Here is a 57,788-nt window from a genome sequence, read left to right as displayed (position 1 = left end):
AAAAGAAGACACTTTGGTAACCATTGAAACATGTACGTGCCAAAAGTGATTGGGCAAAGATGTATTTCTACTAAAAACTGTGTCAGCAGTTTAACTTTTTTTCTTTACAAAAGTAAAAATGAAAGAACCGATACACCCCACGATTTTTACCCACGGAGGACTTGTCGATTCGTTAGATCGGAGCTTGGCGATATACCTTCACATAAGCACTCCTAAAAATATAGACAACAACAGCTGACTGATCGTTGCCTCTCTTTAACTTAGTCGGATGATAGATAACGTTGCGATTTGAATCACAATCTCGTTGATTTTTACGGTAGCCCGATTTCAGGCGTACAATATAACGATCGTCTTGTTATCGCCAAAGTCTTTTTTTTCGATGTATCACTGTCTTGTTTGTATCGCTACATGAGTTGATGACGAAAATGCGCTGAAGCAAATTAGTATAAAGTTTTTTCTACATTTTTTCCGTGATTTATTTATTTATTTATTTTTTTGTTCCTTATTATGCTGCATAGGTGAATGAGAAAAATCGGTATCACTATCAAAACCCGATGTGATACCCGACTTTTTGGAGAATTTTTAAAGTTTAAAAACAACTTTTTTTGAAATAAATAAAATAGGAAAAAATATCAAAATAAAATATTATACGTTACTTGAATTTATTTGTGATTTCACTTAATATTCGCCAAATCTAGTTACATTTCAAAAATCACCTGTGGACTTTTACTTATTTTTTTTACATAATAAGTTTTATCTACAAGTTTTTATTCCTAATTTCATCAAACAGTTGTTCTGTATTTATTTTTTATTTCTTGCTTTGTAAACGGCATTCTTCTTAAGTTAAAAAATGAAGTCAGTAGTAAAATTTACAATGATTTTGTTAAAATCGACAAATTTTGAGATCAAAAATAAAACTCACAAAAAAGTCATCAAGTGCTTTATTTAACATACTATTAAACTCTCAAATTCACTACCAACTTAAAAAATTGCATTAAAGAAAGTTGATGTTTTAATTTATTTTTTATCGAACCTTAAAATGTGTAGTTGGAAGGAAATCAGTCAAGTTTCAAAGACGCAAAAATAATGTTACTTTCTTTAAGTACCATTGAGAGAGCAATACTACTTATGATTTTTTGCGGAACAGTCCGTGTGTACCTACAGTAAAGTAGACAAGACACATTTTTTAATCGTTGAAGTTGTAGATGCTAACGTACTGCTTTTCCACTTGACGGAAATTCATATTCATTTTTTTGATTAAATGCCATATGAATAAAACATGCGAACTTCATGCGGATTTTATTTTCAGATTCGAGACAGTGTCAAGTGTACATTTTTCCTCACACCACATTATCACTGAAATGTCAAACGAAGAGTTTCGATCCAATACGAAATTAAGAGCCTTGACACGGGACGTGATGTTTTTTTTCTCAAATAAACAAAAAATATTTTTAGACATATCACGACTACAGGTAAAATACATCACCAAAGATTGAAGAGACAATTTTTTAGCTCATGTATCAGAGTTAAAATCCAAAAAAAATTCTCGGAAAATGTACTTAACAGCTAATTATTTTTGACAATAACTACGTTCTCGAGGTCGAAAAAGTATATTTTATATTCATAAGGTATGCTGATGACGTGTCTCGTGTGTTCCTCATGACATGATTACTACTACTCGGCCTTAAGATGATACTTTTGGCTACTCAAAGCATATTAACTGTATACGTTTTATAGTTTTTCTTTAAACATAAGAAAACGTTTAAGTTATATATGTAGGATGAAAGCTGTGCTGATAAGGTAAGTGCACAGGTATAAAATTTATTCGAATGACTATACTTCAGAAACGAAAAAAAATAAAATTAGCGGGCTGTCGAAGGGTGAGGCAAACAGTAAATAGGTACGGGAGTATTTTCGTCCAATGTTGCATGATATTACATTCATACATGGCACAGAGAAGAAAAAAAAGAGGAGAAACGAAAAAAGGTCCACACCACGTTTCGTCCTCATACCATATCTAGACGATTGTGACATAAAATGGCTCGCTTTAATGTGATTATTTTTACAAAAAATGAAATTTTTCTTGTCTCAGTCAATTAAAACAATACTTAAAAAAATTTGGTTTGCAACAACCCTTAAACAATAGAGAGTAATTTTACGCTGAAGTTAAAATAGGAATGAGATCATAAAACAACTGTTGCTTTTGTTTTAAATGAAAAAAATCATCAGGAATTGTATCCTTGTTTCCATCCCGAAGTAGTAAAAGTTAGCGCAAATTTCTACGATAAACTATGTACACAGTGCCATGTAATCACGTGCTGTTCTCGCGAGACTTTCGCAACTCGCATAGTATCTTTCGTTAAACAAATCGATCGCGTGAACGATTTTTGTATCGATACCAGCGCGACACTTATCTCACACTTATTCGCTGATCGAATCTCAACTATTTTTAAATCGTCATGGCTCCTTACTTGATCATTTAATTGGACGAGATGAAAATATATTTTCTTAGCCAGAATGATATTTCCATGAATATTGCGGGTGTAAAATATAGTCAAAATTGACTACAAAGGGCAATTAATATTTCAGATTTTTGAGGAAGACGATTTCATTCAAACTTGGAAAAATTGCATCAACTCGTTTAAGCACGTGATCGAGTGTGTGATGTCTGGGGTCGAAGTATAATTTAATGAATTAAGCTATATTTTATTATTGATAAGAGCCCGAGATATTATCAGGGAATAATATAAATTATCGTTGGAATGGAAAATAATATCAAAGTGCCATACGAAACACAGATTTACGATGCAATCTGGAGAAGCAGACATTTACCATTTAACGATAGAAGATAATTTACTTCGATTTGGGACGAAAGATTTCTGGTGTATGGATTTGGAATGAAAAATAACATGTGTACTAACTTACAGACACGTGTCAGACACTCTTATTTTTTTCCGTATTCTGATGATAAACACATTTGGTAAACATGTTTTTTATCAAAAAATTATAAAATTGATTGCTTTAGGCATTGTAATGCAGCATGCAAAATGTAGAAGAAATTCTTTTTTTTAAATAAAAACTGTATCAATTTAACTCGTATAATTATATTGAGGGTGCGAAAATCATTATGAATAAAAGATTTATTTCAACCAATGTTTCTCAGAATAATTGATCAACTCCATTTCAACACTTGCATTGATATTCTCATTTGTAATTAAAAGTGTCTAAAGAAATGACTGTTGAGAATAACTTCCAACTGTTTATTGCTGTAATAAAATATGAAATAGTTCGAAGTAACATAGTACTCTCAAAAATACGTCCAGTCTTTTGTTATCATCTTTTTTTTTTTTTTTTTTTTTTTTTTGTATACATTTCGAGCAAATTATGTAAACGTTAACGTATGAAAAACCACAAAATTACACGTAGGAAAATTTTGAAATGAAAATTTTTTGTGATTAGTATTATTTTTTTACTCTTCGATGAATTATTGTCAAGTAAGTCTTAGGTTTTTTTAATGAAATGGACACATTTCTGGAAGTAATTTATAGTGAAGCTACAGCTCTGCATTGCATAAAAAAAAAAAAAAAAAAAAACTAATTTAGAAGAAATATTTTCTTTACGTTAAAGTAGTTTTTTCACTCGGAAGCTCGAATATTCAATTAATCTTTGAAAAGTATAAGTTCAACTTTTTTGAAATTTGAGATCTATGCACCCCAAGTTTTCATTTTGTTTATTAATACAGATAACCTGGGAAAATTTGCTTTCTACTTTTCAGTGCAATATATAAGTTGTTCAATAGTGTCTACATTGTTTTGAAAGCATTTTTTATTTTAAGCAATTTCTCAATTTTAGAAGTCTATACTCGAATCTCTACAATTTTCCTTGCGAACCTCCGAAATATTTTATTTTAAATGAGTTAAATTTAATAATTTGCTGTGCTGTCTTTGCGCTTATAATTCGATATTTCATCAATAATTTTTGTGCATATTATGGAAAAACAAGAAATTCCAGCAAATTTCAAAACTAAATTGTGTTAATTTTTAATTGAGAATTTTATTAACGATGTTCGCTGTTTCTGCAATAAAACGCGCAATAAGTAACCAAGTAATCGAATAAATTTTTAATAATTCTTTAAACTGCTATTAAAATATTTTCTCAAAACTTTACAAGACAGTAGATTCAACGTCAATCTTATGATAATTTACGAACGCCTTATGAAATTCACTAGAGTAACAATCATCTTATAAAATACAAACATTTCATCGCTTTACAAACATTTTGAGCTGATCAAAATTTTATACAACAACAATAATAATGATAATAATAATAATTATTATTATTATAACAACAATAAAAAACACTAATAAGCAAAATTATCTTGTTGGAAATAAAGTTCCTTGATTAAAAAAAAAAAAATTCATTTTACCTGTCTTAAACTACAGCCTTAATGGGCTTGAATAATTTACTGAATTAAAAATAGATGGTGTCCTTAATAAAAATTAAGTACGTTTAAACTGTTACTCAAATCATCTGTAAGTACCGATCAAAATGCCAATTTTTAGTTTGACTATAATATAATAATAGACACAGCAAAATGAAAGTATAGTTTTACCTGTAATTTTATTTTTTATCTATAGTAATAATACGCTTCAAAAAATGTTTAAAAAAATTTTTTATTTAAAGAACAAAAATGTTTTTATTGACACCAAATGATCCCATTACGTACAATACATACATGTCAAACGTATGTATATGTGCGTACACATCACCGGCCTGCACGAAAAAATTATTTTGTTCAACTCTTTACGAAGGATTTAAAATTCACTCTCATATCGACCAAAAATACTTAATATCATTCGGAGCTCCCGTGAAAAAGAGTACAATTATAGTTCCACAAACTAGTTAGTTTTCGTCGGATAAGTGCCATATATTATATCGTCTCTGGGGCTATTTTGCGGCCCAAGGGACGTGAGGTAGTCGCGGAGCGATGGCGCTTGTGTCTTATGTGGCGTATCTTATTTTTTTCCCCTACCAAGGGCACACCAGCCACTCAAAAACGCCTGAGGTAGGAAAAGTTGATTTTCTTACCACAAGCGCGTTACTCGCACTTTTCGTTTATGATACGAAAAGTACTATTTTGTCATCTAGAAAAAAATACATATCATGCACTTGAGGTAGCTTGGGCGATTTTTATCGGCTTGATCAAAACCTCTGAAATTGTGGAATTATGTAAATAAAGTATGCCAAATTCATTTGCGATAAAAAAATACTGGGATCAACGACTTAATTTTTTTGCAAATCGCTACTGAAAATTCACCAATTTAAGTCTTATGGGAATTGTCACTAAAACGGCTATAACTCTAGAAGTACTTGATAACCCTCAAAAATGTTAAATACTTCTCGTGTATTTTTTTTACAAAGAATCTACTGAATTCTTAAAAATATAGGGTCAACGACTTAACTTGAGAGAAAATCAGAAGAAAAGTATGAAATATTAATCTGGCTTGCCTCGCATCATCTCCCAATTTTCACAACTATAATTTCACGGTATTTTCTGGAAATTTCTTGATCTTGTACATTGGTTTTATCGAAATAACTACATTTATTGTTAGTGGTCGCGGTAGTGCAACGGTAGAGTTGCAATTCCGTCGATCTCCGAGGTTATTAAGCTGCATATGGCGCGGTTAGTACTTGGATAGGTGACCGTCTGGGTACCATTCAAGTCTCGCCCTTTCGCCTGTGTTCTTGATTCTCGAGGGTCGATTAAGTAACTGTTTCTCTGACGCTTCGTCTACGTGATCATAGGTGTGACTGAGTTGGTTCCAGATGTTTATATATGTATATATAAGCATCTGGTCATAACTCAGGTGCACCGATGGCTAATTAACACTGTGCTTATGTAAAAGAATGTCATGTCTGAGCCTACGGGCGATGATGAATAAAAAAGAAAAAGAAAAAAAAAAACTTACTTATTGAAAAATTTACCGTCGAAAAGCGTTGATTTTTTAGCACCCTACCCGTGGTACGGTACGAACCGCCCAAGCCACCTTAATTAATACTTTGTTGCTAAACGTCAATTTTTACCTGCAGGGGAACAAACTACTGTTTTCGTGTTGTATAGTTCAAAATTGTATGTTAGGTTTTTGCTTTTCCTCTAGAATTCAGTAGTAAAAATTTCGAGAATTTTTTTCCGTTTCATGACATCTGTCCAAATATAAACTATTAGGTTCGATAAAAAATCCGAACTTATTCTTGAAATTGAAGGTAATCGGATGATACATAATCGAGTTAGTACAAAAACTTTTATAATTGACTATTAGTCAAGGACATGTCACTTATCCGTACCTAACTGATTTTTTTTCAGAATGTGTTTACGTTATTTAATAACAAGTTGCATTTTCTTTGATTAAAACGTAACACTTCCATAATGTTGGACATACCTAAAAAATTTTCAAGCTTGAATACGGATTAAAAAATTCATGTGTACTAATAACTGTATAGTAATTATTTTCATGTAGTTTTCGTAAAAAAATGAAATTTCCAGTAAAGTAATGTATATTTATGTTTTCATATAGTTATATGAACCACGTTTTTATGAAGAGTAAAAAATTGTTTTTATACTTAAAAATTAAAAAAAATTATTTTGTCAACTTATCATTTATTTCTATACACGCGATATTTGGGGTAATAGAAAAAGTGCGTACATTACAGTTGCATGAAATAAATAACAATAATAATAATAATAAAAATAATAATAATAATAATAATAATTATCTGGCCAGCAGTATTTACAAAATACAATCACAAACACTAATGTAAATTCTTAGAAAAGATCATGATTATTTCGATTACATTTAGGCAATTATAAAAATATATTTTGGTACGCGGTTTTCGATGGGTATAATATCATGGTAAGGAGCTTTGTACTATACAATCTATTTTCAGAATTCTCATATCCTAAGAATGTCGATGAAAATAATGACCGAACTAACAATAAGAAAATGAGCATTTATGTACAATGACTTACTCGTGAGAGTATTGAGTATGAAGTAAAATAAAATTGTAGTAAAAAGAGTAACAACAGGGATTCACGGCTAAACAGCATAGCTTAGTCATCATTAAGGTATACTTTTGATTTTATCATTTTCACAGCTAACGCTTTGATGCCATCTTTGTCTGTAACGAAAGAAAAAAAAATTACACAAATTTTTATTCCTCTGGGTCAAAAATTTTGTATCGGCTAAACATTTTACCATGAATCTTTTTGTCCAGCACATCCAGATGAATTTTTTTGAAAATGCTTTTGAATTTTGTGGCATCCGGAATATACGGACTGACATAGTACTCCTGTACAATTGGTTTCAAGATGTAAAAAGTTTTTCGGTGAATTTTAACAGACTCTGGCGTTTTGACTGTCGAAGCGTCGTTTTGCGTCCTCAGACGTTTGACATCTTGAGACGGATCACTTTGGTTCTCGAGCTCATCCGAATGCGGACGCTTGTGAGAACTCGAGGAAGTTCTATTCTGCGCTGGACTATCTCCACCTAGTTTACTTATCACAGGCTCGCTTGATCCGTCCCTCCTCATACTATTTCTGATAGCTGACTTCATCAGTCCCTCGTCGCCACTATTTTCTGAGGATGAATCGTTGCCGAACAAATGCGATGCTTCATTTTTTAGTTTACACCTAATAGGAACTTTTGGTTTGAAAGAATTTGTTTTGGGTACGGCGTGAGCGACTTTTTTGTATTCTTTGGGCTTCTCAAAACAATCAAAATCATATTCTTCCTTTAATCTTTTGTCGATCGAACTGAGAAAAGGTATTTCTTTTTCCCTGCAAGGCTCTTTTTTCTGATTAGTACTGTTAATTCGGTCCATCGATTTTGCTTGTTTGGAACCTGTCGCAAAGAAATCAGTTATAGCACGACTGTTAGTTTTCTTTCTTAAATTTTCACGCGTTTTATTTGCATTGAGTTTTGCTACTTCGCCAGCTGTTTTGAATCCGTTGAGAGAAAACGAACTAGAAACACTAGATGTTGAGTTGGTCTTTGCAGCTTCAGTACTGGTTTTATTGCTCGAATTTTCAACTTTACTAAACATTTGAAAATCGTTTATTTTCAAGTCGTTCAGTGGATTTGGAGATTGTAACTGCTCGTTCATTATGTGATAGTAATCTTTTTCTCCCTGGTGTTGATTACCCAACTTTGCAGAATCTTTGCATTGTTCTGGCGTTGTCCCCCGTTCCAATTTGTCTTGGGTCTTGTTTTCATTCATTTTAGAGAATTCCAAAGCTGTTTTGAATCCATTACAAGGAACTGTCGTGGGTATACTGGCAGGTGGGTTTGTAGTAGCTGTTTTATTGATAAAAAGTCCAATGTTTTCTGACGGTACTCTCGAATTTCTTATCCTTTTCATTTCAAGGGCAGTCTGGAATTCATCACAAGAAGATGATAAGGACTCCGGATCTTCCAAGCCTGAGAAATCGATACCTTGTTTTTCTAGGCTTTCCGCTTCTTCGAAGAAATTTTTTTTCTCACTTTTTAAATCCTTACACAATTCGAAGCTTTTGGTGCTATTTTGTATCTGAGAAACCTAAAACTCGAAATTCGAAATGAAACAGAAAATTTTTTTTCATCACCTGCACGTATACTGTTAAAATTGACAACCTTTTGTGCTGCCAAAAACTTGTACCGTGAAATTACTTTGGTACTACAAATTATGTTGTACTCCACGTTTCGAGCAATGTCGTTGATTTTACTTGCGGATAACTGCTCTTCACTCTCGTTTTTACAAGTTTCGTAATTTTTCATCAAAACATCATTAATTCTACAGTAAAAATGTTCCCGCAACTGAAAATAAAAATACAAATGATATTTTTTTTTCACATGTTTCATAACAGCTGTTCAAGTTATTCATTATTTTTTGATGTATGATTGAATACAGATTTTTTTCAACAGCTTTTTAGGCACGTGCATTGAGAGTATAATAAACGTACATCAACAGTCAATCCCTTAACTTTTATGTCAGTGCTTGCGGCTGCAATGACAGATGACATTTTGGCACTCTCTTGATTAATTTTTCTTATCTAAAACAACGTTTGGGCTTACAAAATGGCAAGTAACAAGTTGTGAAATTATAATTTGAAGTAAGAATCACCTCAAGTTCTTTGGATTTTTTGCCTCTTCTCAATTCAAACTGCTCATTGATGAGCTTTCTTTCTTCAAGTTTCGCTTGCTTTTCCAATTGCTTTCTATGCTCACTAGAGTCTCCAGAATCGCTGTCATAGCCGCCTTTCCCATACCCTCCTCTACAAGTAAAAGACTGTTATGACTTTTATCAACTTGTAAGTGAATTATTCAAACCACTTTATAAAGACATACCCGTCTTCATATTTTTCCAGGCCAAAACTTTCAAAATGCTCCGAATGCTTTGGTTTAGGACGGTTGGAAGATTCAAACAGCGAAAGTCGTTCCCTAACACTATCTTTGTTCTTGCAAACATCACATCTGTTTACACATTGTGGTTCTGGATCTCCAAAATATTTAGAAAATACAGAATGTCTGCACCTAAGAAACGCATAATTTTACGATATGTTGCAATAACAGCGTTATCTAACATTAAATCTAGTAGATCTTTAGTATGATTTTACATTTCATATGACTGATGGTATTTTGTATTAAAGTAATTAACAATTAACGAGACAATCACTCACTTTAACGAGGTGAAACTATCTACAATTTGCTTGAATGCTTTGATTTTATTTTCTTGAAAATTTTTTCTGCTCTCATGTTGGGCATCAGTCGTCTCTTCCACAGCATTTTGACAGAGGAAATTTAAGGCATTGTGTTCTTCACGGCTAAAGTACACTCTACAATATGATTGTTTCCCATCTCGGCCAGCTCTACCCGACTCTTGGTAGTAACTTGCTATTGCTTGTGGAATAGTCCAATGTATAACAAACCTCCAAGTGTAAGAATACAAGTTAGAATTGATAGTACAAACGTTGGTTGAACAAGATTTGTTTTTCTTTAAATAAACTTACCTGACAGATGCTTTGTCCACTCCCATACCAAAACTGCAAGTCGCAGCAATGACTGGAACCACCCCAGAAGTCCAAGAATCTTGAACATCTATTCTATCTTTGCTTTTCAAACCTAAGCGAAACAACGTGATATTTGCAACCAAGTTTTTTTTCTACATTAAAAACTTTTCAAAATGGCTTACCAGCGTGATATGCTAACGTTTGAATACCCATGCTACTCAATTTTCTTGCCAATGATTCAGTCGTCTCTTTTTTCCTGCAGTATATTATACCACAATTTTTTTTCTCCTATCAAGCAAAACCAAATAAATAATAGTGAATTTTCCTTTACATAGTGGGAAAAAGTTACCTTGGGAAGAGAGTCATTGTCTGGTCCTAGGGATTCTTTTATGAATCTTTTCAAATGCTCTACTGGATCAGCTTGTATAGCATCAATGAACCAGACGTCGTAAAATAGATTGGAACGAAAAACTGGAGTAGAAAATATCAGTGGACTATTCATTTTTAACGTTTTAAAAATATCTTCTTTTACCTTTAGAATATCATCAGTAAAATAAAACTCATGAAAATTAAGAACTGCTTATTATTTATCAGTATATTTCAAAATTAATGTACCTCCTTAGAGGCGGTAGCAGTTAATGCCACGATTGGCACATCAGGCTTCATCTCCCTCAAAGTGACAAGCTTTCTGTAAGAGGGTCTAAAATCATGACCCCATTGGCTAAGGCAATGTGCCTCATCAATGACAAAGTAAGACAGTGCACTTGGTTTAACTTGGCTTAACATAAACTGGAAACAGCGACAAATGTTTCTTATTAATCTAGATGACCAGATCAAAGCTTTGTTTCCCATTTGTTACCTGAAAATATGATGTGTCACATTGCTCCGGAGTCACATAGAGCAACTTCATCTTTGGCTTACTCGACAACATATCTGTTTTTATGGCTAGTCTCATGTTTTTCGTAGTCTTGCTGTTTAATGTCAGTGCCAAAATATTTTTACTACTCAAATAATCGATTTGATTCTAAAAACATCAATAAAAGTTAGCCAAGTTTTCATAAGTACAATTAAACTCCATAAAAGATTTGTGTTGGCAAAGACCTTGACAAGTGCTATGAGAGGTGAAATAACAATTGCAAACGAGTTTTCTTTTGCAACTGCGGGCAATTGAAAGCACAAAGATTTCCCAGACCCCGTAGGCATACAAACGTACACATCCTTGTCACCTGAAGAAGCATTTGAAAATTTTCTATCATTGTATATTAAAAAATTAAATCGACATAAATGAGTATAGGTTTTAAAGGGGTACAAAAAAAAAATTCAGATACAATGAACGAGATTTGTTGCTCAAAAAAATTAACATATAAATTTTATCAATAAACCATTAAAAAACAGATACTAACTAGAAAAATGCTAAAGAAAGAAGAGAAATAAATCGAATGTACGAGACAACAGGGTATTATATAAAATGAAAAGATCATGCCCAAGTTAACCTAATCCTAGGATGGTTTACCTTTGTAAACGACTTCCACCGCCTTTCTCTGCAAATCACTTTTGTAATCATCGTGGCCAAATTGACTCTTTAATTTGGCTCTCAATCTAGCCTCCGGAAAAATTGTGTTACTCATCAAGAATTTGAAAAAACTATGTAGGAACCTCTATTGTAAGTAAGTACTTCGTAGAGATGCTATCATGCTAGTCAAAGTATGTTGAAGAAAAAAACAAACATTGCAACGAGTGCGGCGTGAAATCGCGAGCATGATACACGCGCACTTTCACACAAGGGCCATTCTACAATGTTCACTCGGATTGTACTGCAATGCCTGCAATGCAATTTGTAAAACGTGTTACGTGTACACTCATACATGCACGATGCACTGTACCCTTTGAACAATATCACAATAATATTATATGGTACCCCAAGGGCTCCAGGAACTCCGCGAATGACTTTCGAATTGGGACATGAATAAAATACCCAAAATTGCGGAATCGTTAGCAACGTTTGCAATCACTTTGCAAAAAATTGTCGGATCTTCCGATTGTCTATAAAAAAATAAAAACTAAATGGTCCAGCAAGAGTCCGAATAAGTACGTTGTCTGGCTCAAATACTCCACATACGGCTATGAAACTTACTTTAATCGTTTGCAATTTAATTGTCGATGATGATTATCTATTGCATTATCGTAAAACTAACAGAAAAACAATGTGAAATAATTATTTCAGTCATTGCGAATGAAGTCTTCTCTGCAGCTCTATATATATATACATATATATATACAAATAGCTATAGCGCTCTCGAGAGCAGACAGACTACCTAACTGGCGGAAAATTCAAATATGTCGCACAGTAGAACAACTTCTATTAATATCAAGATTTATAATTTAAAATAGATATTGAAGAAAAGCTAACACATGAGTAATTACAGAAGAACCTTAAACTTATTATTTATAATAACTTAATATATGTATAGAGCAAATATATCAAGCTGTATACCTATAAATACAGATATAGCTGTACCTGTAAATATATATTTGCTCTGACTCACGTTACCAACTTACAAACGCCAAAATGATAGTTTTATACTTATTGTATCAAAATAATTTGTTCTATTAATAATGCACACTTGTTGCAAATTCATACTGCAACAGAGTTTTTTTAGTATTTAATTCAACTTGATAAGACCGAATCGACTTCAATCACGTAAAGCAGATGATTGCGTTACGTAAAAACACATTTTCGAAGTTCACTTAAAAAATAATAAGTTTGAGGTTCTTTTGTAATAACTCATGTGTTAGCTTTTCTTCAATATCTATTTTAAATTATAAATCTTGATATTAAGGGGGCTCCTACGACTACTGCTGAGGTCAAAGACAAACAAAAAATAAAGTTTTGTTTTTCAATAAACAAATGTGTCTGAAAACCATTATGATATTTTTGATAACGTATGAAGTGGGAGAAATGATATTTATGTGTGTAGTTTAACTTTGTACGAAAAATTAATTATTGTTTTGACCAGTCTAGTGCATACGAGGGTACACCACCTGTGTTGGTGTAGTAAAGCGATGTAATATATAGGTATATGGTATATATATGTCGTGAACAAGTACGTCTATAGAGATCGAAGAGGTCGTCTATAAGAGAGAAAAAGGTGTTTCGTCCCGAGAGCACGCCAGGACTCATCAGTAAGGCTGATGACGTGCTCCCTGCCTTAGACACAGAAGAAGTGTGTGCTTACACACTATCTCGATCGCGCTTAAATAGTAATCGTGAGGGAATTTCGCCGCTTGACGGGAGCGAACTATTAGGGGCTTGGCCACCTGGCGAGTAGAGCCTGAAGCGCGAGAGATGTGAGACGCCACATCACTCCCCACCAAGTCACGACGATGGTGTAACCGGGAGGGAGTGACGATATGAAAGTCGAGGGTGTGAAGGCATGAGAGGGAGAAAGATGTTGAGAAGAAGTCTCGTTGGAATCTCCGGGTCTTCCACGCTCCGTTGCGAGCGATGCGGGGCGTGTTGCCGGTGCGTGAACGAGTTGTGCGATGAGCGCAATCGTGTGGTGCGGGGCGCGTGGCCGCCATGCGTGAACGAGTTCCGTGCGATGAGCGAATCGTGTGGGTATAGCTGCGTTGCGTGTACCCGGCGTGGAGGATGCGGAGATGCGTGAATGGGTTCGTGCGATGAGCGAATCGTGTGGGGATTAGCTGCGTTAGCGTGTACCCGGCGTGGAAGATGCGGAGATGCGTGAGAGTGTAGGTTCGAAGGGTAGGATCGCCAATATAGAGATCGAAGAGGTCGTCTATAAGAGAGAAAAAGGTGTTTCGTCCCGAGAGCACGCCAGGACTCATCAGTAAGGCTGATGACGTGCTCCCTGCCTTAGACACAGAAGAAGTGTGTGCTTACACACTATCTCGATCGCGCTTAAATAGTAATCGTGAGGGAATTTCGCCGCTTGACGGGAGCGAACTATTAGGGGCTTGGCCACCTGGCGAGTAGAGCCTGAAGCGCGAGAGATGTGAGACGCCACACGTCTGCTACCCACGTGACCTCCTGACCTCCCGGACACTATTTATTTATTTCCATCACAAATATCTCGGTACAATGGTCCTTTATCCACAATTTTTAATACAGCATATTACAGAGGAAGACTTCATCTACAAAACGTATATATTCAGTCTGCTGGGACATTTAATTTAGGTTTATTATAAACGAAAACAAATTGTTTTTCACGCTGCCCCATAGGGACACGTGCTAATCGTTACAACTTTGAGCTCGGATTTCTCAAAATTTTGACCCATTCGAAATATAATTTAGACTACCATTAAATTCAGTAGACTTTTATTTACAAGAAATAATACATCTCTGTTTGGGGACTTTCGTGAAGGAGCCCCCTTAATAGCAGTTGTTCTACTGTGCGACATATTTGAATTTTCCGCCAGTTAGGTAGTCTGTCTGCTCTCGAGAGCGCTATAGCTATTTGTATATATATATGTATATATGTATAGAGCTGCAGAAAAGACTTCATTCGCAATGACTGAAATAATTATTTCACATTGTTTTTCTGTTAGTTTTACGATAATGCAATAGATAATCATCATCGACAATTAAATTGCAAACGATTAAAGTAAGTTTCATAGCCGTATGTGGAGTATTTGAGCCAGACAACGTACTTATTCGGACTCTTGCTGGACCATTTAGTTTTTATTTTTTTATAGACAATCGGAAGATCCGACAATTTTTTTCAAAGTGATTGCAAACGTTGCTAACGATTCCGCAATTTTGGGTATTTTATTCATGTCCCAATTCAAAAGTCATTCGCGGAGTTCCTGGAGCCTACCCCAAGTACTATGCGTATGCATGGTGTAATAAATGTATATGTGGCGTAAAGTATACTTGGTGTGGAACCATTGCAAAATGGCTCTGTGCTCAGTACAGTGGTGGGTAAATAATAGATTCGTTCACCTTACAATCCAGGGACGGTCGGGGACGGTGTGAGCGAGTCGGAGACGAAAGTGAACAAGTGCTCTTCTCCGATCGTCCGCGATCGTCCCTGACCGTACGCGATGCGCAGTTGTACACGTTAGGTTAGATTAATGCAAAAAGTAAACAAACTTGTTTGTATTTGCACTTCTTTATTTACAAACTATTGTTTACATACAGCATTAATCTAACCTAACGTGTACAACTGCGCATCGCGTACGGTCAGGGACGATCGCGGACGATCGGAGAAGAGCACTTGTTCACTTTCGTCTCCGACTCGCTCACACCGTCCCCGACCGTCCCTGGATTGTAAGGTGAACGAATCTACAGTAAATAGCTTTGTTCGGGAGCTCAAATCCGGTGATATAATGATGACTTCCAGTGTCTTATTATTGACAATGGCTAAAAACAAGACACCGGAAGTCACCATTATGTCACCAGATTTGAGCTCCCGAACAAAGCTAATGTGTATTTATTACGTGACATGTCATAAATGTAATTAATGTAATAATTAGTAATAAATGCATTTCAATTTGTAAGGGTGCCTGTACACTCGCCGTACTTTGATTCGCAAACCGCGAAGTTTAAATTCTTAAATTTTTTAATGACAAATAAACATAAACAAGACCTGCTGTTTGGCAACTGCCAGTCAAAGCTCTCTGGTCTAATGAGAGTGAGAGAGAGGTTAAATATGGTCACGTGATGAACCTCTCTCTCTCACTCTTATGAGACCAGAGAGCTTTGACTGGCAGTTGCCAAACAGCAGGTCTTCCATGTACAAAAAAATAGCTCTGAGAATTAATTACACGCCGTGTCATAAATACACATTATTTTACATACATTAATTACACGGTGTAAGATACATACCCACCACTGATTGTAACCAATAGGCGCCTAAGAAATTTTCCCTTGACATTTGGTTCCTATGAAATTGTTGGTATTTTTCACCTTTGGTCATTTATGTATACTTGGTCAGTACACTTTGATACAAAGAAGTAAAATTTTATGTATACTTGAGCCTAATTTTCAAATCGAATCTATGCAATCGAAACATGTAGAGGAGGATTCGTTACTGATATAATGGGACTTATATACATAATGTAATCACGCGACCACTCGGTGCTATTATTATTGTTATTATTTATTTTAGTATTCAGGGTGTAAACCGTTATAAGCTCTGTCTCTTTCACTCATGTGGCTTAGAATCGTGTCGATTGTACCTATGTAAGGCTCCAAATTTCGCCTTTTTAGGGGACTCTCATTGAATTTTGGAACTACCCAAACGGAAATTTTTTTTATGATTAAGGTAGGACCTCCGCCCTCCGCCTAAATCTGGGGCCCAAGACTTATGTAATTAAATAAATGAAGATCCGCTGAATCCAATGGTACCTTCAGTTATGCCCAATGACGGACAAAATCTCGAGATATTAAAGCTCAAAGTTCGAATGTTTTAAACAGGTGCATACAAAAAAACGAGAAAAAGGTGACGTAATCACATATTACGAATAAAAACCAAAAATCTGAGTAAAGTGAGTATATGGAACTTGTAGAGAAAATCCTCTTCTTTCGGATCGTGTTGAGTACAATATGGGTTGACGGCCAATTTCTCGAAATATTTAACAAAAACGAACGTAAATACTGGTTTTGTAATTACGAGAGGAAGTAGGGGAAGCCACCATATTGGTATATGTTAGCACGCGGTTTTTTAAAAGCGAGTAGTAATGAAAATGCTTGTGGTGTCAATTTTTTTTTGTTTTTTAATGTTCATTCATTATTTCAAAAATACTTTACTGACATAAATAACAAACAGTGAAATTACTACTAAAAAATAACAACTCTGTCACATTAGCAGACGTACGTGTTTACGCACTGATGCAGGTACACACGTCGTCTGCATTATCGACACTGCTGCCGAAGTCAAACTCGAACTCGCGCAGTAATCTAGTACGGTACTCGGAGGTCCTACCTTAAGTAACGAAAAAAAAAATCAACTAAAAGTGATATTTTATAAAACCCAGATTTAAGACTATGATGAAGTTTAAGAAGTATTATTATTAGTTATTATTTTTTATCATTTTTTATTTATTTATTTTTTTTCGTCATGAATGTCAGTATAGAAACATTGAAAAAAGTAGAAACTAGAAACAACTTTAGTGATTAATGATCACTTTTTCATACTTGACTTTAGATTTAAAAAAATTAACAGCTAGTAATAATTGTTAATAATACATTATATTTTTTGTTTTATATTTTACATCAGATAAAAAAAAACAATAAAAAACAATAAAAAATAATAATTTTTATGGGCATAGTTGTACCGTTCAATCTCGGAAACAGAAAAAATTAATAACCAATATTAAGTATTTAAAAAATTTAATAACAACTTGTGACAGACAATTCTAGATAATAACTCTTATTACTTGTCTCAAATCTAGACATTAAGAACTGTTATTATTTTTTTTTATTTTCAACTAATTTTTAAAAATAATAATTACCAACTTATCGAACAAAATTATTTCCGCTTGATTGTAAGCAAATACAACACAATTACTTTTTTACGAAATCCATTTACGAAAAAATGTACGTACTTTATAAACTTTTTAAGTATGAGATAAACTAAGTTTTTTTTGTGAAATCTTTCCGATGCACGTAGGCCCTCCTAACATTTTCCGTTTTTGGCTCTAGAACATCCACTTTTTTTTGTAACCCCTGCCTGTCTCTTACGTATCAACTGATTTGGCTAAAAAATGCACCTATTAACGCCATGGTCAATATTTAAAGAAGAGCTAATTCGAATCCAACCCCTTTCGCTTCGCAAATCCCTCGGGCCACAAAATAGCCCCGAAGACAATGGCACTACTTATTATTTAAAAACTACTTTTTTTTTGCATTCCGTGCAAAGTAATTTACTGGAAGCAAAGTGTGCCCATGTGTGCCAAATTGCTTTTTTTGCCCTCAATAGGGAATAGTATATTACTCACCTAAGGAGGAAAAATAAAGATGTCACAAGTTGCAGGCAATTGATGATAAGCATGCGAACTAAGGGATTCTTTGTTTCCTCCCGTGGGTTGTATATGATTTTTCATCAATCCTGAACCGAGAGATGGGATTTTCGTTCCGCGAAGAGGGACATAAGTTCCTACTTTCGGCGCTATATGAAGAAAAATGCCATACTTGACTCAGGCAAAAGCCTCCAGGCGCTCATGTTTGTATGAGACAGCATCGATGTAGATCATTTTCGAGGTCTTTCTTTCCAATGGTGCAATCCATATTTTTCTAACGTCTTATTTTTCAACAATTTTTTGCAAATACAGTAAAATTTACTGTTTCTCAAGTTAATTTTCTCGATAACTTAATTATTCCATTGTTAAGTCGGCGCAATGTACTATTCGAGCCTATAAGCTTTCGCTTAATAACTCAAGACTCACACTAAGAACGTAGGTGGGACGCGGGGTTTAAGGGGTAGTTTAACTTAACGACGCGGTACTCGAAAAAGGGCTACGACTGCTTTCACGCGACTAAGACCGAATGCTGTGCAATATTCCGATGCACTTGCTCGCGGCTCGCTTTTAACAGGAGCGGCGTATATCTCGTTCGCGATCTAAAAACTGTCAGCACCGTCACGAATAAGGGTATCGTACGTGAAAGAGGCGTGTTAACTCGCGATCCAACTTTTACACACTAATATCGTGGTGAGTATTTGCTTTAATTCGATCGGACCTTGTTATTCTGATGGTATTACTACTGCAGAGAGCAATGGTATACGCGTGGCTAATTTAATATTCCCGGTGACCGACGGGTGCTAATACTATGGCGAGTAATGGCGTTCGCGAAAAACACTTTATATTCCCTAGGGATCCACGGGTACCAATACTAGACGAGTAATGGCGTTCGCGCAAAAACACTTGTATTTTCCCGGTGACCCACGGGTACTAATACTGTAGCAAGTAATGGCGTTCGCGCAAAAAAAAACAACTTGATATTTTCGGGTGATCCACGGGTACCAATACTATGGCGAGTAATGGCATTCGCGCAAAAAAAACGCTTGATGGGAAGAAAGAATCTTTAAAAATGTTATAACTTGCTGCTCACTTTTATTTAACAGGGAAAACTTGGTACATGCATTAAACCAGCGTAGACAGAAACCGCGCTCGAAGACAGAGATCATCTCTGTCGAAGAAGATCAAGTGACAGTAGTACTGTTTTTAAGAAAATTATCTTCTTCTTAAAAAAATACTTAATATTAATGACTTATCAAGGTTATAAATAAGATTTTAAGGTTTTTGAAAAAGTTATACGAGTCTCTTCTGTTTGATGTATTTAATTTATTGATGTCTAAGTACAAGTTGTAAATGAAATTATTAATTTAATAATTTCGTAGTCTTAATCTATAAAAATACAACTTGCTCAACACATTGTTAAATTTTAAATGGTGCATTTTTTTTATAATTAAACAGCTCGCACGTGATAGTACATATTATATACATTTTTACATACTTGAGTTTGAAGAAAAAGAATAACGCAAAAGTAAGGAAAATCATCTCATTTACAAATTAAAAAGGTCACTGTTTGAAGCGATAGAGTAGCTTAGATATTACTGGAAAGACTTAGGTCATGCGTAGTTTAATTATTAAATGTTATAAAATAGTACGTGTCAGCTAGATTTTCGAATGGATACCAAAGTTCACGCTCACATTTCATTATTAACGGCACACACGTTTAACAAGGATATTAAAGGGATTAAAATTACTTGTCGATCTATATTCCAAGTTGAAAAAAAATTATACTATGTAACAAATATCAGATTCTTTGAACGTTGCAAAGGATCGTGTCACACTATAGTTAAAACTACCGCTGAAGTTTTGCAGCAAATGCGTTTGTACTGTTGCAATTACTGTGGCCGCTGTACTTGTAGATGCTCAGATTGAATGTGTAGGTGCTGATGCTGCTGGGGCTGTTGCATCAACTGTACCGGTGAATACACTTGTTGCCGAAGCTGTTGCAGATGCATCTGTTGCTCTCGTTCAAGCTCATTTAATCGGAATCTACAATTAATTAAAAAGTTTACCAAAATTTGTCCAATGCCGTTGTTTAAAAAATATAATTTAAAAAAAAATTAACGACTAACTGTTACATTTTTGGCAATTGGAAAAATAAATCATCAAAATGGTAAGAACCTCATCTGCGAGTTTCTTTAGTTGAATTAAAAAATTATTGCCGACTCTTATCGTGTAATCGTCTAATTGGCCTAAGGCGGTGGATTAAAGACTTTTTCCGATGACTGACTTTTTTCTTTTAATGTGTAAGAATCCGAGCTTTTGTTTCACGTTTACATGATAGCGCTTTTTTAACGATAGGTCAAGTATCAACTGAGCAATATTTACGACAAAATTGAAAGTTAATTTTATGTCGGATATCTTGGTAAAATCAATACACGATGTATGTATGTACAGTAATAAACTAAAGACGGAAGAATTTTTCTAGCCAACTAGCGTATACTTTTATTTTTCTTTCCATGTTTTATTTATCTACATTATCCTGTAGATATGGGTGATTTAACATTTTTTTCATTTCCAACACAGTTTGTAAGTTTTTTCATTCCGCAATTCATCAGTATATACTTATTTCTAACAGCAGCAATAATTATACATTAAGAGAACGTTTGCGTATTATGTTTTGAGCGAAAATAACTGTACGAGATGGAAGTTTCATATTTTAATGCTATTTACTTTGAAAAAATTTGGAGGATCAAAATGAAATCTCGTATTACCTGGCGTAATCATAAACAGCCAAACTGTTGTACAAAACACTGGCTCGAGTCGAAGGTGCCAGGGCTCCAGAGCTCGTGGGATGCGGCATCCGTTCCGGAACTCCAAGCTGTTGAGTTGCCGGAAGGTATGGATGCGGCAATGGATTTCGCTGCACTCGAGAAAAATACATTGGCCGTCGGGGTATCGGTTTGTGTATCACCTGCTGATGGGGAACAAGCGTTTGCTGTCGATGAAACGGAGGCAACGGCTTTTGCGGACTGTGTGATGGCAGCTCGCCTTGGAGCGATTCGGGGACACCGACGGCGCCCAACTGGCCTGGCGTCGCCATGGATGGCAGCGATGTACTGTTTTTACCTTCAGGGCCACTTTCGTTGTCTTTCTTGAACTTCATCCTACGATTCTGGAACCATATTTGCACCTGAAGTTCCGTGAGCTCCAACTGTTGTGCCACGAGGAATCGATGGGACCGGCTCAAATACTTCGTTGTCTCGAATATCCGTTCGAGCGATATAATCTGCGGCGTTGTGAATATCGTCCTGTTCCTTTTCTTTGCACATTCGTCTAGAAATATCAGAACATGCATATTGTAAGTGTCCAAATATTTATTTGAAGCAAAATAATCATATGAGTATTATGTTTACCTTTCGGTTTCTGATCTTGTGTTTTGTGCTCCTTAGCAACGTCATTTAGTTGTTCTGAATACCGCATCTCCATTATGTCCTGGACCAAATCTTTATACTTTAAAGTCAGTAGGTATATTATTCCAATTCTACAGAGGTACGGATCTTCAGAAGAGGCTCTGGCGATTTAATGAACTTTATTGGCTACTACGTGTACGATCACGACTGTAGATTCTTACTGACACTTCGAAGGTACAAGCTAGAATTGAAAGCCAACACTGAACTAACTTGTAAGGCAAGGACACACGGGTTTAAATACCCCAGTCGTCGTTACTTTCTTCTGTGAAAGGAATCGTAAGTCCATTTGCTGTTATCCCTTAGAAAGCGCTAAAAGTTCAGTACATTCTGTGAAATAATATCATTACCAATTAGCGCCGGCACTTACCTATTTAAGACTGACGATTACCGTATGACGAATACTGTGCGAGTATTAACTTTAGCATATGACTGTATCGACGTATATCGTTTCCGAGATTGTCCTTTTTTCCAATGGTTCCATTTAAATTTTTCTAACCACCCTTTTTTACAAATTAAAGTAAAAAAACTTATGACTTTGTGTCCAACAAGATGACAAAGTATAGTTTGGTTACTAAAGTTATATTTTTTGTATCCTCATGGCAAAGAATTAGAATAAAACAAAAATGTTATACAAGAAAAAAAAAGCAACAAAAATGGTGCGTTACGTCAATAGTGTAAAACGTATAAAATAAGCGACCGAGAGGTTGTTGGTGCCCGAGTTAAATATAATTTTTTTTCTCATCGAGGGTGGAAAATGTCATTGCCTTTATTGGTGCGATGCAAACACCCGGAAGCTGGTGCCGTACTCTCTTCCCGAGGTCCGTAATACAATTTTTTTCACTTTTGCCGCTCGCCAAAGACATGACGTTTTTCCATAATGACGGGAAGAAAAATGCAATGTAACTTCTTGGCTAGAAATCGCAGTTTCTGCTCATTAAGAAAAGTTTTTTGGTACCCTCTGCGAGGATATTGCCTCCCAAGCCGTAGTCGAGAGGGGCATCAATGCATAAGATATCAAAATATTTTTCTACGAGCAGTTAGTAGTGTAAGTACAAGCAATTGTTTACCTCAGAAAAATTTGGCCGTTTACTTCCCGAGTACAGGGAACAAAGTCGTACTTTAGGCAGGGGTATGAGGCAGTTGCACTTTGCGCCCTCGGTAAGAAAAACAACATACTCGACTCGGGCACTCATGTTTGTATGAGATTGCATGGATGTAGACCATTTTCGAGGTCGCTCTTTCCAATGGTGCAATCCATATTTTTCTAACATTTCATTTTTCAACAATTTTTTGCAAATAAAGTAAAATTTACTGTTTCTCAATTTAATTTTCTCGATAACTTTATTATTCCATGTTTATCAAGATATTTCATTTTAAGTATATTTATTTTTAAGTTTTGCTAGTATGCCTCGTGCGTTTTCATAACTCGTAAGTAGATTTGGTACAATCGAGAAACTGACTTCCTAACTATATTGTTAGGGAGTGGGTATGGAAAGTCATTGAAAATTCGAGCCAAGGGATGAGTCGTTTGAGGGAAACTCCTTGCTGTCCGTATAAATTTCACCAGCGCCGCCTCATCGGGTCCCCATTGGCCAGTAAATTTCAGAAACGCACTGTAGGCGATGGAAAAAGATAACAAGGGGACATTATTAGGGACACGCATGTATATCTGTGAGCCCAATCGCCCATTTGCATCATAAAAGTACCAATACTCGTTTAACTTTGCAGAACATGTGTCGCATCGTGCACTACTTTTATCACGACTTCGAAAAAATTCTTGATAAGTTTATCGGTTTATATGTACATTTATCGTTTCTTCAGGTCTTTGCATTTGCAAAAATAAAACAGTTGTCCCATCCGCCTTACATACAGGCGTAACCAAATTAACTTTGTTGCCTTCCAAGCTAAGTGCGATTCGAAAAAAAAGGACTCTTTAGAAAAATGTACGAGGTGCCGCTGCTTACGGCCCTGCAGTTGCACTCGATTTCCTCGATCGACTCGATCTCGTCTGATGTACAGGCAATAAGCAGTTTAAATTACGATTATTATTGTTTTATTTCATTTGAAACCTGATATTCGCCTGGACGATTTTTGTTGGTTTTATCGCTATGTCAAACTTAATATTCTACGACGCGTACAACTCGAGGGGCTTTTTACCAACTCGCATGCACGACAAGTACGCATCAGTACCTATGCATGAGTTTGTGAAGAGTGCGATGAGTTCAAATGAGTGCTGGGCTTTAGAGAGTTCGGTTGAGAACTTTGCAGTGCGGAAGAGTACGCATGAGTTCGTGAGGAGTACGGGAAGTTCTTATCAAGTATTTACAAATCAAAAGATGTTCCATAATTTTAAATTCTACTAAACCGTTCTAATTCATTTTCAAGAAAATCATTGTTATAATGAAACAAAGATAATCACCAATCGCAAGTATTAATTTGTGTTAACATATGAACATACCTAATTTAGATTTTTAAAATAAAATATTTTAAAACATCCAACGTTGGATATTTAGTTTATTTTGAAATATAAAAATCAATTATAACAGTAGAGATTACATGTGTTATTTGTTGCTTAAAAAGTTACAGCATAGAACGAAAGTGTTACTGCCACAATTAAAAGTAGATGTGAAAGAAAGAAGGCGACATTCTATTTATTGAATTGCGTTTCAACGTATAATAAAAATAACATACCTACTCAGTGTTTTTTTAGCACTAGTAATGAAAAAATTTTAATACAAAAAAATGTGTTTAATAAATGCCATGACGATAAAAATATTTTGAAACAATTTTTATTATAAAAAATAATACAAAATTTCTTAAAATACTTACTTGTAATTTCAATCATTTGTAATTGCAAATACTAATCTCTCAACGAATACGTTTTGATTATACAAATTTGCGAACGTTTTCATAAACATCATTACTTACGTATAATAAGTTGTTTTTTTTCAATGGTGCTGGGATAGTAATTTTTTACTTTTCAATTGAATGATAACCATGTACTGATAATTCGATCAGTTTTAGAGATTTATTTCTTTTATTTACAGAGAACCCGATGCACAATACTCTTACTTGTTTTTTTATTATTATCTTCCACAGTCTCATCATTGATGAATACTGTTATTCAATAACTAAATTAATGTACTGTAAATTGTAGCGAAGGTGTACTTCAACTTTTTGGAGGTAAATGCAGGATTGCAATAATCGATTTTGAATTTTTTACCGCACGTTTGTCTCTCGATTTATATTTATATTTATCGTCTAAGCAGCGAACCTATCACGTACTAATAAATCGAGAGACAAACGTGCGGTAAAAAATTCAAAATCGATTATTGCAATCCTGCATTTACCCCCAAAGAGTTGAAGTACACCTTCGCTACAATTTACAGTACATTAATTTAGTTATTGAATAACAGTATTCATCAAGTAGGAATCATCAAACAAATGTCAAGTAGTACCGAGGGGCTTTTGTACTCTTAGGACTCCTCAGTGCTCTTCAGTACTCACACGAACTCTCCACAAGTTGTTATTGAAAGAAGTTTTAAAGAGTACTTGGAGGAGTATGAAAAAATACCAGATTTTTTTGATAATGTTAATTTAACGGATTATTCTGCTCAACATAAAAGCATAACAGAAAATGATCCTTGGTTAAAAATAAAAGAGTCAGATGGTAGTATGAAAACCATTAGAAAATCATCAGTTTGTTACTTATTTAATCAAGACGTAGAAAAATTAAGCAACGATCGATTGCTTCCCGTCCAAAGTTGCAATCCGACAGCAAAATATTACGATCATGAAAAAATATTCAAAGCCTGTACTCTGGACACTGTACGTGTTTTAGACTGGTGTTTGTTTAAAACTGAAAATACTGAAAAATGTTTATTAGGTTTTGTTCTTGGTTGTGCCTATATGAATGAGACTAGTTGGAAAAAAATTGAATATTCTAAAACATTCGCAAAAGTGTTTGTTAATGATGAGACTGTGGAAGATAATAATAAAAAACAAGTTAGAGTATTGTGCATCGGGTTCTCTGTAAATAAAAGAAATAAATCTCTAAAACTGATCGAATTATCAGTACATGGTTATCATTCAATTGAAAAGTAAAAAATTACCATCCCAGCACCATTGAAAAAAAACAACTTATTATACGTAAGTAATGATGTTTATGAAAACGTTCGCAAATTTGTATAATCAAAACGTATTCGTTGAGAGATTAGTATTTGCAATTACAAATGATTGAAATTACAAGTAAGTATTTTAAGAAATTTTGTATTATTTTTTATAATAAAAATTGTTTCAAAATATTTTTATCGTCATGGCATTTATTAAACACATATTTTTGTATTAAAATTTTTTCATTACTAATGCTAAAAAAATACTGAGTAGGTATGTTATTTTTATTATACGTTGAAACACAATTCAATAAATAGAATGTCGCCTTCTTTCTTTCACATCATGTATGTGTAACATCTCAAGTGTCTGATACAATAAAATTCTCGCTTTTACTTAATATCTACACGCTTGAATATTTCGTTTGACATATATGACTAGCATTTTTTGATATATGACATTCCTTAGACTTGCTCTTAGTTTCTATTTTTAGTAAGACATAATTTACAAATTTGGGAGATAGTAATATTATTTTTTCGGGCTGAAAAAATCTGAAAAAATTGCTGCAACATCCTCGACCTTCGTAGAGTACAAAACATTTAAATGTTAACGTCAAATTTCAATTACATGCATTTGTGATAATATTTTCCGTTGTAACGCTCAATTTTTCAGATTTCGTACCTGCCACTTTAACACCTGAGGGACAGATATCAATTTTGTAATCGTTCAGATTAGAATTTTTCATTTGTTTATTTTCAAGCTGAAATCCCGTTGAAAGATTCTACTATACTATATATAGCCCCAAAGAATAATAAGGTATCAGTCACGTGACAATCAATCTTTATGATAGGAGGTTTTTAAATTATATTCTTTGTCTTGAGTGTTTATATTTGTCGCTGTTGCAATTGTAAAATTAAACAAACTCGAACGAGTAAAATGTGAAATTGATAGAATCATCTGGACAGGGATGTTAAATTAATTAATCAAAACGTATGAATTATAACTTTTCTTTAGAAGTATAGCTAATTTTATATTTTTGCATAAAAATATTTACGTGCGTTACATAAGTTAACGTATTTGTAAATAAATTAAAGTTTCTTATTCTACAGTAAAAGGCGTTTTGATTCACTCACAAAAATCGAGAAGAATAACAATTTTTTTCCTTATATTAAAATAGTTTGGTTTAAAATATCTGTAACTATTAGTCATTTAGAGGACACAACTGTAAAATTATATTTTAAACGACTTCATAATTTTGTTTATTATTTTTCATACTAATTCTACACGTATATGTTTTTATCACGGATAATTTTATCTTGCAAGGATTGTTTAATACATTTAATAAATTTTTAATACATTATAATTTTAATTGGATTTGTTAGAAAAAATGCCATGTAACAAGACAAACGGATTTTTTCTCTTTTTCATCAATTTAGGATAAAACTCAAGTGACTTTAAGAATCTTTCCCCAATAATGATAGCTACAAAATTCCTAATCACCAGAAAATTTCAGTTTTAATTAGTCAATGCACTAAAATGTAAAAGCAATCAGTTAATACATCCATCGACTCTTTTTCAAAATATAAATAAAAAAATTGTCTTATGTTATAATGATCGATTAGTTATATATGATCGCTTAAAAATTATCATTAATATATAGTTACCTTTGGCTTCTGCAACAAACATCGGTTTATTAGAAAACGTTTTCTTATACTACTGTGAATTTTTCGAATTTTTGATAATAGTAGAACAGGTCCAAAAAAATTAGAAACTGCGATTTTCGGTATTTTTCCGTATTCTCACTGCGACAAATAAGTGCAGAAAAAACGACGAAAATTGTTTTTAATTTTTTTTTTTAGACCTATTCCACTACTTTAAAAAATCTAAAAAAAATTAAGAGTGAGAAAAAAAAGTAGTTTGTTTCAAAAATTTTTTCGTTGTATCCATATAAAAAAAGTTTTTTTATGGAATTTGTAAATTTAAAACATCATTGAAAATTTTGATTTGGCATCAGATATTTTCACAAAATTTCTGTATATTTGTTATTTTAAAGCACATTTCTATAAAGTTTATTATTTTTTTTCCCTAGTCGAGGAAAAAAAAAAGAAAAAAAAAAAAACTGTTAACACTTTTTGACCCATCGCACCGACCTACAGTGGTCTAGAGACCTGAAATTCGACATAGAATATTTTTTTGAAATTCAAACCAAAATAATAAAAAAATTGAAGTAGTTCAAATAAATTTTATTTTCTTAAAGAAGAGAATTCAGAAACAAACAAATTCAAGTCATGTGGAATCAAATTCTGTCTCCAAAATCTTAAGATATTGTGATGTTCTGCATACATAATTTCGACGGCTCCTACGAAGAATCAAACTCCACAAAATATCCAACGAAGAATCGTACGCGCAGATATATTCCAGCGAAGAATCGTACAGGCCACTTCTTTCCGACAGAGAATCGTACGCGCACCTATATACTGACGAATAATCGTACAGGCCGCTACAATAACATTTACATAAAAAATACAATAAGAATAACTATGGTGCCATTATCGTTATTTAGTCACATATTACCCAATTATATCACCCAATAACACAAGCACCAATCCCTACACAACTAGGTGCGCTTACTGGTCCCTTTATTTATTTAAAATAAATTAAATAACACAAGTGCCAATCCCCACACAACTCAGTGCGCTTACTGGTCCATTAATTTATTCAAAATAAATTAAATTACACAATCGCCACTCACCACACAACCCAGAGCGTTTACGTGTCTCATACTTGTATAATAATCAATAAAGTAATAAGGCAAGCGATAATCACTACATAAGTCAGGGCGCTTACTAGTTGCATTAATTATTATTATAAAGCATTGAATAATAATTCTGGATAGTCAGGTGATAAGCACTCACGTTGTTACTTAATAAATTTTATCAATTATTATAGTGACCAGGAAACACTCTGAATTGTGTGGGGATTGGCGATTGTGTTATTTAATTTATTTTAAATAAATAAAGGGACCAATAAGCGCTCTGGGTTGTGTGCGGATTGGCGCTTGTGTTATTTAATTTATTTTAAATAAATAAAGGGACCAATAAGCGCTCTGGGTTGTGTGGGGATTGGCACTTGTGTTATTTAATTTATGTTAAATAAATAAAGGGACCAATAAGCGCTCTGAGTTGTGTGGGAATTGGCGCTTGTGTTATTTAATTTATTTTAAATAAATAAAGGGACCAATAAGCGCTCTGGGTTGTGTGCGGATTGGCGCTTGTGTTATTTAATTGGTTTTAAATAAATAAATGGACCAGTAAATGCCCCGGGTTGTGTGGGGATTGGCACTTGTGTTATTAAATTTGTTCTTAATAAATGAATGGACCAGTAAACGGTCCGGGTTGTGTTGGGATTGGCGCCAGTGTTGTTTATTTTATTTTAAATAAATAAGGGGACTGTTAAGCGCACTTAGTTGTGTGGGGATTGGCGCTTGTGTTATTGGGTGATATAATTGGGTAATATGTGACTAAATAACGATAATGGCACCATAGTTATTCTTATTGTATTTTTTATGTAAATGTTATTGTAGCGGCCTGTACGATTATTCGTCAGTATATAGGTGCGCGTACGATTCTATGTCGGAAAGAAGTTGCCTGTACGATTCTTCGTCGGAATATATCTGTGTGTACGATTCTTCGTCGGAAAATATTTGCGCGTACGATTCTTTGCTGGAATATACCGACGTATACTATTCTTTGTTGAAAGGCTCAGGGAGTACGTTTCTTTGTAGGAGCCGTCGATTTAACGAATACCCAGCCATATTTTTTTCAAGAACATATACTATTCTAACACATAAAGTTTATGTGTACTCAAACATACGACAACCCACACTAAAATTTAGTTTTATTTGAACAAAATTCATGATTTTACTATGAATAATTTTGTATACTAAAGTTACCAAACTTTAATATTTTAGTAAGAGTATCAAGGCATGAGAAAAATTTTACGGACTACTTTTGGATACGCTACATGCAGTTATAACTATAGAGTATTATAAAGGTAGAATAAGCAATAAATGACAACAAATTTTATGACTGGAATATAAAATTCTTTATTAAAGAGATGTACTTATTTGTATTCAGGGACCTAAGCTATGTTTTTCTTGTTTTGGCGACAGTTCGTGTTTAGTCGAAAAAAAAGGTAAGAGCGAAAATATAAAAACCTGGAGTAGTAATTTATTACAAATGTGTCGCAAAACTGCATCGTTGGTTCTTAGTACAAATTTGCACTTAGTTGTCTGAAATAAAATATAAGAAAACGGAAAAATATTACATTTCATGTTTTTTGTCGTTCAATACATACGTAAAATTTACACACAGAAGGAAGCTTCTAAAACGACGCTTGTTTTCTGCTAATATGAGAAAAGGCTCAGTTTATATTTTTGCCAAGCGCTAGTTTCTTTACTTAATAAGAATTAAGGGATTTGAAATTCTTTTTTTTGTACATATTATAATCACGCAAATATTATCTTTAGTTAAAAAATACGTATCACGGCTTTGTCATTTGATAAAAATATTCAAACACGAAATTGAATAAAATCGCGAGAAAATAAAACGTGACAATAAATAAAAATACGAGCGCTCAGAAATATTAGCAACTGAGATCTTCTAGAGCCCTTTTAAAGGGCAAATACAGTAAAAAGTATAATTTAGTGGTCATAAAAATGACTTTTTTTCCACGTTGATTATTATTATTTTTTTTTTTTTGCTCCTCTCACAAATTTCGAAATCACATTTTTGTACTTTTCGCAGTTTGTTTAACGATCGCGTTAGCTCACCCGATTATCAACATGTCTGTGTCTCTAAAATACTAACGACTTATAATTAATCGACGAGCCCTCATATCTCTTACACTTGGAAATTATAAAACTAAAACTTTTTTGTTAATCGCTAGTTCGATTGTTCTAAAGTTAATTGCAGTCTTTTTTTTTTAGCGCACGATTTTTATTTTCAATGAATTTTTCTTCACTCGTTTCGGCGTGATTCTACGTATTGTAAATTGTGTGTATGGATACAATTGTGTGTGCGGGTACGTGCGTGCGCGCACGTGTTTTGAGAATTCCCTTATTTAATACGCCTTGTTTTGAATGTCTTTTGTTCTCTCTTTATCAATAACTGCAGCTTTTCTCTTTTTTTATAAGTTTTTTTTTTGTCTTTTCTTTTTCTTTTTCGTTTCCATCACATTATTAAGTAGGTGTCTACATTATTACATAAAACAAAGTACATTTCTTGGGGCTCTGATGGTGGTGGTGAATGGTTGTGCAATACTTGAGAGAGAACTTTAAATACTTAAGTTCCTTGACATAACAGCTGCTCCGTTACAAAAAGTTATTTAAACGTAGTTTGTACATACGGATACACATAATCAATATATTTTACAGCTAAAAATTATAACCTTTAGAATAAACATACAGGAATCAAATTTGTTCTCTTAAAATACTCCGATGTATTATTAAAAATTTTTAATTATGAATTTGAGCATAAGAATAAAAAAAAAAAATTGATGATGTAAATGTGTAAAATACCGATGATCGTAAAAATTACAATAAAAACAAAATATTAATCCTTAGTCAGCTGTTATGTACAAGTTGGAAGATTGTCTCAAGTGTAACCATCTCAAGACTGCACATGTATTTCATTATATTTAACCATAAGATTTTTGTACGAACATTGATGAATTTTCAAAGGGTATCTTATCTTACAGTAGACCTATTTTAATTCTCAACCTGAAGGATGACAACGTCGAAGAAGAAAGCACAGAATAGTATGTGTTCAGAAAAACGAGAAATGCTTTTTGTAAGTGGTATTGCGACTAGCAAAAACTGGCTTTAATATAAAATACATTAATAACATTGTTCATTATGATTTTTACGGGACGTTTGTTCACTGTTTTTGTTTGCAGCACTAATTTTGCGTCCAATAAATTATATGATAAATATACAAAAGTAAATTGAAATATTCCTCGTTTTGTATACACAGCAAAAAAAAAATCAATATTTAACAATTTCATTTTTTGACTAATATTTAATTTTTCTTCTCAATTCATACGGTTGAGACGATATCGACTTAAAAGCATTATTATCAATTCATTTTTTAACTTAAACATATGATTGCAGGAGAAAAACAAAGATTTCACAAAAATACGAGTTTATGATAGATATAAAGTACCTAATCATCTTCTCATGCATTCATAGTTTAATCTGCCCATTTTTATGTGGGCAATAGCTTAGTATTTATATAGGTATATTTCAGAAGTTAAAAATTAGCTTTTAAAAACTTGAAGCTCGTTTCATGAGTTGAATTCATGTACAATCACGTAAAGCTCCTTAGAAAAGTGAACTATTAAAAAAAAATATATATATTTTTTGTTCATAACAACAACTTCTGAAATATTATTGTATTAATACTCAATTATAACATAATCTTTTTATTTTTATTTTTTAGAATCCGCACGTCACTATAATTATATTTGATTTTTTTTGTCGTTTTTGTTCAACTAATACACGCGAAAATTATATTATTTTTTCTTGATTTTTTCATATCGTTTATACTTTTTTTTGATTTTTTTCTGTGTATTTGGTAGACATATTTTCATACATATATATTTAAGATAAAATATACCTAAATACTTCAACAGTGGACGAGAGTACTATTTCTTTAAACCACTGTAACATCTTATCACATTCATCTCCATTGTTTCTAATTTATTATCTCATTCTTTTTTTTTACGATTCATTTCCTCTCAAAAGTTTGTCAAATTAATGATACTTTATCGCATTCACAGCTCAAATTACAACTACCTGTCCAGCAAGGACGATTACCAAACAAAACTGTACTTTTGCCGTATCAAGTACTGCTTATTGTAAAAAAATAGGATAAACATTGTAATTGAACGGCTGATGAGTTTTACAGATACAAAAAACTTGAATGCCACCGGACTACTGTGTCCTAAAAAAAAAAAAAAAAAATGAAAAACACAGTTCTTACGTTTCCATAAAAGTAAAGTGTTTCAACCAGTCTTTAAATTTAGTAATCACCTTTCTTCGACGAAAATGCTCCTCTACACCTAGCGCCGCTTGTGCATCTGTCGGCCTTGGAAATTCTCAAGGCCTGGAATGTTTTGCAGGCCTTGGAAACCCTGGAAACTCTGAAGACGCGCAAATTTCCGGTTCCTCCTGTAAAAATTACCATTTTCGTAACCTCCTTTTTATACGCAAGACTAGTCAAAAAATCGTGACGACCCACAACGTACTTGTTTATCTTTTTGGGTGACGGATTCTCAGCGATCGAGGGCAAAACGGAGGTGAGTTTGTCGGTCGGCCGCAGCAAACGCGCCGTTCGGGACGACAATTTCCAAATGAGCCTTTGCTTGTACGGCGTGTGCTGTTGGCCGTTGTACTTTCTCAGGATTGCACTCACAGATTCGTGCGTCGCAACGAAGTTTGCATCGGAGATCTGACGATGAAAATTAAAAATCAAGATCCGATGCGACGACAAACAATGATGAAAAAAAACAACACCCACCTTGCACAATTTCTTGAAATCGTCCGCGAAGGCGTTGAGCTTGAGCAACTCGGGCGCTCTCTCCCGCAGAACCTCGACAACGTTATTTACATCGTCGCTCCTCGCCTCGGCCCGTCTCTTGGATTTTCCCTCGAGCGAGTTGTTCACCACGTCGTTGATGAACATGAACATCAGCACCAGAGCCACCTCGGACTGCCTCATGCTCGCACAGTTGCCGTCACAGGCGACGTTCTCCATGTACACGAGCAACTCTGACTCCTATAGGAAAGAAAAAAAAAGACAATTAAGGATCCTCGTTGACGCTTGGCCTGACAAATAAAAAAGGGAACCAAGGCGATGACAGCAGACCTGGACGAGTTCGGCGTAGAGGTCGCCGAGGCCTAGTTGCTTGGCGACGGCGTGCAACATGAGGTAATAAACGCGGAGGAAGGTGAGGGCGGTGACCGGCTGGCTGCCCGGGTTCCACTCGAGTTTGTTCCGTATGACCTCGGACATGCGCTTGAGATCCCCGCTGGTGCACTTGCACTGGGATATGGCGACGAGGAAGTCGACGTCGAGCTGCTTGTGGGCCATTTCGACGGCGGCTATGTGAAAGGCCGAGACGCTTATGCAGGCCATGTGCTTCTTGCGCGCTTTCATTTTCGTGAGGAAACGGTCCATCAGGTTTATGGCGTTCAATAAGACGTCCGAGGGCAGCTCGAACCATACCTTCAGGCACCTAAGTACGTAAGCCGAGGCGTCCCGGTGCTCGATGCTCACCTCCTCGTTCTCGTCGTCCTGCAAATGATAACCGACCATTAGAAATTTGAAAATTTGAACAAGGTCCAAGCTATACCGAATTCATTCGATTCTCATTGGGACTTTTATATTAATTTCTCCGTTCTTCGCGCAGTGAGTTATCGAATAAACGGCGCATCTCGGCTCAGCAAGTTCCAATGCTCCATAAAAACAATTTAATTTAATTAGCTGTTCGCACTACCAATATGCATATGCACCTGAGTGTTTGACTAGATTTTTCTGTCCTCAAGCGCAGTTATTTGTTCCGACACGGGATTTTGCCTGATTTTGCTTTGTGGAAAAATACAAAGTACGAGTACTATAGTTTGTGCGGCAAATTGACGCATAAACGGTACTACAACAACATGGTAAATTCCCAGGGCACTTACGTCGTTGATCGAGTGGAGCCCGTTGGTGTTGGGTTTGGAAGGTAGCTGTAGATTCGGTTGGTACTTGGCCTCGAGCACCAGAGCCTCCTGGAGCTGCTCCATAAGCGGCTGGACCGCATCCGGGACAGGCGTGTTCGAGGACTCCATTCCTGCGGTGGGTTATTTGTTTGCTGACACTCTGGGTGAGGATCAGGCTGGTGGCGAACTGCGTCTCTCTGCTCCTCAATCCCAAACGGCGATCGGTGGGTGATGCAGCCTGCACGCGAACGACACGAACCGGTCCTTCAGGATTGTCGTCCCAACATAAGGAATGGTCCTCGACTATGGCTTGCCTGGTGTCTGCAAGGAAAAGCCAACCAAGTTAGTTACGAGGATCAAAGTGATCAAATAAATGTGGCTTAGTAATGTAATTAAATCAACGTTTTATCGGGGTTTGATTGGGAAAATATAATTTCATCCCATTTCAATAAATAGTCAAATGGTTATTTTGCCAGACAACTGTTTGAATTGATGATTAACATCAATCGTGGGTTCGAGGTTGCTTTCATTTATTTGCAGTTGTAATCAAACATGGGCACAAATATTAACTAAAAACTATTTTTTTTTTTTTTTTTTTCAATTTAATGATTTTTGGTTGAAAATTATTACGTATTACTGATGCGAAATTTTTTTTAACAACTGTTTGCAACACAGTTCTAGAAGAAATAGTTCGTCACAATTTGAAAACAAAGAAATTTAGAAAAATATATTTGAATATTTAAATACTTAACAAAAACTTAAATGATGATTTATGGTATTTATCTGCTGGAAAAATTTAAAAAGTGTTTAAAAATCTATGAAAATAATTTCACCCATGTTTGACTGTAATAATACTCTTATAATTATCATGACCAAAATAATAACACTCAAAATTCACGGTATTAACTTTAACTTTTCATTCAAAGTTGCGATAAAGAACAAAATTCAATCGTAAACCAACGTTAATGTTAGTAAACAAATAAATTAAACCGATGAACGAAAATTGATTTAATTAAAAATCATTTATTTATACATCAATCGTTGATTTAAATAACATTTAATTAGGATTCATTGAGATTAGGAAAACGAAAACATAAAATTCTTATCTATTTTCATACATTTTTTTTTCGATAAAGCTATACAATACTACATTAACTTTGGACATTTGTACCACACGTTCCACGAAACTAAACACAAAACGGTCAAAGTAAAATATAAAACCGATTTAACTGGTAAACACGTGTATTATAGCCGATGCAGTAATTGTTGCTTCAACACATTTGTTGATCAATAAACGTTATCGCCCCTTGCGGGTATATAATATAACGTATAGGTACACGAGTTACCTATACATAATATAATATACCTTATTATTGTGCTTATCTGTATTTATACTGATACCGTCGCAGCAGTGCGATGACCGAACGCGAGGAAAAACATTGACTATAGTTATTGAAGAGACGCCGTCGTAAACAAAACACGTCCTACCAATGGCCATCACATGTGTCCCCCCCAACGTTTAAAATAAAAATATACACGACACCATAGTTTTTATACGAGCAGACGCTTGATAGTTTCTGATATAATTATTATCATACTTCCGTTCAAACTCCTAAGACTGGACTAAAAGAAGGGTAATCGCTTCAAAAAAGCTGTTACGTGGAAATGAATTATTATATGCTACTAATGTACATAGCTCTCATGAGAAATTGTCTTCTCGATAAGAAACATTGCCTATATAGTATTGTTGCAATGTATTCGTTGGAAAACAAGTTTAGTGTTTTTATTTGAATTGAAGCGTAATTAATACAAAAAGTTATCTTTTTTTTTTTTAACAAGTGGATAAACTTTGTCTGTTGTTCAAATAAATGAGATGAGGCATTCTCATAACTGAAAATTATCATAAAATAGCTTATAGCCGCGTACTTTGGGTTTTGTCAACCCCTGCAGGGGGTTACACCATTTGAGTGAAAATTAACTTGTAAGGGATCCAGCAGTAGTTTTTAGTCACAAAAATCGGCAGAAATTTTCGGTGTTGTTATAAATTACATACATATAGTTTGAAAAGCAACATCTTTGAAATACCTATGTATATCATTATGAAGCACGGGGGGGGGGGGTAGAGTAATAAACTTGTGATACAAAGACAAAGATGAACATTTTTTGACACCCAAGAAAACAAATAATAAATAAATATTAATATTTGATGAGCCTTAGTGTATTGGTGCGATAAAAATGATGATGCAAAAAAGAGAGGAATTAAAGATGATTATCAAACAAATAAATTTTCAATTTGCATTGATTAAAATTTCGTTTAAAAATATAACAGGAGGTTTTATTTTACCCGAATGCAGACATGTAAACTTTTTTTTTTTTTTTATCAAATAATCGAAACATAAAGTAGTGTTTTTTTTTCTTTTTTTGTAAAGTACGTCATAAATAAATTGTACGCACTTGAACATTTTTACAATTGTTTACAAGTTATTTTTCATCCAAAGTATATCTGCAGCGTTTTGAAGATGAAAAGAATAAGATTCAGACAGTTTACGGTTGACGATTATAATATATTTAAAAATTTAAAACAGGGCACGGTGTTCATTAACTCGATACTTATTTTTTAACTTTGCAACCCAAGAAAATACCGCTTCGCTGTTTCTACGCGCAAAGATAAAAAAAAACCGTACTACTATATGTACGTGCGAATTTAGTTATGTATGCATGTATGCCAGAAAGAACGTGTATATAATTATATAGTATACACGCACGTATAGAGTAAACGCCCACTCATTTGTATCGAGCCATTGAACATCAAAATATAAAGTATACGTACGAAAGATGTTACAAGGTCATGACTGAGCTGAAACTAACGTAAATAAATGTTCTGCTCACACGAGTAAAGAAAGGTGAACGGGAACTATAGTTGAATTTTTTTTTTTTTTTTCTCTCCTAAAAATAATGCGAGGAACAAGTGTTAGCTATCAAATCATCTAAGGATGTTTCCTCGATGATTTTCGGGGAAAAAAGTACTTATGACCTCAATTACTGATCACCGAAAAATCAAAGTTTTTGTACAGCTATTTAAGACTTTCAAATACCAAGCCAATAAATAGTTAGAAAAATTATTCGATTGCATGAGGCTGGTAAAATGGTCTGTTGAAAGCAAGATATTTAAGAAATTGTTGCATTTCGAAAAATAATACTAGACTTTTGATAAAAATTCAACCATACATCACTTCACGTGTTATGTAAGGAATTGTGAGATTTTATGATCTTAGGATCCCTATAACATATGAACGGTAATTGAATTTTTTTTTTGTATTTTAACGCATGTTCTTGGAAAAAATCGTTAAAATTGGGGGTTTTAGTTGAAAATTTACATAAAATCAACCATTAAATTATAGCAAATGAAATACAATTTTTTTAAATTAATTATTTTTAGTAAGGAGCAAAGTGAGAAAAAATAAACAAGTTTACATGTCAACGAATCTTTTTTTCAATACGTAATACTTTAATAAAGAAAGTTAGCGTATTTAGAAGGAATTTTTTCATATTCATTAAACCTACTGATTTAATTTATGTATTTTTTAAATTACTCATAATGTTATTTATTAATTTGCCTGTTCTAAAACAATATGACTAGTCTCCATCAGTCACACAACAAACTACTGTTACATGGGTTTTTTTTTTTTTTTTTTTTTTTTTTTAAAGATAGAATTAGGGGACAGGCCGACCCCCGAAATTGTATTATATCTACATGTATTTATTTATTTTTTCATAGTGTCAGAGAGCCCCAAACAGAGTTGAAAAACAAGGGGTTACAATTAAAATGATATAAGGATGATTATAGAGTATTTAAGAACTTTAGCAACATGAAAATTATTGGTTTTTTATATCGTTTTTCATGGATGAAAATAGCCATTTTCGCATTTTTTCGAACTTCAATAATTAATATCTCGGTAAATATTAACTTTAGAACAGTTGCAAGACACTTTAGTAGTTTATAGTCCAAAGACAGTAAAAAAATTTTTTTCGAGTAAAAATAAACAATTTGCAAAATTTATCTTTAAAAAATCGTTTAAACAATTTTAGACCAAATTTTGGACCTGGAAAAATGCTAATTCGATTCCAGGGGATCATTTTGCATAAGTTAATGCAAAGAAACCGAGTATCAATATTTTCGCCAACGCATGCGAAGTTATTTCCCCCTCTATGACGAGCTTGCTATACAAAATATACATGGGGCTGTATATATATAATATACACGCGCACACAAGCACACGCACCTCGACCCTCGACTACTAGTATTAGGTAGGTCTATGTATTTCTAATACCGAACTTTCCCGAAATTGCTAAAACTTTCGAGACTTCATCTGTAGGTATAGAGTTACGTTCTTACTGTATACTGAACATTAAATTAGTGGTTGAACTATTCCGTCTCTTAGTTTCGACTTTTTCTAGAAACATACACTTATATTTGTCTTTTTTTTTGACAAAAATATAATCTGAATATCAGAATGCACATAAAAAATATTTTTCCATTTTTTAAACATACGTAGCTCTGACATTTTTCAGTATTATTAATATTTCATGAAACAAAAAAGTTAGCTGCAGGTTTTTTTTAATATCTCCATTGAAATGCAACAAAAAGGTTGAAACAGTTTTTTAAAGAATAAAAGTTTATTAAAAAATACTTGTTATAATTATGCTCTGAGATAGCCAGCACGGAAACATTGGTAAAGTATCATTGTTAATTAATTACGTATCATAATTTGTACAACAGTATTGATAATCGAAGTAACGCCATTACAATTATTGTGCATCTACTTGGGAAGAAAACTTAACATTACCTTTTTGATAAACATATAGGTCTAACAATACTATGATATAGTAAGCATGGAAAAAACGTGAGAAATACGTCCAAGATCATTTTTATTCGAAGTAAATAAAAAATGAGCTAAAGCACTAAGAAAATATATCATACTGAATGGTTCAACATTTACAAATTTCCAAATTTTGCTGCGAAATTTTTTTCAGAGAATAAATTTATTAATAAAATTCAGTATATCAGTATATATAGTTGCCTTTGGGTATCATCATCATCCAATTATAATAAATTCAAGATATCGATGCGGTGACTAAGACCTACAATTTTTTTTTTCGAAAGTCACCCACGAGGCCAGACAAGTTCAGACCCGTGTCACGAGTACATGCACACACGTATACGTACGTATACTTTCAACGCGAACATTGAATATATTGATCTGGTCTCTGGCGAGTCAAAAATTTTCGACACAATGACATCAGGCAAAAGTAAAGTGTTGTGTATCTACATGTGTTAAAAATACTCATAAAACTGGTTTTGACAAGAAACCTTGGTATTACACCTATAAGTGCAGGACAATACTACTTGCTCAGATATTTTTATGACTATACAATTATGATTCTTGAGCAAACGCAAAATGTAATGAAACACAATACTAGGACAGCAATGGATATGGTACAAGGAAGAAGTATGCATATTTGTACAATAATCGAAAGAAACTTTACAAAACTTCAAAGAATTATAGATATAAAAGTACGTATACCTATCGTACATGAAATATAACATTATTTAATAAACTTGCAACTTAAAAAATGTAGAAAAAATTCGAAAGAAAATAGTCATGTTTTTAAAAGCTTTTGTTACTTATTCACACACGTATCTAATACCAACTGTTAACTTATACACCAGTCTTTTGTTCGATTATATTTATAACTGCATTTTTTATCTATTTTACATGTAAAAGCTAATGTTACATTATTGCAAAACTTACAGGTCTCGGCTACAAAAGAACGATTCGAGACGTTATCTATACTTTATCTATGCCGCGCTCAGATTATCTATACACAGTGAACAAATAATGGGTGTAAAAAGAAAAATATATGTGTAAAGTTCGATAAAGCCCTATAACTACCGCGAGCGTACAAGGCTATAGGGATGTGTATGGAAATAGACAAATACAACTATTGTTAAACAGCTTTTTGTGGAGCTGAAAAAAAATAAAACATAACTATACGTATATTTTGTAATGCGTCACTATGTTCTTTTTTGATAAGATAGTTTGGTTACTAAACAGGCTCGTAAACGAGCTTACGTACGAGAAATAAATTGGAAACACTGAAAACATTTCTATTAATACGTATACAGTCATTCAGTGTTTTACCAATGAAAGCAGACAATGTAATTATTTTTGATATTGACAAGACTCTTATCTACGCTAATACTAATTACAATTCTTTTCAACGTTTGAGTCATTTCTGTTTGTTTTTTTTTAACAGGGTATTTTAAATTATTTAATTTTTTGAAATTCAAACATCTCATTAATTTTTACATATTGAACTAACATGCTTTACACTTGGAAAATTGCATCATAAAAAAATTCATCAAATTTCATCAGCTCCGAAAAAATTTCGTACAATGAATTTTGGAAAATATTTTACAGTAATTTGATAAATAAATTTATTTTTAGTTGTTAATTTTTCTATAAATCTAGCAATATAAAAATTTTACGAAAAACTTGACTACCTCAAAAATTTTTTGAACAAAAAAGTATACTTTGAAAGGAAAAGGGAGAATTCAGCACTTACTACACGCCTGTATACGCCCTTGAAAAATTCGATGTAAACAAAAAAATCTCCATATTACATAAATTTATAAATACATAAAATTCCTCACTATACACTTACATTACCTGATTGAAAAAAAAAAAATTTCACATGGATAAAACATTTTTGCAAATAAGTTAAATAACGTAAAAAGTTGGAAAAAACCTTTGTAAAGCAACAAGAGATTTGTTTCTTATACATATGTACCTATGATAAGGTAGGCTTTCCACTTTTGATGCGGCCTCCTCCTGCACACCGAGAGAACAAAGAGAGCGAGCGCGTACGTGCTTCTGGACTCGAATCGTCGTGCAAAGCGAGCGTCTGATGCAAGACCGTACAACGAGTGTCAAAGAAGCCGTGGGATGATGTTACAAAAAAATTTTAGTGGCAACAATGATAATAATAATAATATTAAAGAAGTGATGCTGCAGTGTATTGTAAAAAATATGCAGTCGACGGTGTTGCACCTTTTCTTTCTCTGCTTGCAGGGCAACTTTCTCTCTTTCGACGAGCGCAGAGAGAAGCACTCGGGCAGGTAGTGGAAAAAGAAGATATTACATTTACGGAGTTCGGCGTTCTTGCTCTGCTAAGAAAATTTTTGGTGTTCATCACAAGTTTTCCTTAATATTATCGCTAGGCTATATTTATATTTTCGCCCTCGAAATGAAGTTTATCGTAATTTAGCGTCACTACATTCATAAATAATTCGAGTGTATACAAATGAACAAATAAAAATACCTATATGTATATAAAGGTATAAGTAAGAGATGCTTCGTACTTTTTTTTTACTCCCTCTATATGGTTATTGTATCCTTGGATTTGTGAGTACAAGTTTTCGAGAAGTCGACTCCGAAAGCACCGTCCTCCCTTCACCGAGTAGCGGTAACACCAGTAGCCTTACCGAGTTCTTCATAATAACTTTGCAACCGACTATTTTAGCATCTCACACAAGGCCGCGAAGCATCATGGTGATGATGCTGTACTTGGATCGAGTGGATTCGAGAGAGTACACAAAAAATATCTACTTAAGTCTGATTCGCGCGTACACGCACACTGTTGTAACCGAATGCTCCGATAAGTGTTGGGTACTTTGTTCGATTGGAAATTTAAATTTTTGAAAACTTTATACGATCTACTCGTAACGGTTTACAAGTTTATCGTTGATTATAATTGATTCTGGGTTAGTTTTCAGTCAATTTTCCGTTGGCTTTTTTCAGCACTCCGATTTTTTACGTTACGTTTTTAAAATACACTCGTAAATATATAACTGAGCTTGTCTCGAGTTCTTGACTACATCTGGCCAGTCCGCGACGCCAACTTGGTTTTTGTGGTGAAGACCAGGGGTTCGGGACGGGGAACGGATGGGGGCTTTAGCTCGGCTCACGCACACATACGTACGTTGGAACAAACAGAACGAGCCCATTCGCTCAGCTGTTCGTACGGCAATCATCTGTGTGAAATTATCATTCGAATAAACAAGAAGATGGAGAACTAGGGAGGGGATGACAGAGGAGCGATACTAGCCGAAAACGCCCGAGGAAGTCCGAGTATGCGATTTTATAGTCTTCTGCCCTGATGTGATGAACAAAGTTCAGGGCCGTAACAAGCAATGCAAGCACTCGCATTATCTACATTTCTTTAGGTATGTCTCTCCTTCTCCCCTTTTCCTGTGTTTTTTCTATATGTTAATGCTAATTTGGTATAACGAACGTTTAACTGAGTTTGATGTACAAGTTTGCGACTGTTCGCGGATACCATGTGAAAGAAAACAATTCGGTTTCGTTGTTGAGTGTTTTTGTCTCGATATTCGTACCGTATAGAAACAATACCTACTTTTAGGGATTTCCAACGTATATAATCAAAAATAAGAAAGTTAAGCATACAAATTAAACAACATAAATATTAGTTAGAGAAACTGTGCTTTTTCGAAAACTTATCACATAACAAGTCAACGGCTTAGAAGAAAAATAAGTATGCTGGAAATCTCGAAAAGATTCTTTAAAAACACAATGATTATTTGTGAATGATTATTATTGAAAATTTTTTTCAGAACCACAACATATACTTCCACATAGCTGTAAACAATGTAGGAACTTGCAATAATGTTGTATAGTTTTGTTTTTAATACAAAAAATTACGTTGGTGAAAAAATTTATTTACAAAGCAAATACTTTCCTAAACAGTTATAACTTTAATAAATAACTGGAGAATAATAAGGGCACTAAAACATCCAATCATGGCAAAAATTTCTTAGTTGAGAAGTTTTTTAAAAATAAATCAGTAGAGGTAGACATTATTATACAGACTTAGACACCAGTGTAGTTTTGGTCTCACAAGTGGTTTGATTACCGATTGACCTAATTGTGTTCCCGTTACTAAGTCTACCAAAAATTTTTTATAAAGTGTTCTAAAAGGCCCAAAGATAAATTTTTGTAAGAAAAATTTATAAAAGCTCAAGCCATACTCTATCCAATATTTAATTTAAATTACTCAAATATTTATTGATTCTGGTTAGGACTAAAATTGTACCTTATATATTTATCGTCGTTTAAAATATAAATTTTGATACATTTGAACTTACTTCACACTCAAACGATATAATACTGTTTACTAATTAATTGTTTTAACTTAAAAGCAAATCATGCGAGTAAAATAGTACATACGTGATCGCTTACATTATGTGATAAGAAATTTCTGATGTAAGAATTATTTTAGTAATGTACATTTTTAGCAGCAGAATAACTTTTAAAATATTTTGCTTGAAAGGCCTTAAAATTGTACGTAACTTCTGTTCAAGCAGTTGTGTCTAATGCATTGATGTGAAAAAAGATAAAAATCTATTAAGAAGGGGAGAATCAAAGAAATAATGCAATGATGAAAAAGTAAGGGCCGTAGCAAGACCTTGAGGGACCTTGCGCTGGATTATTTCAAAAGCCCCATTCCCGGGATCATTTCCGTATCTCCATTTATATATTAATTTTCAAGTCCTCGGAGAGAGTAAAAAAAAGCAGTCCAAAAGCCTATGGTGAGAGAAATGTGCAAAAATTCTGGACTCTTGAGGACTCATAGCATTGTTGATTACGCGTTATTGAGTTTTTTAAGTGGAGATGTTACTTACTGTCATTTACGTCATAAGTAACTTTACGGTCAAGATAATTTTGTTATGCTTCGATACTACAATTTGAGGTTATGTTACTGGCTTTAATGGCGTTTTTATTTCAATAATTCGGATGTCGGTGTAACTTTTTGCTTTAACATTGTACATAACAGATAACTCGGATATTCAGAATTGTTAAAATTATTGTTGCTTTCACGTTTGCTATCGTAATAAATCTGTAAACTCGTCATATTTGCTATTTATAGTGTAGTAGATTCTCTAAAGTTCCAAAATTACACACCGTTTCACCATCAGATGGCGCCAATACACTTAAGCAGTGAATAGACCAGAATAGAGCAGACATACTGTAAATTTTTTACTTGAAATCTACAGGTTTTAGGTATATTCATCCCAATTGGTTTTTTGTTCGATATCTTTGAAAGAATGTAACCAAATTTTTTTCTAGCAAAAAAACGGATTTTTAAATTTGTTACTAAAATTTGTTAATAACAATTGAACAGCAACGATTCAAGTGATCCACCCTTGATTATCGTGTTTAGGGGGTCAAAATGCATCAGAATTAAAAAGAGTGGATCCGTGGACCTCGATCGGCCACGCGCACATACTTACGGCTGGACCCGGACTATATTAAACTATCCCACGTCCAACTCACGAGGGTTGTCTTTATTGGTTACTTATACCCCCAACGGGTTTTCATTCATTTTTAAAAATTAGTCGGAAATATAAAAAAATAATTACAGTTTTTAATTCCTGGATTTGAGACAAGTAATAAGATTTATTATTCACAATTGTCTGTCACAAGTTTCTAGTTGCTACTTTTTTCGATGTTTCTATAATGACATTCATGACGAAAAAAAAAAAATAATAACTAATAATAATACTTATTAAATATAAAATTTAATAATACTTAGTTTCTTTTTTTTTTTTTTCGTTACTTAATCACAAAAAAAAAAATTTCCGCTTGGGAAAGTATGAAATATTTATCTGGCTTGCCTCGCAACATTTCCCAATTTTTACAGTTATAATTTCATGGTACTTTTCTGGCAATTACTTGGTCTTATACTTTAGTTTTATTAAAATAACTATATTTGTTGAAAAATTTACCGTCGAAAAGTGTTGATTTTTTAGGGGCCCTTATGGCACCCTACTCTAGGCACGGTACTCGCTTAAGCCACCTTAAAGTAATGCATAGGAAAAAAATCATCTCAAGTATCGTTCTCGTAATAAGTACTATTCCAGGGGTGTTGAGGTGCTTATGACATGCAGTGCCCTGCGGTGACAGATCTCGCAACCTAGTCCCTTCATATAGTTTAGCCTGTGTTAACGTCTAATCAATGCCATACAAAACATGAAAGAAATGATTAAAAAAAAGAGTATTTAAAATCAGTCAATTAATTTAGAAGCTAAATAACTTCGAAAATTACGATTACTCTTGGATCGCGGTACAAATGACGATCAAAGTCCGAAAGATATACGTGCCTTTTTGTATTCATGGTGAGCGTCAGTGAACTGCGACACAATTGTAACTCGATATAGGTGGTCGTCCTTCGGACCACCTGTCTATTTTTACACTGGGTTCTACAACAATGTGGCCACTCAACTTTAACAAGATTTTTTTTACTATTTTAACGAGACAAGTTTTGTTTTGGGACGGTTCTGACTCGGCAAGGGACTCGACCATGAAAATAGAGATAAGTCTATTTCATCGCACATACTTTTATCTGGTATAGCGATAACCGAGAAAGTGATTCATTTTTCAATACTTTTGAAACTTTTTCAGCTTTTTTGGGATTACCAGTACGAAGGAAATTATTACCATTAGAATCGAAGATGATGAAAGTCTATGTTTATTTAAATTATTGGGCAGATTATTTATAACCAAGAAAATTTACAGTTGGCTCTCTGTATAATATCATGTTTTTGGCTTACTAATATAAATTGTTACTATTCAATAAAATCAACTCGACAAGAATTAAAGTGAAACAAGATCAAATATAACCAATGTTTTGAATTTTCAAAATTATAACATGAAAAGCGAGTAATTTATATCATAATTTATTACACTTATATACTAACTAACGTAAAAATTATTTATATCTAATAAAGCGATGTTTAAATCAATAATTTTACATGCCTTTACATAAATGTATTGTACCAAAGTAGAGTGTTTTGAAAAAAATTTTGGGATACAGGCATAAATTATGAACTATAGGTACAAAGTTATGATATGCTGTTTCATAGTTATGTATGTTTTGGTTGTATCGAGCTTTTAAGAAATAAGTATTTTTACGAAGAAAAACCATACTTGAAAATTAGAATAATAATAGTTGATGGTGCAATCATAGAGCACCAGTGTAAATCTGAATTTGTACCCTCTAAGTTTACAAAATAAAAAACTAGCTGAAAAAAAAATTAAGAAAGATAATTGTGGTCCTAATACAAAGAGATTTATTGTACAATCTGAAGTTTCTACTTTACCAATATAACCTTACTTCAGCACTTGTTTATGATTTAATAAAATTATGGCTACTATTAAACAAAGTCATGAGAAGAAGCTCTAAGTGGTTTAACGAATCATTCAAGCCAAAATTTATTGCAATTCATTGTAAATTAAGAGACAAATTTTAAATTATTACGCATGATCATAAATTAAGGGGCACTGAGGTGCAAATAATCTATAATGTAGCTACGGAAATCACGCGTTGCTACTTTTCTGCTTACAATCTCAATAAATTACGATAGCCTTGGGCCATTTATTATTTTACGTGAAATTGGCAGTAACGTTAATAATAAATAAGAATGTTTTGAGATAAGACTGTTGGTAAGGCAGAAACTCCTTTTATCACACTATTAAAATTATTAAAAATAAATAGAGCCTAAGCTCAGGAAGATTGATTGAGAACTGAAGGTAAAAAATCACAAATCAGAGTAATGAGGTGCGATCTGATTCCGGTTTTTCTTCTTTTATTTGCAATCAATCTCGCCGAAATCAAGTTCTATTTATTGTTTGTAGTTTCAAGAGTGTGCAACAATTCTTTTTTTCGAAAAGTAATATCGAAATAAACTTACTGATACTATTAGATATGGAATAGCTATAAGATTTAACTGTGATTAAATTAGTTTCCTAAGCTATCAATCAACAGCTACTTTATTATTAGTCTATAATAATCAACTAATTTAGAATATTATCGTGACAGAAAAAGAGTTACTGCCCATCTTTAAATTTCCAAAGAATAAATAGGATCTTGATTTTGGAACAAGATTTATAGTAACATGAAAAAAGAAAACAAAAATTAGATAAAAAAATATTAGTGATATTGAATTTTTAGTTTTTTGCCTTGAATTCTTGAGGAGGTTTGGGAGTATCATTCAGAGAGGCGATGAACGGGTAGTCCCCCCTGCCCGCGCTTCTGGGCCCCCTTTACCACGCACCTCCTATTGCACTCTATACAAACTTGAAACTATACGACTGTAACTGCTTATATTTTTGAAAAATGCCTGGCAAGGCTTGATTTTTTTTTGTCGAGCATCTTCCTTTTGTACCAACTTATCTATGAAAACGTTTTTTTTTATTCCAACACATTTAGAATATACCTTAATTTCAATTAAAAGGCAAACCTAACCTTGCTCTCTCATAAAAGACCTTGTTAAACTATCAATATTTTACAACTTTTTTTTCGAAAATTTCCCTGGTGAAAAATCTGGAAAAATTCATGTGCACTCCTAATGTGCTCTAATATAATATAACATACATTTTTTTAGCACGTTTCTCCATTTTGAACTTTTCTTCCAAACTGCCTTAATCTGCCTCGTCGATTTTATCCAAAATGCACGTCAACTCTTCGTTTTTCAATAAAATATCTAATTATAAAATAAATAATGCTCAAAAGCTACAAAATTAAATTTACCTAGTTAGTGAGATCAACTTAATTTTAATTAGCTTTGTTACATTGCTTATTAAATAATGAGCCATATCATTGGAAAAAAATAGTTGATGCAGATTCTTCACAAGTTAAAAAATAATTTAATCTTTAATTTGGCAAGATTGTTTAAGATTTAAAAGAGATATACACAAAATAAGGCGCATAATGAAGAATGCATTGTATATTTATTCGTCTTTTGTTTTTAATCGACTGAAATTGAACTTCATTTATTTTTTAAAAAGTTAAAAATGTACTGTAAATCTATTTTATCAATAAACTGCACTACAAAAGTAGGTATTTATTTTAAAAAATACTTTAGTTTGGATTCTGATGTATCAGTTACCTTGCCAATTTTTGGCTATTTTGTTTCAGTTAAAATAATTAATTTGTTTCTGTCCGTTTTTAAGTATAGAAAAAGTTTGATGTCCATTCTTGTCATATCAGACAACAATTCAATATTAATTTAAGTGCAATGAATTGTAGTTTGAGAAAAAAAGACGAACAATCAAATCATGCATCGTACATTTTACATCTGGTACGTCATTTTTCTTTTTTAATTCTCAATCAATATCACCAATTTATAACTTAGTTTGCGCCAGCTCTTCTTTTTTCGATAAAATAACTACTTAGTTATTTAGTAAATTAAGTATGTTGTTACGGTATAACATCTAATCTATGCTGTCGATTAAGTAGGTAATTTTTTTAAAAGGTTGATTTGATTTTATAGCTCTACCACATTATTTATTCAATAACTAATTGTAATATCAAATAAGAAATGTTGTTTCTTTTTCAATTTGCAATTCATTCATATAATACTACATTCAATCCATTAAAAGTGAAATTTGTGGCGTTTTAAGAATTTTCAACCTGCAGTAATCAGAAAGTATCTGATGCTTTCAGATCTTACGTTATCATCAATTGCATGCGTCAGAGCTGAGTAGCGTCGTTATAAACATCAACAGCTGGAGTAGTCTCTCTGTGGTCAGCTTGTCAACCCCCAAGATGTTAACCGGTCATATACAGATATCTCGGGAGACATAGCAACAGAAGAAACCCGATATATGGACCATTTCGCGAAAACTTTATTACGTTTTATGTTCCAGACTTTTAATTCTAAGTGTGAAATAAAAACGTTTTCTAATTACAGGTACTTATGTTCTAACAGAAAATCAGTGTATAGTCAAGATTTTTATTAGTCAATCTTTTAATGCTCACATATCTAAAAGTTACGGACCCGTTTCTTGTATTTGAGAGAGATGGACTTTTTTTAAAAATAAGCATACAAAAATTTGGGCAAGTTTGAATTGAACGCAGTAGTAGTTAATACTTATATTATTAATAACGATGTATTATACATTACATATAACGATATTACTATATGTATCCCATTTTGGAGGGGGGGGGGCATTTTCGGGTAGTAGGAAAGGCCCAATCCTGCCGTAAATGGCACTTTCTGAGACAACTTTGTATTTTCTATCTATATGTGACTAGGTTGTGGCAGTAATATCGTTTAGACCACATTGCTCTTTTTATATTACAATATAACTCGTGATCAAAGAAAAGATCACGAAAATACTTTGGTTCTCCACAACTAATGACTTTTCTCAATTTGTGTTAAAGTTACGGCAGGTATTTTTTTAAATTTATTAATTTTGTTTTTTTTCACACTTTGGGCTCAGCTTTTAGACTATAGATAGTATAGAGTAAAAAAATTAATAATTTAAAATCAGTGCACCACAATCCGTTGACAATGAAATTTTCAAATGCTTCGCAATACGGCAATGGCATTTTGGACGGTTTTTTTTTTTTTTTTTTTTTTTTTTTTAATTTACGGATACGCAAACAATTAGATCTCAAAAACATGTTTAGAAAAAATTAGTTTACTCCTTTAAATAAGTTTTTACTCAAAAATAATGTAAGTTGCCGTTTTTCACGAGGTTTTTTAAACAAAGGCTTCATAGAATACCAGGATTTTTGTGAAGTTATCCATATATACACCTGAAAACAGATGTGTGCATATATAGTACAACAGCACTACAGCAGGCAGATGCTTTTGCGCACTTGGGTAAGAAATCAATACGCACACAAAAACGAAAACAAACTCGCCAGTCGCCGGTCTGTTTTATAACATGTTTACACTTGAGGGTATGACAGAATCAGCAAAAAATAATTATTACACATACCATGCAGGAATAGCGCATTGGCTGGAATATCTATATATTTGAAAAAGTAATGTAAATGAACAAATAAACAAAACTTGTTATTCTTGAGTCTACCTCTTGTTCAATAAAAAAAATTTTTTTAAATAAATAAATCTAAAAAAAAATTTTTTTCTATCGAACCTATGTTCCACATTTTAGTCCCTTTATGTCCTTTTCGTATACTACAGTACATACTTATTTAAATTATCATTACGGTGCAAAGACCTGCCTTGATATGTATAAGTAATACAATTATATTTATAAGAATCTAATTAAGCATAACATAACAATGAGCTCTGCTTGTGTGTGTTGGCAAAAACATTAAAAGATCGCGAGGGCGCAGAAAATAATTGGCAGGTCGATGGCCTACATAATATTAACAGCACAAAAAATATATAATAATCACAGCCTCAACTTTTGTTTCTTCACTAACAACTGAATAAAACGCAAGAAGGTCGCAAACTTGTACGATTTGCGATTCAGCTTCTGTATATTTATATATTCACACGCAGTATTAATCACCAATATACATTGACAGGTAATTATACGCATTTAGCACCAATTTGTTTGTTGTCTCATGATCATCAATGAAATATAAATATATCGTTTATTTATGTTATACCTATATATACAGAATACAATGCATAAGTAATGAAAGAATTTTGGAGCATCAAGTCAGCACACACACACATCTAACACACAAAGTGTATAAGGAGACCGAGAGAAAGCAGGAGTCGACTCACCCGGATGCGTGTCCGCTGATAGGGCTAGCTCCAGGAGTCGGGCCGGGCGTCAATTGGATTCTGCGGTGACTGTCCTCAGAGAATAGAGAAAAATAAACAGGTGAAGGGTAAGTCGAGTGGAGAAAAAACAACCAACAGAGTCTACAACGACTTCCCGGGTGAACCGGAGGCCGGAGGCCGCGAGAGAGGCTCGGTCACTGGAGCCAACGTACGTACGGCCTCTCTCGCTCAGACTCTAGCTCCCTCTCGGTCGGTTTCCTAATCCCTCCCCTGGGACTCTATCGTCTCTATCACGACTTTCGATATCTCGCAAATTTTGCGACTCGCAAAAGTCAGTATTTTTTCGATAATTCTCATACTGCGCACGCGCAAAACCATAATTTTAGATAAATTATCGAAAAAAATACTGACTTTTGCGAGATATCGAAGGTCGTGATAGATAGAGCCCCTGTCTGATCGGGGCATTCGATATCTCGCTTAAATAAGCAGTTTTTTCGATAATCCCTATAAAATAACCAAAAATAACGATAATGCGCATGCGTAATTTAGGGATTATCGAAAAAACTGCTTACTTGAGCGAGATATCGAATGCCCCGATCAGACCCCTGCTTGCCTGCTTCCCTTCCCTCTTTGGATCTTTCAACTGCGCATGTACGCAACAAACCAATTCTTAAAATTTTCGTTAAGTTAAAAGACACACTAGCATGAACACCTATCACCAATCTACCATTGTTGCGGGTTCAACATTCTTATCACAATCGTTTTTCTCCTGAGTTCCCGTGTCAACAAGTCCATGATACTCCTGGCAACTGCGATCCCACTCAATGTAAATTCTTATTGACATTACATCTAGAGTTAAATTGAAAATTGTTCTTTTACTATTCTCAGCAGCTTTTTTATACTTTTTAAGTGTGGAAGGGCTTTCAAGTGTGAGCTTCTCAAATAATTATAGGCAGTCGTGGAATAAAAATGAAGTGACAATGGAAATGTTTTAATCTGTGGAGAGAACTGATGATTTCGTTTTTCGAAGAAAATTGCTCTTAATAACTGCTGAACGTTCTCAAGAGTGGTATACTGCAATAATAATGAAAGTTCCGTGTAAAATTTTTGTTTTTTAGTTGTTTGTATTTATTAAATTTGATATTGTAAACTCTTAAGAGTATCAATATTTATATGAACATATAAAAAATGTTGGGGTGAATAATGTTGGGGTGAATAGACAAATCAGTTATTTAGTAGGTATAATTTTTTTTTTTTTTTTTTTTTTAATATAGGAATCATTGGAGTCAAATAATATAAATTATTAATAGAAAATTAATATATTAATAGAAAATTATTTAAAAAAATTAATTGTGTTGCTTTCCTATTCATGGTTCAATATAAAAATTTATCACATATTCATATTAACTTACTTGAAGACTTTTTACATCCAAATCTGGTATGAAATAGTTTGACTTTAAGTTATAAAGCATATCTTTTAAAGTTTTTATTTTCACGACCTGACGATGACAATTTTGTTTAATGCGCTTTAATTGTTGTCTTCTGTACATTATATGTTTGACAAATTTGTTCCATGCCTCGTCTGAAGTGAAATCTTTTCTTTTCAAGTACTCACTTTTCGGACAAAATGTTTTTGATGCCCTTCTGTTGCCAATGTGTTGCTCCCTATGATCTGATTTTACCCTTGAGTATAGAAACACATGTTATAAAAATTGTCTTTTATTTTTACTCTACATTGTTTTGTGAACAAACCTTTTATTTTTATTCACATTTTGATTAGATGAATCGCTCTTTCTTTTATTTACATTTGAAGTTACTTTTTTTTCAAATTGTCCTCTGAAATGTAATGTAATACATTCATGAAAAATGCATTTTTCACCCAAGTAATTTATAAACTAGTACATACATTTCACCATCAATACTATCAAGAGAAATATCATCAAGTGTTGACTCAGCATGCTTGTCGACTTTTTCATGATTATTGACAGTTTTTGAATCTGCCTGACTGGTAACTTTTCTGGTAAAAAGTTTGAGTTAAAATCGTTTGAAATTTTCATTAATCACAAATATATCACATGTGTGCATAATAACTTGATATTTAATTTGGGAGTAGCATTAGGACGTAAACGCGGCAAAGTTGTCACTCTGCCAGTGTCAAAAAAATCATCTGAAGAGAAGTGGACACTGCATATTACAGCACCACTGTAGCAAGATTCTCGACCAATACTTTGCAACCATACTTTTTTTCGTTGTTCATCTTTCAGAATCCTGAAAAATTAAATTTCTATTCAAGTTACGCCTTCGAAAATAACTAATTCCGTAGGCCACCTGAGAACTTTAAATAACTTACTTATGAAAAGATCGGTTGCTATGTACTGAGCTTTGCTCTGTTGCACACACTATACAGGATTTCACCATGATACAAAATTATTTGTTACTTAGCACGACTTTTATAATTGAAATTGTAATTGAAATTAAGGGGGCTCCAGCGAGCATTGGTACCAACCCGAAAACTATTCGGTTAGTTGGTATCTTTGGCAGTGATTCAATGCTGTGAGTATATATCTATATATACGTGTATATATATGCGAGCAGGCGAGCACCATCATCTATGGTAAACAAATAGTAGCTTCTGTCACGTACAGAGCGTTTTATTTAGAATTAGTTTTTTTGTGTTATACAAAATTTGTGATGAAATAAAAAATAATTGCGGTTAAAATTTTTCAATGTTCTATTTTGTTAAAAAAAAAAAAAATAAATAAGTGTAAGTAATCCATAGAAGGACACGATTAAAAAAGAGTTACAAATGACATGAATCCTATGTAAGTACTTGCAGTGTAATTCTGAAATATTCAAAAGCGCGCGCCTTACAAAAAACAAGATGACATCCCGTCATGACCCTGCTAATTCAATGGCTTGATCAATACTCTACGAAATATCTCAAATATTTCCAGGCTTACCTATATTTTTGAAGGTACCATCTGAAAGCAGATGTTTTTCTATAAAACAGTTACAGTCCTGATATGTAACTTCTCGATTATTGTTAGAAAATACCGATATTTTCACGTTGCTTCATGAGAGGCTATGTATAATGTATGAACTTTAAGAGCAAATATCTCAAAATTTTCTAGGGTTAGAGAGGTAAATAAGGAGACCGTTGGAATCAGCGTGTTTTTATCTATCAAATAAACTACCTGTGACTTCCTAACTCCTCCCGCTGGAGCCCCCTTAAAGAACTCCGTCAGTACTATCACCTGTAGCTTGCATCGTCTGCTACTGGCTGCTGCTGCATGTGTATGCTGCTGTGGAAGTGTAAATTCGCATACATACACATATTGGGATCCTCCGAGATTCCAGTTCCCAAGTCCAAACCGCTCCCGTTCTAAAGCCCGAGAATTTGAATTACAATTTAGACACTTGAAAAAAAAAAAAATGTATAATCATAGGGAAGCCAGTGCAAATTGCATTAGAGAGCAGTAATGTATAATTTATAAATATATTTGTATAATTTCTAATACATAACCTAATATTCGATTTCAATGAGGCTCTTTTACCGTCAAGCTTGAATCAGATGGTGCCAGGGCACGTCGCGGCTGTCATGGCCGTTGCACTTACACACCGTCAAATTTACAGTAGTGTATTGTGTCCGTGAGCCTATCTGTGTGATGAGCAAAGCATAAGACATAACCTTTGTAAATGACTGCTGTTGTTTGCAGACAATTTTTGTTTGCATTTACGTTTAAAGATAGTAGGAAAAATAAAGTGCAGTGTAATATCCTGCGATAAGAAAGTGCAATTTAAATTTCCTTCTGATAGTGTGATAAAAAAAAGTGGCTCGAAGCAATTGGGAGACCAATCATTAGTAAACAAATACATAAATAGCCTTGTGAATATAAACTAAAATGTACACTTACCTGTCCACGAGTTCTGCTTTTCTTCCACTGACTCTTGCTACTTTCCCTTTTAAAAGCATCTTCAATTCTGAAACTTTTAAGCTCCCATAATATTCTTTCTTGTGTTCCGTATTCATTTCAAAACTTTAAATATTGCGCTTTACCACTACACTTTTATTTCCTATGTACATACAATACTGAAAAGTAATGTTGTGTGAGTGAGACGGCCATGACAGCCGCGACGTACCCTGGCGCCATCTGATTCAAGCTTGACGGTAAAAGAGCCTCATAGATGTTAACCATAACTATTTTTGTTATTTATAAAGTTGCTATTATAGTACAGCAATACTATATGATCTATAGTGATAATAATAATGATAATTATAACAGTAAAATTATTATTATTACAATAATAATAATAATAATAATAATAAAACTTAATATGATTACTATTATTAATTACTGAAATGACAAAATATTGTAACTACTCGCATGGAATTCTCAATTTTTTAATTTTTGGTCTTGAAATAAGGATTTGTCATTATAATATTCCGAAAAATTCAATCCCAAAAATAATTAAACCAAAAAATTGTGTATAACAAGACTACTATTTTGTTAATTACGAAATGATACGCAAATTTGGCTCGACAATTAAAAACACCACTTAGTCAAAATTTTTGTTATTTACTTACGAGGCTTGATGAAGTTATTCTAAAACAATAATCTAGTTTTTTTGATCTTTAAGTATATTACTTCCTATACAAACAAATATATCAGTTTTTCTGCAGCATACCAGCGTTAGACATTTTCTGCTTGTACGGCAGTAATTATGTGAATACAAAATAAAAAGTTTACATTGTTTATGCTGTTGGCGGCAAGTTTACAATTTATCTTTTACCCGAAAGTATAAATATATAAGAGGTCGATATTTAGGTATAAGATAAGTTATAAACCAGCCGCCACTTCTATCGTCGATATGAAATAAAAATTTGACGATGTTTGTGATGTTTGCGGCAAGATTTCAATACATCTTCTACCTAAATGTTGATCTTTTATATATTTGTACTTTCGGGTGAAAGATGAATGGTAAACTTGCCGCCAATAGTGCAAACAAAATCATCTTTTTATTTTACATCTATGAAAATTGTTGCTGCTGGTTTATAATTTATTGTTTGGCTCTAGGGCCAAAAATGCCTAAAACTCTCGTTGAGAATTTTAGGGCTACTTTTTAGTTCAAAAATCCGCAACGCTAGATGGCGCTGATCAAACAAATTGTTACTAATACTTACAGAAGAGCCATTTTATTAATTATAAACCAGCCGCAACTAATTTTGTAGATATAAAACAAAAAGATAACTTTGATTGTACTGTTTGCGGCAAGTTAACAATTTATCTTTCTTCCGAAAATCTACCTCCAAAAGTGTAAATATGTAGGAGGTCGATCACTCAAAAGTGCGCAGCACAATGGTATTTTTGAAAAATGTATATACTTTCATAAATAGGTACTACTTGATGTGATAACTGTTTCTTGAAACACGGCTAAAATATAAAATAATAAATAGGCCTCACCACGTGATCTAGACATATTTTAAGAAAAAACGTGAAATTTGTTAATCCAAGTAAAAATAAAAGTTTTTGCGCCTAAGAAAATATATTTATATTGTTACCTACGAGGTTGTACCAAAGTTATTGTTGATTCTGTTAATTTCAAGTAATATTTTTATACTTTGGTGTAAAATATTTTGCCTTTACTCAAAAAAACCCAACTTGTAGCGATTAATTTAAAACTTATGTGTGTTTTATAACCACACTTGTTTTCTTGGATGACAAATGGATTGATTGTACGTTTGTATATTAAAGCATATATATTTTTGTTATCAGTACAACAGTCACTGTACCAAATTATACGAAAAATTAAATAGCACAGCATGAAATTTTTATCAGATGTGAAACAAAAACCAAAATCATAAGTAAAGTGGTGTAAAATTTATTTTAAAAAAATATATACATATATAAATATTAGACTGTTACAGGATACGTATTCATGACAAACTGTATCGATTGTAGAACTTAATTGGTTTTAAAATTTTGCAAAGACTACTTGTGTTACTAAAGATGTACATCATTTTGGAGCAAAAAACAAACTGTACCAAATCTTACATGTAATGACATACTTTTCAAAGAGTCTTACAATACAATTCAATTATGTGACATAGAAAATCACATATTCTGTTTTACAAAAAAAAATTTATACATATATTAAGTACATCGATCTGTACCGATTTAGTTCTCTTATATTTACATACTATACAAGTCACGCACAACGGGTAAAACATAAAATGTCCATTTTTGGCAACGTGGTCAACAACATTGGGAGACCACTGCCTTGAAAATATCAAAAAAAATCGGATGCTGGGTCGACATTAAATCTACAAAATCCGGCTTATTGATGATATTCTTCGCATTAGTCGCAATAAACCGAAGAGCCCTGTGCCTCAATCTGTCGACGTCGTGTCTATCCGCGAGGACCATGTACTCGACAACGTTGTCGGCGCTCACTTTTTTCACGAGTTTGTCCACACACATCTTTTTCAGCTGCTCGATCTGGTACTTGTCCGCCGCGTACAAAAGGTCAACGGCCACGTCACCCAAACCCTTGACCTCCCCGGTGTACATGAACCGCAGCATTTCCCGCAGAGTTTTGTACTCAATGTCATCGACGTGGATGGTGCTCGTCTTCTGCTCCACCATCAAAGTGCGGAACATGCTGGCGAACACCGGACTCTTCACCGCCAGGACGCACCGGTGGGCGTACATCATTTTACCACCAGCCACGACAACCACGTCGCTGAACTGCTCGTTGTCCAGGAGCATCTTGTAGTCGTCGAACGCCTTGGCTTTT

General features: G+C 33.6%; 2 protein-coding genes across 5 annotated transcripts; both read right to left on the bottom strand.

Moving 5' to 3' along the window:
* Positions 1-6,816: 6,816 nt before the first annotated feature.
* Positions 6,817-11,874, bottom strand: LOC106642012 (ATP-dependent DNA helicase Q5). Of its 2 annotated transcripts, XM_089593941.1 has the most exons (15): positions 11,556-11,874; positions 11,144-11,268; positions 10,902-11,066; positions 10,658-10,831; positions 10,392-10,574; positions 10,225-10,330; positions 10,043-10,154; positions 9,713-9,961; positions 9,381-9,566; positions 9,157-9,307; positions 8,996-9,085; positions 8,667-8,849; positions 8,387-8,592; positions 7,254-8,074; positions 6,817-7,176 (listed from the first exon to the last, which is right to left on the bottom strand). In XM_089593941.1, exons 1-15 carry the CDS (start codon positions 11,668-11,670, stop codon positions 7,109-7,111), a joined length of 2,934 nt encoding a protein of 977 aa, XP_089450067.1. In that variant the 5' UTR covers positions 11,671-11,874; the 3' UTR covers positions 6,817-7,108. The 2 variants fall into 2 exon arrangements, with proteins under 2 accessions (XP_089450067.1, XP_014212125.2); XM_014356639.3 differs by having other exon boundaries at positions 7,254-8,592.
* A 17,808-nt stretch (positions 11,875-29,682) lies between these two features.
* CycG (cyclin G) lies at positions 29,683-51,213 on the bottom strand. Of its 3 annotated transcripts, none has more exons than XM_089593795.1 (7): positions 50,994-51,213; positions 34,346-34,684; positions 33,528-33,956; positions 33,180-33,437; positions 32,908-33,110; positions 32,693-32,830; positions 29,683-32,603 (listed from the first exon to the last, which is right to left on the bottom strand). In XM_089593795.1, the coding sequence occupies exons 2-6, from the start codon at positions 34,490-34,492 to the stop codon at positions 32,722-32,724; spliced, it is 1,146 nt and encodes a 381-aa protein (XP_089449921.1). In that variant the 5' UTR covers positions 34,493-34,684; positions 50,994-51,213; the 3' UTR covers positions 29,683-32,603; positions 32,693-32,721. The 3 variants fall into 3 exon arrangements, with proteins under 3 accessions (XP_089449921.1, XP_089449922.1, XP_089449923.1); XM_089593796.1 differs by lacking the exon at positions 50,994-51,213 and adding an exon at positions 41,787-42,441; XM_089593797.1 differs by lacking the exon at positions 29,683-32,603 and having other exon boundaries at positions 32,698-32,747; positions 32,811-32,827; positions 33,528-33,941.
* Between the last annotated feature and the right edge of the window lie 6,575 nt (positions 51,214-57,788).

The sequence above is a fragment of the Copidosoma floridanum genome, unplaced genomic scaffold, assembly GCF_036245765.1.
Source record: "Copidosoma floridanum isolate Cflo_tuat_1 unplaced genomic scaffold, Cflo_Japanese_pri ptg000020l, whole genome shotgun sequence".
Taxonomy (NCBI): domain Eukaryota; kingdom Metazoa; phylum Arthropoda; class Insecta; order Hymenoptera; family Encyrtidae; genus Copidosoma; species Copidosoma floridanum.
The sequence above is the reverse complement of the archived record's forward strand: the minus strand, read 5'-3'. Positions and strand labels throughout refer to the sequence as shown.

What these genes read in the sequence shown, in the direction of transcription:
- LOC106642012 (XM_014356639.3), bottom strand. Translation starts at nt 11,670, where the DNA reads ATGAGTAACACAATTTTTCCGGAGGCTAGATTGAGAGCCAAATTAAAG. An exon ending in GATAGTTTCACCTCGTTAAA is followed by an intron (nt 9,567 to 9,712) that starts GTGAGTGATTGT and finishes TGCGTTTCTTAG; the next exon opens with GTGCAGACATTCTGTATTTT. An exon ending in AGTTTTTGGCAGCACAAAAG is followed by an intron (nt 8,593 to 8,666) that starts GTTGTCAATTTT and finishes TTCGAGTTTTAG; the next exon opens with GTTTCTCAGATACAAAATAG.
- CycG (XM_089593795.1), bottom strand. Translation starts at nt 34,492, where the DNA reads ATGGAGTCCTCGAACACGCCTGTCCCGGATGCGGTCCAGCCGCTTATG. An exon ending in ATTTCAAGAAATTGTGCAAG is followed by an intron (nt 33,111 to 33,179) that starts GTGGGTGTTGTT and finishes TTTCATCGTCAG; the next exon opens with ATCTCCGATGCAAACTTCGT. An exon ending in TCACCCAAAAAGATAAACAA is followed by an intron (nt 32,831 to 32,907) that starts GTACGTTGTGGG and finishes TAATTTTTACAG; the next exon opens with GAGGAACCGGAAATTTGCGC.